General features: G+C 41.1%; 1 protein-coding gene across 1 annotated transcript; it reads right to left on the bottom strand.

Moving 5' to 3' along the window:
• Window positions 1–233: 233 nt before the first annotated feature.
• Window positions 234–45,844, bottom strand: ZC3H12C (zinc finger CCCH-type containing 12C). The gene is made up of 6 exons (XM_075140007.1): window positions 45,618–45,844; window positions 24,607–25,373; window positions 12,105–12,244; window positions 9,047–9,281; window positions 8,032–8,138; window positions 234–7,350 (listed from the first exon to the last, which is right to left on the bottom strand). The coding sequence occupies exons 2-6, from the start codon at window positions 25,299–25,301 to the stop codon at window positions 5,954–5,956; spliced, it is 2,574 nt and encodes an 857-aa protein (XP_074996108.1). The 5' UTR covers window positions 25,302–25,373; window positions 45,618–45,844; the 3' UTR covers window positions 234–5,953.
• Between the last annotated feature and the right edge of the window lie 10,127 nt (window positions 45,845–55,971).

Raw genomic sequence — 55,971 nt, forward strand, 5'->3', positions numbered from 1 at the left:
GTAAGCGAAATGAGGGCAAAGCACTTATTAAATATGATTACTGCATTAAAAATGAACTGATAATCTATAATAATTTTTTATGTTTGAAACTCTCTACCTGTTTAAATTTGCTCAGAGTGAGCAGTTTTGTTGTGCAGGTACGAACACGCAGCCGTCTGTTACTCACTGCTACCTTCTATGCTGCTCTCAAGATTTTTAATTTTTTTTTTTATGAAACAAAACCAGCCCATCAATGAGGAAAATGAATCTTTATTTTTTTTCTCTAAAAGCAGAATCCATGTACATGTTTTTTTTGTATGGTTTAGAAGATGGCTTTAAGATGTGAATAGTCACATCACAGAAATAATACAGAACCACCAGTGAAGGAACGAAGAGCCAGTTTGACAATTGCTTTATCAAGTAGCCCAAACATTATTTTTAACTAACGTTTTTGCCCGAGTGGACTTCAGGACAATATTAAAATCTCACCTACTCAGCACAAGTACAGAGATAATGAGGGGAAAAAGAACCACAAAACACAATTATTGCTGCTGTATCTGCATTTCTGTTTCCTTGCAGGATGTTCTGTAATATGCTGGTAAAACAGCTTTTAAGTACCAGTTTCATTAAGAATGTCATTCAGATAAATAAAAAGTAACCAACCAGCCAACTTAACTTGGTAAATTAGACCTCATCTGCGACCGAAAGAAAAAGTTGGCTTAGAAAAAGCGGAGAGGTTTTGCTTGACAAGGCGAAGAGTAGGTTGTTACATCTTTGAAACACCGAGGATGGATGTGGTTAAACATCTAAGTAGATTCGGTTTGCAGGTGTTCCCAAGGACCACCAAGTGCCGAACGAGCTGCCAGCACCAGTGAGATCTCACCTCTTTCTGGGAGCAGCTGGTTCCCCAGCTGTGCTCCTCAAGGCCCCCAGTCCTCCCGCACTACACACATGCCAGTTTCGCTCAGGTCCTCTAATGCCACCAAAATCGGCCCAGGCGAGTACTTGTGCTCGAGTCGGGCATATGTGTAAGCGTTCAGGAGCCTGGCTCTCGAATGGCCATTAAGTCTAAGAGGGGAGGAGAACTATTGCAATCATTTAGGTTAAAGAGTAGACAGAGTAATAAACGCTTCAAGCACAAGTTATGACAACCCTTTACGACCTGAAAATGGAAGCTGGAAAATTGTTTAAAGCACACTCGTAACTACGAACACCACACTGTATTTGATAGTGCCTTTATAAACATCTACTACGTACGTCACAGGTACCAGTGTATTTACTGTAATGCACTGCAAGGAAAAACCAGCATACAGTAGGATGATTCACATGCAAACAGACATTTCGCGTGTGATTAGATCACCAGTTTCTGATGAAACCTTAAGATATATGAAATGTATTCTAGAACATCTCAAGATGAAGGCTGAACATCTCTCATGTTACCTAGCAAAAGGTTAGCTGGAACAATCATTTAACACAGATGATTTTAAGATTAGTTACATGGTTAGTCTAAACAATGTGCACATACACATTTAATTTGAACAAAATTCTTAAACTAATACTCTCTAAACTAAAAATCTCTAAATTCTCTAAAATTTATGAAGTATATAAAACGCATGATTTGACATTTATAAAACCTCAGCCCTTTTATAAAAAACAAAACAAGGCCATAGAGTTTTGTTTTAAGTTTAAATCTATTGTTTTTTTCTTCTCAACAGTCTTAGTTCCTAGGATAAATAAAAAATATAAATGGCTCTCAACCACGGCCTTATAATGCAAGGAATAAATTAGCAAGAGTCACACTGTAAATCAAAATAAATAATTTCTGAATTATTTTTATTTAAAAAATGGTCTCTTTAATTGCACAGTATTTTAAGTTTTCAGTAGCAATGAAAAGTCAGTTGGGTATTTTTCTAAATGCTCCAGAGAGTATGAAAGCATTGTGTCTCATTTTTCAAGCTTTACACATCGAAAATACCTTGGTCAAACCATCAACTGATAAAACTGATAAATGTTTCGGTAGTCTCTTACTGCGGCAAGACGCTGCGGTCTCTCTCACCCAAGGCATTTAGACGTCTGGCGCTCACCTTGCTGGGGCAAACGCCCGCAGCGTTCCGTTCCAAGTGAGGTACTCTGGTTTACACCGACAGCTTTGATTTGGAGAAGTGTTCGCCATTAGCTACGACTTTCACAGCAGAAGATCATCAACAGCTCAACAACAGTCCATGTACTCCAAGGCTGCAAAAGTCCCCTTCAAGGGCTTCACCAGACCGGCACGCCTTCTTTTTGGGGTGTCACACAACCACATCAGGCTTTTGGCTCTACCCAGAGCTATTTTGCAGTGGAGGACCAAGCTACAATTCAGACATACCAAAGAAAATAGGACACCTGAAAAGATACGATCTTACCTCAGACTGTTAGCAGTAGTCTTAAACCCACTTGCCAAGTGGATGTGAGTGTGTATATATACATATGGACACACACACAGAGATATTTAAAAAAAAAAAAAGACAACAAAGCGATTAATACTGTCATAGCCTGGGCATATTTAGTTCAAAGTTAGGTATCCATGGGACATATTTAAAAACTCTAAATATTGGCAACACGTTGTATACAAAACAGTTGTGGGCAGATGCCTAATGTAAATGTGCATTCGAAATACTATTACTGATGTAGCTATATTGCTTGGGATTGTATCTAAAAATACGGAGTTTCTGCCAAGTATCAAAACAAGTCTCAAGTACTGAAGACAAGGGAAAGTCTTGCCCTCTTGGCGGTGGGACAGGCCTAACCTGAAGGTACTTCATCCTTCACTGCAATTCTAGCACTCAGCTGGAGCAGAGAGAGTATCACTGAAGTACCTTTACTGTTTAAGTAACACGAGATGTTACAGTGCATCAACACAATTACATTGACGAATGTAGTATTTGTAGTATCATTGCGTTCATGTTTGTTACTGGTGTCCTCTCTAAAGGCTGTTAAATATATAGACTGATCTCTTCAGCGTGGAGGAGTTCACACACAACTCCTCATTCTCTCTATTATCACAGCAAAACCAAAGGAAATATCAAGGCCAGTATTTTGTCCACAGTAAATCTGCTTTACCCAACATAAGGGAGTCTAAGGGGAACTAGCACATCATTGCACAACATTAAAGACCACCAAATTACTCCTGCTCTTACACTTTTAAAGCATTTTCAGTGCTTGGGTACAAAGCACAGAACCTATTACAAGAATTCTCTAGCAATCAACACACTTTCAGGGATTCAATACTGCATTAAACGTACGCGGAGGCAATCAGTACTGATAACCCAGGTCTGGGCGCTGCAGCACGCAGTCCCATGCGTCTCCTCGCACCGTTTGACAACGTGGCTACGCCTGCTGATCCCATACTCTACTGCTACATGTAGGTAGTAGGAAGCATTCTGATGCTCATGTGATAGGGAAAAAAATGAAACGCCTCTATTACATACACGTGTTTCTGTTCATGCTTAACGGAGTTCAACTTTTGGCAGAAGTAAATTCCTACATAAAAAATAAATGTAGAAACCCATTAAAAACACAAAGATAATAATTGCATTATTAAAACAGCTGCATCTACACTATGGTGTAGTACTTAAGTGTAATTCAATTAAAAAAAAATCTTAGTGTACAACTAAGATGAGACCCATTTCCCAGTCCAAACCTCAGCGTCAGCGCTGCATCGATCTCTACATTAAAACGGAGGGCGACCAACCAAATCCAGGGAAAAACTGTTGCCACAGGTGAAGAGGTCCTCTCCCTAAACAGACAACGCAGGACAGATGGCGTAGAGCCCCTCCGCAGGGACAGGCGACGGCAGATGCCGCAGCACATCAGCAGTGGAAGCTGCATGAGCACTACGTCCTGAATTGGTTTGCTGAACACGGTTCAGATTATTGGATATGTCTATAAGCACAATGCTCTTTAGAAGCATTTACTGTATACCCAAACCCTACTCGCTGCAACACACGGTGTCGCACAAGTAGTGAAAACGTCTTCGTATTCAAAGGTGCTTGGAGATCATTTTCAGGCAGCATTTTACCTTTATTTTAGCGAGTTCCCACTACAAAGATGCCAATAGTTTCTTTTTTCTTTTTAGTACGTGAAATTGAGGCAGACACCTAAATAAATATCTACTTTTACTTGCCTAAGTCTATTCTATGTCCGAAATCTCTAATTTTTAAATAAGGGATAAAATGTTGCCCAAAAGACTAGTTATAGTTATACATTTGTGTTTCTACTAAATCTACAAATCAAAATAGTTCTTAGTTAAAAAGATACAATTTGTATCAACAGTAAAAGGTACTTTCTGGTTCTTCAGGGCCTTACTTTAAATTCCAGCAAGTGTACCAAAATTATCAGCAGTAATAGCGTAAACTAGTGATTTTTTTTTTTAACACTGAACATCATTACAATGGATGGAAACCTACAACTGTCAGCAGCTGACTATGTCACGTAAGTACATCTGACATCAATTGCAAAATCTATTTCTATTATATATATATAAAAAAGCTTACGAGGTGCTAGTAAAACCCATGACTTAAAACCAGAAATATCCTTTACTAATACTAAAACAGACTTGGTTTGTCTGTTTCTAAAACTACACTATTTGTGGCAAGAATGAGGCCTACACGATGCAACAGGCCAAAAACTAACTTCAGGAACACATACGGTATCTTCTCTCCCTGCAACCCTCCCCTCCCCAACCGAAACAGGAAAAAAAAAAAAGTTTAAGTTATTATTTTGAGCTACAATATCATTACCATAGTGCAGTTAATAAATGTTGCATATCCTCAACACACAAAGCCTCTTCAGGCCAGCCTTGATAAATAGCAAGAAAAATCAAACAGTATCTTAAATATAAAACTTGCATTGAGATAATTAAATTCATTTAAAAACAGGTAAATATTTTATGAAAAGCGTATTTTATCCAGTACACTTGTGCAGCAATACAAAGAAAAAACAAACAAAACAACTAAACAGGACCCTACGATTTCAGGCCCCCCTCTACTGACCAGAAATACACAGAGCTGGGTAACAACACGCAGGAACTGAAACGGGGTGGCCTGGTTTGGGGAGGTTCTGAGCGTTTGCAGCTTCTGTTGGGTTCAAAGGGGGCTGCAAATTCTCAGCACCTTTGAAAATCAGGCAATAAGGATTTTACCTTAACCGTAAATTAGTAAAAAAAAAAGACTTTTTTTTCCTCCTCTGATTGCATCTGATCTTACTAATCGACTGCATCAACAAAACATGTAACTATTTAAACAAAACAAAGAAAGCAATGAAAAGTGCCATACTATAAATTACCAATATATTGTTACCCATTTCACTGTTAACTGGTAACTTAATTATTTGTTTAAAAAAATGAAGTCAGTGCTGTAGTAAATCTTTGTTTCCTATAAATAGATGATTATAGCACAAAAAAGCACACAAAAACAAACAAACATACATACTTATGGTGTTGTAAAAAGTTCAAAAACTTGGCTTGAAAATTGCCTGCCAGGAGTAGCAAAATCCTCTTTCTGCAGGTTGTTTTAATACCACGCAGCCCAAGGACAAACACCCAGCAAGTTAAAAAACGAAAACAAAAATCCCAACAACATGTAACGAGGATAGAAAGTGCTGCATATAAACCCCTGATGCACCAAAGATTATAACCAGAGACCACAGATTTTTTTTTTTTTATATATATATATATATATATTAATTTAAACTGGAACATTCTCCAGCTGTGAAAATAGCCATTTAAAAATTTTCAAACTAGAACACAAAACATATCTGGTACTTCCGATGCATGGGGCTATACATACAGACTCCATGATACAGTATTTCACATAAACGGATTACTATATAACCTCCTTGCTGAGAAGGAGATCCCAAATGCTATTGTAGCAAACCTCCCTCAGCATTAGAGCTGAGCTGAAAACTACTAGACACCACAAAGATGCATCATCTCTCAATAACCTAGCTGAGATTTTTCCACTAAGATGGCTGCAGCGAGCTGCTGAGCGTCCGTCACGTGAGGGTTCTTCTTCATAACGATCCTCACAAGATCGGGGGGGAAGATGTTGCAGAGGTTAATGTAAACCTTCTCCCGGGTGTCTTGGTGCCTTGGAGGGTCTTGAGGGATTCCACAGTAAGGTACGCGCCAGGTCTGGTCCTGCTGTTCAGGCAAGCTTTGGAAGGCAAACTGCTCGTAACACGGCTGCGTGGGGTTACTCGGCAAGGAGTAGGTCTGGCGGTAGCCATATGCATCCATCCCGTAACTCTGCCTATCCCAACTTCCAAGCCCATCTTGGCCAGAATAAGGCTTTCTGTGTCTTAATGGAGAATTATCATATAAACGCGAGTCTGAAATGCTGTCTATTCTCGTGGACACGAGGGCTCTCCCCAGATGCATGGTCTTTGAATGTGACGAACTCTGAGATGTAGAGTAGTCATTCGGACAACTAGAACGAGCACCGACTGTTGGATGCTGTAGGTGCACAGCCATGTATGGAATTGGAGGTTTGTGGTGATGCTTTGGTTCTTCGTGACTATAGCTTTGCACTCGTGTGAGAGGCTCGTGGTAGCTCTGTAGGAAGGGCGGAGTGTTAAGGCGGCCATGGGGGTGCATATGTTGGCACTTCAAGTTCTCCTCTAGCTGTGGGTCAGGCGAACTCATGTAAGAGCGATCGCTGTAACCCACGTAGGAATCACTACTGCCACAGCTAACGCTCCCTTCGCTGCTGCAGTCGGAAGCTACAGAGCTAATCCTATAATCTGTGTCCAAGGAGAAGCGCCTTTCAGGACTACGTGGACCAGATATACTTAGATTTGAATATGCACTCAGCATAGAGTAATACCCTACGTCCACAGGAGACTCACATTTTGGATACTGGTCGTAAGGCATTGGCGTTCCGTGATTTTTGGTTGCCATCATCACTGTAGGATACTGTCCCTGTGGTCTTTGATCCTGAGGTGGGAAGTGAACTCCGGATGGAAGGCCGTTAGTTAAAGGTGCAGTACTTTGGGGTTTTGCAGCAGAGGAACTTGGTATACTAACTAAAGAAGGTACAGACCTGGTTTCCAATTTGTTTTTGGTGGGAAGCTTTTCCTCCAAGTCTTGATAGACTTGAGTCCTTATACTAGGATCTGATTGCCTCTTTGGAGCAGCACGCTTCAGCTCAGAAGTGCCATCATTTTTAGTGCTACAGGGAACACTATTGCTTTTTACCAGTCCTCCTTCACTTGTAGTTTTGGCAGCTGTGCTTCTAGACATGGCACGAAGTTCATCAGCTACAGATCGCTGAGGCTGATTTCCTCTTTCTGGATGGTAGTATTTGCACTTGTGTCCATAGGTACATTTCTTCCCTATTAATACAAACATAATCAGATAAAAAAAAACTTTAACCAAAATCTCTTAATCATCAAACAACGGAAATGCCCCTCATTTGAAGTTCTACTGATGATTTGAAAGATCTTGCAAATGGTTTTGTGCGACACAGGGTAAGATCTCCTCTCTTGTATTGTGGGAAAAAAGAGGCAGTGGTAGTGTGCTGCAGCTAGTGCTCTAGGAATGCAGACCAACACTACCAGATACATTTTGAGCTGAACATGACACAGAGTCGTAAGACCAGCAGGTTTCAGCTCAGTCAAGATGGTGGTGTGCCTGTAGGTATGCTCAGTAGCTCAACTTCAGACAGCTCAATCAATTTTCTGGAAGAAAACTTAGATGTCTTATGACCAAATCACAGTAGAAAAGGGCTTTCTGGAAACTGCAGAATTTAGGTGCTGTTTTGGATCTGCTCCTACGAATGATTAATAAAGTTGCTTCTTTAGTTCAACTAGTAGATAGAAATGTTCTCTAACTAGCACATGAAAAAAATCACTTCAGTTTCAACCATCAGCTCAGCATTTCAACCATTCTCAGGCTAACACAACAATGTAAAAACCTCTGTTAAAAAGCTTTTATTTTTGGCAGTGTTAAAATAAAACAGGAGCTTGGTCCCCAGTCCCAGCAGTACAGAAAACTGACGAGTTAAATCAAATTACCATATGGACAAGGTTGCTTCTTATGTTCTGGCACAATAGGCTTCTTCCTAAGAAAATTGTCCAGACTTGGACCATGGCGGCCAAGAGGATCATCAGGAGGCATAAATCTATAAGGCAAAAAAAAAAAAAAAAAAGTATTACGGAAGCAAACAAGCCTTTTCATATTCTTCATGCAATGACCAAGAACCTCATGACTGTGTCCCACACCATAACCTGCCATACCGACATTTTTAAGCCTGGGTACTTTGAGAGCTGTTTTGAAAGGCCACCTTTCTGCTGCAGGTACTGCCCGAGAGATAAGTCATAGAAATAGGCTGTGTGGACACCCCTAGTCTGCTTCAGACATCTTCAGTCTAGCTCAGCTGACTGCTCCGCGGCAGAGCAGGGCTGCACACAACCCATTCCTAAATCAAAGTAAAGGCAGCAATAGAGGCAGCGATTTCTTGAAACGCCACAACTAACTTGGCAAAACTGGGCTCATTGTCTAGGGCTCTTCCATCAGTATTTAGGCACTCAAATACAAGTGTCTGCTTGGCAGAGTACTGAGTCCCTCCCATTCCAAGAAGCCACCAGTAGTAACTGCAGTTGATCTGTATGCCAGGGTATGAAGATACCATAGATGGATCTAAGCAGACAGTTGAACTAGAGATCTCCTGAGGTTCATTCCAACATGGGTTTTTCTATGACTCGAGGATTTAGGAGTCTAACCACAGGCACTCAAAAATGCTGGCTCAGCATATCAAAAGAATTGGAACAGTATACCACAGCATACACCAAATATAGTATATACACTGGCATACACCAAAAGGGAAAAAAATAGCATGAAAAGATGTAAAGATATTGTTATAAAAAAGCTCTAGCAAAAAACAGAGTTCAAGTACTTTTAATCAGAAGACCAAGTCTATAATCAACTATTCCTCCTATTTTCCTACATAAGATAAGAAATTCATACAAGTCTTCAAACTGTCCTCTCCTCAATTATTTTAGTGGCACATATAAAGACAGACTGACTTACTTGTCATTAACAAATGAATACATCAGCAAGCGTTCATCTATGAACTTCTTCCATTCAGGCTTTTCATTAGCTAGATCCCTGTAGTTATCATTAGAAACAATGATGCCATCTGACTCAAAGGCCAACTTCACTATAAATCGGTCATCGTAGCATACCACCCTTCTCCCTTGCACTCGGCGGGATGGTGTGAACACAAGAATTTTCTCCTTTTCTAATTTACGCAAGATTTCTTGATCTACAAGGAATAAGAATCGAAAGTTAAAAAAGAAAAAGAAAGAAAAGAAAAAGATGTTTGTTTAATCTCCAAAGACATTAGATTTGAGGAAGAAAATCTAAGCATTTAGGACTAAACATGTCTTAAATGGTTATAGCCCAGCAGAAGGTGTCTGATACATATTTGAAGTTACAGCCAGCAGTCAACTTTCAAAAAAAACCCCAAAACAAATTGAAACCTACTGCTCCACATAATTTCTCTAAGACCAACACAGTGGACCTTAGAGTTGTTCACGTTGCTGTGGTTAAAAGAAACAATACTTATCAAAATGCCTGTGAAAAACTCCTCTGGTTGAGGATGGGGGAAAAGAAAAATCTTAAATTTTACTGAATGTTTTGGTGAATAGGAGGGCTACACTCAAGTACAGCCAAGGGTTTCCCATAACTGAGCTCCTTCATAAAGACAGACCTTTTGTGGTACCCAGCAAGAAACAGATTTTAAAATAATTCCAGTAGCTCACATTAATGGGATTGCCTCATAAAAGTTTCTGCTCATGCAGAGAAGGGGTTACTACTCGTACCTACAAGGACTAGAAAACCCACATTCTGTACAAACACTCAGTCTCTTCACAAATGTTAACAGCATTCTCTAAAAAGACGTCGAATGTCATCTTGTAACCAAAAGTAAATGTGGGGTTTTTTGTTTGTTTTATTTTACTCCAGTAATAGTTCAGAACATATCTTTCCTTGAAGGGTTTACAGTTTTATATATAAAGTCTTAGCAAATCCAAACAGATTTCTCTTTAATCCTGCTAAATATGTGCGTTTAACATTTTATCTAATTCCTTCTTGTCCTATAGAGTCTGTGAATCACCTAGTCCAAAACCATTTTCTCTTTCTCTGTGTGGGACCTGGATATCCCGAGGAGCTTTGAAAGACGGCCTAAGGAGGTTGGTCTGAACTAAGATACTGGATGTAGCACCAGTGCACCTAGCACTGAAGCACATACCCCTTGTGTCAATTCTCCTAGCTATCACTCTCCTCAGAGCAGACAAGCTATGAAAAAAAAATAAACAAAAGGCTAGGCAACATTTAAAATGGCAGAAGATGCTTGCGCAGGGAATATCAGTCATGGCTCTTAATAACGGTTTAGATCTCAAATAACTCAACTGTTTTGTAGCACAAGAAACTTGCCAGGAAACATGTTCCATCTAGGAAAAAAAAAGACTCCAACAGGAAGAAATACAGCATTAATATTATATATAAGTAATATATTTGATACAAGTATTTATCTGCTTAGTAGAAAAAGCACAGGATTTTAAATGAAATCCAACCTTTTTGTATTCACCCCCCCGCCATGTGGTAAATGATGAGTAAGAGTGTGATGGAAGGTGATCTTTTTTCCTCACTAAGAATAAAAAAATTTGCCATGTGATGATTGGCAATAATAATTGGTAATAATAAGAAAGATGCAGCTGTTGTTTAATCCAAGAAGCTTCTCACAAATACTGACAGTCTAGAACCACCCTCACATTAGTTATCTAAGACTTTTTCAAAATTCCAGGTGGCTGCATATTTCAGGTGCGTATCTCTGGAAATGGAGTGTCAGCACAATGTATTGCGCAGGACTGGTAGCAAACAGGCTCCCTGCGTCCTGATAAGAAAACTGAAGAACTTCTGTTTTACAGAAGATACAATAACCTTTTCTGATCTTCCTCCCATTTTCAGGGTCCATGACGACACACAGCAAACTGATTTTTCACTGCTAGACAACTGGTCAATTCTATGTCTTGCTACTTTCTTGAAACTCCTTTTGGGGCTTCTAACCCTATCCACAGCTCTAGCAGATATCACAATTTATTTCTAAATAGCCAAATCTTTATTACTTAGCCAATGCTCTTCTCATACCTCAAACACTAGTATAGTGAAAGAGAAAGGCTTCAAGAGAAAGGTTCCACACTGCCTGTGGCAAGGGGAGAAGAGCAGCTTTCCAAACATTTTCTTGCATTAACATGATATATTCTAGTAGCAATCAAGAAAATGAAATGAAGTGTTATGAAGATCTTTCCAGATATTTGAAAATGCACATGGTAATCAAAACATGCTTCCATATTCTCTTAGAAGCCATAGCTACTACTTTGAAAAGCTTCCCCCCCCTTTAAAGATAGCTGTTTAAAAAAACCCAAGAAACCCCCCCAAAAAAACCCTCCCCCCTAAAATCTAGGGTTTTTTTTAATCCTGAATTCTCCTCTGCTTCAACTTTAGGGCAGAGGGAGGACAACTCTCCAGCCTTCAGAGAAAATCAATTAATTTGATCAAGAAATAAATGCCTCCACCAATTTTTTTTCCTAGATAAACAGGTTCAGAATTAAGATTTTCAAAAGCTATCTCACTTGTTAACAGTAATGATGAAAAGGGAACTGTTCCCTTTCTGTCAGAATAATTCCCGTAACCCCAAGTGCGGGCAGTGACTCACCGCAGGTGACCAGCAGACAGGCCAGCCTGGCAGAATCTGCTCGCCACAAGCAAGATCACCCAGTGAATCACTAACTTCAAACCTCTTCGCTGCCAATGCTACATCAGCGTAACAGATTTAAAAAATGGCAATTACATTCTTCAAGCAATAGGTAGCAATGTTAATGGAAAATTTATCAGGTGAGCAGAAAAGGAGGACTTGGAGACGGCATTACTTTGTCTTTTTCCTTCCTGAAGATCGCAATGAAGTTACTACACCAAAGATACTTTCCATTATAGTCTTTCATTTCTAAAGATTTGTTCATTTAAGCAGTAGCACTCCTGCTGTGCAAAGCATCAAACAAACCAGCGAAGGTGGAACAGAGCTTACCTGTGATAAGAGCATCAGGTCTCGACTGTTCTTTCCTCCATGCTGGCACAAACACTGTAACATCCTTGTGGCCTCTTTCCAAAAACCAGTCTACTGCCAATTTGATTCCTCGACAAGAAAATACTTCTTTGTTCCCGTGGCTGAAACACACGTTAAAATTCCTTATTATATGACTTTGCTTTTCTATGAGTGTAAACAGAGCACAGGGAAACGCGTATCTCAAAGCCACGCTCTTCACTTGCGCTGTGGTTTCTGAAGACAGCTGGGAGTCAGTCTGAGCCTTGCCCAAACATTGCCATCATTTGCAAAATGGTGTGGGAGAGGGATGCTAAATCTGGCAAACATTTTTAGCATCTGTACACAGATTCGACAAGTGAGGAAAAAAAATAAGGAGAGCGTGTTAAAAATCCTCATAGCCCAACCACAGAGACTTGACGAGGGAAGGCAGGAGGCCTGAAACACCAACATGGGAGAGTGCAATGTGTTTAGGAAATGCCAGCAGATGAGTACGGAGCACCGGTGTGCATGGTGGCAGGGGAGGAGACAGCAGATCCCCACTGCAGGAGCTCTGTGATGTCCCATCTGAACAGGGAAAGAGAGAGGAGAAGGACTCCAAGCCCAAGGGGGTGGCAGGCACTCTGCAAGACAGATTAGGCAAACTGGAGAGACTGTCCAAAATCAACATGACAAAACTAAGAATTTGCTTAGCACTGCACTTCAGAAGGAGAAATTAATTGTGTATTAAAAAAGCCATGGAGAGACAGTTCAGCAGACACCAATCAGACACAAGTAAAACAAAAGATGTCCATCTGTTGTGCAATAACTGTCTAAGGTAAGGCAAGAGACGCAATTACGTCATTTTCTAAAGGCAGATGAGTCAGCCAACTTCCACATCCAGTTTCGGGCACAACATATTACAAAAGACACAGAGGAATTGGAACGAATCCAAAAGAAAGTGAAACAAGACCTATGGGGAAAGGCTGAAGGAAGCACATTTAGTTAACCTGGAGAAAAAAGGCAGCCTATGGAGGAACAAAACAATCTTCAATATATTGGAGATAATTAAAATAGAGGACAGCAATCAACCATTGGGTGTCCATGGAAAAGTTTTGGTAGCAGGAGGCTGCAGGGTGGCCTCTGTGAGAAGAGGTCAGGGGCTGCCCCGTGCCGGGCATGCTCGGCTCCAGCCAGCTCCACAAGGGAGGAGAAGGGAACGAGGGAACACCAAGGCCAGAGGAGGAGGAGGTGCTCCATGGGGAGCAGGTACAGCCCCAGAGGCACTGCAGCCTGTGGAGAACAGGAAGAAAAGCACGAGGAAGGAGCAGCAGAGAGAAACCGCCATGTCCTGACCCCAACCCCCGGCGCCGTTCACTGCCTCTCTAAGGGACTGAGCGTCACCTGCGGCCTCGACAGGGGGAAGAGAGGTGTCTGGGGTGAAGTGAGCCTGGGAAAAGGAGAGGATGTGCGTTCTTCTCCCTAATTATTTTAATGTTTGTCTTTTTTGTTTCCCATTATCTGAATCAGTAATTAAATATTTATGTTAACCTTCCAACTGAAATAGTCTATTCTATTCTAAATTCCCCAAGTTGAGTCTGTTTGGCATGCAACAGTACTTGGTGAGTGACTTCCCCTGTCATTATTTTGACCCATGAGGTTTCTTGCTCCTGTTCCTCCTGTTTTCTCCCCTGTTCTGCTGGTGGGGGGAGTGAGCACCCAACTGGGTGGGTGCCCAGGTGCCAGCTGTGGCCAACCCACCATAGTCCCACTGAGTAAAGACAGAAAAGTCCTTCGCTAGCATAAGGAACAGTTAAGCAGTATGTTAGAAAAAGCTTTCTGACTGATCAGTGGGACAGTCTGCCCATGGATTTTAGGATCTCCTCACCGGACACTTTGCAGAACAAGTCAGACGGCTCCTCTGGGGCCAGTCTGGGTTCTCCATGCACAGGAGGAGAAGAGCAACTTTTCTGAGGTCTCTCCCAACCCCACAGCTCTGTGTAGCAGAAGAAACACAGGGGCATGGCAGCAAGCCGTTACCTTTCACTTGACTGGCTTGTCATGCATAGCATGTATGCCACAATCTGCTTTCCAGAAAGGTAAAAGATAATTCTTTCACCATGGACTGATTTGTGAAGGGGACAATATGATGATGGATAGACACAGGGATCCTAAATGTTCCTCCTACTTGCATGATTTGAGGTAAATAAAAACACCTTAAAATTTTCTTTTTAGTAGGACCATCTCAAAGTACCTACTATTTCCAGCTTTCTAAAACATAGCACTGCGGTACATTCCTCGATAATTTGAGGGAGCTTGAGTAATTGTGCAACGGATGAAGTGACACAGTAAAAGTGAGAAAAATTTTGAAACAATGTTCAGATTCCAGAAGCCTGGGAAGGAGGTGGCGTACACATTCACCTGTATCTAGGTGTCGAGAGAGAATGAGTCATGGCTAACACCTCTCACAAAGCATCATCCTCAGCAGAGGCTGTGTCGAAGGTCACAGGCCCCAAACAAGAGAAAAAAAGGAACGATTAAAAAAAAAAAGAGGGAAAAAAAGAGGCCAAGATCATTATCTGGATTTAAGTGAGGAACTGTACTACTTCCTCTTCTAATGATGCTGGAGACAGGACCTGGAAACATAATAATATACTAAGATATTGCAATTGTTGCTGGCTATAATAATCAAAGTTTGTAGATTTTAGCTGGCACAGGATACTCCAAGGATAGCTTAAGTCTATATTCTGTGCCTGTGGGGCTATACTAGGAACACTGGCAGGAGCAAGACATCTATGTATCTTAATATCCTGTGTAGCTATGGGTATAGCCTTCTGCAATAATACATGCCCTGTTTCGTATGGCAGTATCATGTAATACACTGATACATTGTAATAACACTGTAATAACAAAACACATAGCAATATTTTTTCTAGGCATTGTTTTATACTATACAATTATTCTTGTGATTGTTTGGCTGAAAGAGTAGTATCTTTGTGTATTTCATAACTTCCTAGGAACGGGAAACCAAACCACCACAGATATGTCACATTTAAAAATGCACATGCAGACATGCATAGAAAAAATGGCCAACAGTATTTCCAGCCATGGCAAGTCTAATTACATCTCCCTGCGACAACACAAAATCAGGACACTTGGGTGCATTCCGTACCCAGCGTGCAGCCACAAGGCCTCCTTGGCAAAGCCCGAGATACAAGAAGTTACTGTTCATGCTATCAGCAGGTCATGTGCAACCATAAACTTCCTGCAATCCATTTTAAACCAGTCAGGAAGGGCTTGTTCCAGCTACTAAATTCCAGTGAAATCACTGTACTGTTATTACTCTAAACAATCTCCATGGTTTCAAATGGATAAACCCACTTTTCACTCCTGACAGCGAACAAGCATTTTGTTAGACTGCATTTTGGTTACAGTATGTTTCTTCCTGTAAGTCTGAGAAATCATTTCTGGAATGAAATCCTGGCCTGTCTGAAAGAAATGGACATTCTCGCCTATTGCTTTCCGTCGGATTGGAATTCAAGCCACACTTTTAAAGGCAGACGGAGGACCAGGCACTTCAGCTCCTTAGTTTTCTCTTGCCTAACACAGACCATTAAAATTCTTTCGTCCAGAACATAAATTTTAAATATACTTAAACTCTAAGAAATGGAAACGGGAAATGCATTACAATGCATACTAGCTTTTCTGCATTGCTGAGCAAGTGGATTTACAGCTTGTATAAGTCTTCACATTTTTTTCTGCTCCTTTTCAGACACATGCCTAAGCTGGTATCTGAGCGGATACAAATTCCAAGAAATTTAAATGATTAATGAGAAAGTCTGCGAAAAAGACGTGCAATTAAAATTTGTTCTTTTCTTCTGTTTTGTTTTCATGCAGATTTGATGCTCTCCTTTTTGTGATCTCTGTGCTTCATCAGCTTTATGATAAATCATATGGTGAAAAGACTGAAATCATGCTTCCTTCCTCTGACTTTTTTCCTTCTGATCAGTTGTAAAGAAGAGGAGAAATGTTTGTACTTCTTTGTCAAGAAACTTTCTTTCAAAAATCTCTTCCCAGTTATTACAAGTATGTGAAAGCTCAGAGCAGTCAGGATGACAGCTGTAGGCCCGGGTGAGACACTGGTGTATTCTGCTTTGGTTCTGCTTGCTGACTATATTTAATCTACCACTCTGAGTTGAAGGAAGATAAACTATATTCCTCAAGATGTATTTATTTCTCTTTCATACCATGCACAAACAATTCTTTTTATCACCACTTTTATGTTTGGCCTGTTGATAGCTGTGGTTTTATTTTTAAAAGAGAAAAAAAAAGCAATACAACACTTCCTGAGCAAAAATCAATCAAGCATTTTCTAGGCTAGCAGAGTTAGTAGAAAGTGGTAAAATACGATGAGAACATTTTCATTTTCTCTGTTACCTTCCTAGCCCTCAGACAAGATTTTCAAGTGACTAAGTCTTGAAAAGAGTTGGGGTATACTCCTAAAACACTGACTACTTACAATAGTTGCAAGACTTCTGGCATGCTCTAACCCGATATTCAAACCAACACGGAGCTCTCAGGTTTTGAAAGCTACAAAAAACATACACACTGATGACAAGAGACGTTAGAGCTGAGGTCTACAGTAATGTCTGTTGTAATATATATACAGGTTTTTATACAACTGAAATTTGGACACATCAAGATACTTTCCTTGTTAAAGCAGGAACAAAAAAACTAAAACACCAATCAGCCTAGTAAATTTCGAGAGTTGCCAAACTTTTTTCTTCCATCATGTTATAGGAGGAAAACAGTGTTCAGTCCATAGCCTAGAGAGAGAATAATTTCCACCCTGTATCACGTTAGTGACTCATTAGCCTGGCAGCCTGGTTTTGTCACTAGCCTCATCCCGTTTTTAAATTTTTTTTTTTTTTTTAAAAACTCCACTGGTTTCCTAATCACAGTAATAATTTGTCCCAAAGCATTTCTCAGTAACCTGGGCCTTCTATCAGTCCTGCATTTGTTCCTTATATATACATTTTAGTGTTGACACAAAACGGATGAAACCATTCCCAAATGTTTTTTTTTCCATTAGCCCACGACAAATCACTCCAATGCTCTGAGGTCTTTGAAGCAAAAAAAAAAAAACCTTGGAAGCTGTAACATCTTTCAAAACATCTTTCGTCTGTGGCGCTTCCAATGCCAGGGCATTCTACAGAGTATGGCAAACTTGGTCGCCAGCCTGACACGCACGTGGGTGTGTGACCGAGCAAGAGTCACGCACTCAGCAGTCAGAGGCCAAAACAGGCAAAGAGAAGTTATACTCAAAGCCGCCAGTGACAAGCTCCTATCCACATGATCGTTACTTGTTGGAAAAATATTTGTATCTATTCCTTAAAGTGACTTCTCAAAACAACCTAAGAAACAAGTCAGGCAACAAGGAAAATGCTGCATTAGACAGCCAGTGCCACTGGAGGGTGAATGTCTGAATCAAGGTACCAAGGTACCGTCACGTCTACCAAGCGCAGCAACACACACTCCGAGAAGAGGCTAATGCAGCTAAATTGTTAGTTAGATTGTTATAATACATATGCAATTAAATTGCCAAATGAAAACTACATCTGGCATAGATGAGACAAATCAAACCATCCTTTGGTTGACACTGCAGGGAATAATTTGCAGTTGTGGAAAAACTTTTATGTAGACAGGGTATCATTGAACCTTTCACTACGGCCAAATGACCTGCCTCGTGGTTAACACAGGGGAACAAGAGCCAAGTTGCCTAAACGGAGATGTCTAATGCTGGTTTAGGCACCTTTGGGTATCTCACACTTCCTCCAGCTGAATGCCACTCCTGAATGGCACTGGGGTCTCTGTCGCGCCTGTCAGGCCTGGGTGTATGTTTCTGATGCCACCAAGCACCTCGAACATTTACAGCTGGCGGGACGGCTGGGCATGAAAGCCTTAAGAAAACTGTAAAATACCTGTCTTAAGTGGGAGTGCATTTAACTAAAAAATAAACCCCCCAAATCAGCATCTTCCTCTCACAAATAAAAATTAAGTATGCGATGGTTATCTCACATTGCGTTTTCCCTTGTGCAATGAAGTACCATCAAGCACCATTTAAATATACAGGCCAAGGTTTTCCAAAAGGGGAAACTGAAATGCATCACCTCCATGGACTGGGAATCTTAAGGGTGAAGTTTTCAGAAGAATCTAATTGCTCAAAACAAGATTCATTGATTTCAACCTGCAAACCCAGATGGCACGTGATCAAAATACTTCAGTTCTTTTGCCTATATCATCTGAAAGTGGTTGTCTAAAAATTATAATACAGCAAATAAAATAACCAATCTTTTGCTTATCAGTGTTGTCTTCATGTTGCTCTCTCCGTAAGCACAGCAGACTTCTTTTTTGCCTATAGGTTTTCAACAGAAAGTTTTATGTACATTTACGTAAAATCTGAAACTCATTCTTTTTGCTGTTAGCAAAGAAAGTCTGAAGGCACCCAGGGTAGCCAGGGAAAACTAACAAATATGGAACAGAAGCAAATGAATAAAATAATTAAAATTTTCCCACTGTCTTTGTAACTAACAACTCTCTTCCTTATTCTTTACTTCTTGGTGGCAAAAGCCTGACTTTGATTCCAGTAAAGAGAAGAATCACAGCAATAACTAATTTTAGGCAATTTTCAGCATCCCAGACTTACCCTTGAAAAGGAGAAGCAAAGAAAAAGGACTGCAAATATGCTGCAGTATATTTCTCTTTTCAGAAGGAACTCCCTCTCTCTCAACCTTGGCAGTAAAGGGAAGTCTTAACATTAAGGGGCAAAAGAGAACGCAAAACCTTGCCTCTGCTGCCTCATGGAGAAACGGGACCTTCTCCCCTTCATTCCAGACTGCGGGGGCTGAGCTGAGGAAGCTGGGGATGCATGAAGAGCAGTCCAAGAACACGCTGGAGAACAGCTGTAGGGGTGAAGAGCTGACAATCTGCTGTTGCTAGATGGGCACAGACCACCTTCTTTCGCCTACCTCAGTTATGTAAAGGGAAAATTTAGGGCAGCTTAAATCTCATCACACAGGGATACAGAACTACTATTGACTGAAACGTGTTATCTGTCTAGTATCTATGCTGTGCAGTTTACACTAAATAAGGTCCTGAGTGCATTGTTATGTCAATGGACAAATGCCTTTCCTACTCATGTGGACTAAGGTTCTAGATGAAGATTTGCATTACAACATCACCATCTACATGCAAAAAAGCCCTCACCTTATGAAGCAGGGTTAGAGCTACACCGTTCTCTGGAAAGCCAACACAGGTCACTGCTCAGGTATGGCACGACTGAATCCTGGGGTCCTATCCCTTAGTCCAGCCTCACTCAGCTGTGGGAAGTGTCTATCAAGAGCTCCACCGCTGCTCTAGGGGATTGTCTAATTTGCTGTTCAGCTCTGATTTTAAGTTTACACACACGCACAGAAAAATCAGTTTCATCTGTAAGAGCGTTCTAACAAAAGACTTTGTGTGTGTTAGGCTTAGTCATCTTTTCTCTTCTGGAAAAGATTAAGTTAGGTTAACACCATGAAAGCTAGAATAAGGAAAGAACAAGACCAGATTTGAAGAATCCCATAGAAACTAAATGGCAATTCTTCAAGGTATAGCCTGCAAAAGCCACCTTTCTGCTATTCAGTTGAAAGAGGAGGTTTGCTTTGTTTTTAAAACTTTAACCAATTCATATTCTTTAGTCAATATTGGAGCTTTAAACTTGAAATACACAAGATGCATCTGATCAACCGTTTTCAGTTTAAGGCACTGATGACAAGCAATGCCACCTCAAAATATTAGAAAAGCTTTCCAAGCATTACCAAAAGGCAGAAAAATTGAGAGGGTTTTTTTTTTTTAACTACAGTTTGCTAAAGCAGCTTGTCTGGAACAGGAGTAGTCACCAGATTAGACCAGCATACATGCTGGCTCTGGCTGGCCAGAGTAAGTTATTCTGGCCCAAGCCTTGTTCTGTGCTGCTCTCAAGGAACTCGCAAATCTACTCATCGTCAGCTGAAAACATTGGGTTTCATTTACAGGTCTAATGGAAAAATAATCCTTTCTGATTTTCTTTTTTTTCCTGTGAATTAGGAAGCTGAATCAACTCATTTTGCAGCCGCAGTCGCTAGACGAGATGCAGGTAGGAAAACATCCCTGGCAGTGAGATAGAGGCGAGGCTGAAAGTAAGTCACTCTGTGTCACTCATTAGCTGTTCTGTGAAACTGCATCCTTAATTAGTCATGCAATGGCAGCATACAGTGTTTGATCCTTCCAGAAGAGGACAGCTGTCTCATCCTACTTGTATTACTGGACATCACTCACCTCAACCTTCTCCACAAAACTTCTCCTCCGCCCCCCATCAAATACATCCTTCAAAGGCAAATTAGCAGTTCTTATCGAGAATAATTCTAATAGTAAATGGTATCATCAAGTACATGTATCACAACAACATAGGAGTAAAAATATAGATCACAGTCTACCCATTTTTGTGAGAACATATGAGACAGCTGCCAAGAATATATCTTGAAAGACTATCTACAGTCTTGCTCAGGGCACAAGCCCATTTCCCTTTAGCAACTCCAAAGCGAACTCATTGGCCACAGCTTGGAAAAGCAAAGAGGAAAGAAAAGAATAGACTGTGCCAATTTGTAGGTTACTCACTCGTAACAGGACCCTGGACATTTAGATACAGAAATTTGAACAAGATTGTCTGAACTGCAGGTGAATTCCTGTATCTCCCCCACTGCTTTGAACATTGTTCTTTTACATGTAAAAGCTGAAATCTTTCCTTTTAAGTATTTAAAGTGCTTATTTACTATTACCTATTTTCTTGAAGGGGAAAGGACAGATCCTGCTGGTAAACAACTGGTTACACAACTGGTGTCAGCAACAGGGACTCATCTTTGACAAACATGGGACCGGCTTTCATAATCAAGGACTGATTTCTAGGAAAAGGTGGGATCCACTTGACCAAGAAGAACAGAAGCACCTTCGCCAACCAGCTGACCAAAAGCAGAGCAAAAGTGTCTTTGCCAATAGGCTGGCCAACACAGCAAGGCATGAGCAATCCAGGAAGTTTCTGGAGTGCATTGATGATAACTTCATAACATGGGTGATTGAGGACCCAATGAGGGAACCTGCTGGACCTCATACTTACAAACACGGAAGAACTCGTCAGAGACGTGAAGGTCAGGGGCAGCCTTGGCTGCAGTGACCATGAGTGGTGGAATTCAGGATCCTGTAAAGAAAGAGCAAGGCAAAAAGCAGGATCACAACCCCAGACTTCAGGAGAGCAGACTTTGGCCTGTTCAGGAGAATCCCATGTGATATGACCCTGGAGAGAAGAGGGGCACAGGAGAGCTGGTTGATTTTCAAGGATCACCTCTGCCAAGCTCAAGATTGGTCCACCCTGATGTGCAGGAAGTTGGGCAAAGGTGACAGGACAAGACTTTCCCTCAGTAGAGGTTAGGGAACACTGAAATGGGACATCCCCAAGCTGCTGGGACCTGATGGGATGCACTCAAGGGTGTTGAGTGAGCTGACTGATGACATTGCAAGGCCACTCTTGCTAATCTTTGAAAGGTTGTGGTGACTGGGGATGTTCCTAAGGACTAGAAGAGAGCAAATATCCCTTCTATCTTCAAGAAAGGCGAGAAGGACAATTCAGGGAACTATAGGCTGGTCAGCCTCACCTTGATCCCTGCAAAGGTGATGGAGCAAATTCTCTCGGAAGCTCTTTCCTAACAGATCATGTAGATTGGGTGAAGGTGATTGGGAACAGTCAGCATGGATTTATGAAGGGGAAATACACCTGACCAATCTCATAGCCTTCTATGAGAGATGAGATGACTGGCGAGATGACTGGCTCAGAGGATTAGGAGAGCAGTGGATACTGTTTATTGTGGCTTTAACAAAGTTTTTGACACTGTCTCTTATAACATCCTCACTGACAAAGTAATGAAGTATGGGCAAGATAAGGGGACAGAGTGGACTGAAATCTGGGTGAACTGCTGCACTCAAAGGGTTATGATTAGTGGCATCAAATCCAGCTGGAGGCCAGCCAGTACTGGTATACCCCAGGGACTGATACTGGGGCAAGCACTGCTTAACATCTTCCTTAGTGACCTAGATAATGGGACAGAGTGCACCCTCAGCAAGTTTGCAGAGGACGCATAACTGGGAGGACTACACCAGATGGGTGTACTGCCATTCAGAGTGACCCTGGCAGGGTAGAGAAATGGGCCAACGGGTACCTCATCAAGTTCAACAGAGGGAAATGCCAATCCTGCACCTGGGGATTGCCATCAGTACAGGTTGGGGGCCAACCAACTGGAAAGCAACTCTGAAAAGAAGGACCTTGGGGTTCTGGTGAACACCAAAACCAACAGCCTCCTGGGCTGCATTAGGAAAAATGCTGCCTGCAGGTCAAGGGAGGTGATCCTTCCCCTCTGCTCAGCCATGGTGAGACACATCTGGAGTGCTGCGTTCAGTTCTGGGCTCCCCAGTATAAAACAGACATGGACAATACTGGAGAGAGTCCAGTGAAGGACAAGAAAGTTAATCAAGGGACTGGAGCACCTGTCATACGAGGAGAGGCCGAGAGAGCTGTGACTGGAGAAGAGAAGGCTCAGGGGGATCTTACCCATGTGTATAAATACCTGATGGGAGGGAATAAAGAGGACAGAAACTGACTTCTCACTGGTGTCCAGTGACAGGACAAGAGGCAATGGGCACAAACTGGAATACAAGAAATGTTGTTTAAACATAAAAAAAGAAAAATTTCTTACAGTGAGGGCATTCAAACACTGGCCCAGAGAATATGTTGAGCCTCCATCCTTGGAGACATTTGAAACCCAACTTGACATAGCCTTGAATTGACACTGTTCTGTGCAGGGGATTAGACTAGAAGATCTCCAGAGGTCCCTTCCAAACCGAATGATTCTGTGATTAAATTTGGTAGAAAACAAGTAAAGACCTGTTAATTTGACTCTTGGATAGAGAAAGACTGTTATATTAATAGATTTAATCTGTTATAAGGCCCTGTAGCATGCATAGCATGCATTCATATCTGGCTTATTTTATGTAGGTGATCAAGAAAGTAAATTGAGCATAAGAAGGCAGGTCCTAAATATTTATGCTAATAGCTGAATAAACATTAAGGAAAAGTGACTGATCTGGAGCTACTTCTGGAATGTGTTCAGTGCCGTTTGTGGGAGAAGTTGAACCTAAGTCCACCCACCAAGTCTAAGCTGTGCTAACTAGCTAACACTTACACAACTGTTTTGGATTTATGTGAAACACAACCCAAACCCATTTTAGAAGTCTCTGGATAACTTCTTGGTTGAGTACCAGAATAGTGTTTGTTCAAATGGACATACTTCCTCTACAGCTCAAGTTGAACAAAAAGATTAGGAATGACACATCAGGTAGAAAGAACTCACAGGAATACCCCATTTACAAAGAAGCAATATCCTTGCTTTATGGGCTTACACATCTACTTAAATAAACAAAAACCATCATATTGGCAGAAATAAGAGCTGTATTTAAATTCCATTTTAAAAAGCCTCATTTAAAGGTAGTTGACTTGATTAGGAGCTAAAAAAACCTGGGCCTTTAGCTCAGAAATGTCTTGCACAAACTTTTATTACTAAGCTAATGAAAACCACATCAAGTCGTCAGAAGACTAAAATTGATCTTCTAAACCATGGTGCTAGTAATCAGATAATCCTTATGAGTTACCCAATTAATTACTAATCAATTTGTCATTTAATCATTTATATAGCCATAAAAAAAAAAATCTCTCAGCATGTCTCTCTGCCATTTCCTTCTCTCTCTAATCACTGATGAAGCATGAACCTCTTGCCTCCCTACAGACAAGTTTCTTGCTATGCACCTAGATGACTGGGGTCAGGATGGGTGAATGCTGTAGGTACATGTGTTACCTGTGGGCATGTAAGTGAAAGTCTAAAGCATAGTAATCTCAGGAATTAATGCCAGTAAAACCTAACTCCAAATTTGATAACTAAGACCAATTTTACAGACAGACCAGTTATCATAGAATAGCCTACCAAGGAAACTATCCCTTATGCCACTTAATTCTAAATCACTATTTTATAATCTTAAGGAATCTTACATTTACTTTAACCTCCTGTATGAAACTGGATACAGCAATTGCCCATAGGAATGGTGCCTACCAAAAATTAATTAAGTACTAGACTGGCAGTGAGAAGGAAAGATTTGATAGCTGCCTACAAAGGGAGACTGGCATTAACCTATGGTTGTTCTAACAGTGAGTACAAACCACAGACCTCTAGCCTGATTACAAGACTGGCATACTGTGTGGTTGATGAAGATGCTTGCGAGAAAACCTGCATACAGTTTTAGGCAATTATACTGAACATCAGTGCTTGAATGGGACAAGGTCCTTCTGTTTCCATTTAAATATAAAAGCAAAAGTTTCATGGTCACATACCTCATTGCAACATTGCTGCCATCAATAACTATTGGCCTCAGGTTGTCACCATCCTCTGTCACATCCTCCTGCAGTGGAGACTCTGACCTCTGAGACTCTATGGAAGACGCTTCACGCATTACACTAGTGTTAGCATTAGTTACAGTCTGATCAGTCTCAGTTTTATTCCCAAGTTTGACAAGTTCTCCCAAAATATCATTTATTAAAGCATCAGTACCAAGTTTATTGAGTACAAGTTGAACCTGCTCTTCAGAGTAACCCAACTTAAGTGCAAACTCCAGTTTGGTTTGATATTCTTTCACCACATCAGGGGGCTTTTTGACTTCCTTAGGTACTATCTGAGCCTCTTCTATCCTAAAGTCTTGCAAGATTTCATTTCTTTTTAGTATATGAGGCTCTAAGCTAGGAGATCGGCACAGCTGTCGGTGAGTCTTAGGCAATAAATGTGATTCTGATGCAGAATTATTCGGTCTCTCTGAATCATTATCAGAATTTGTGCTTTCTTCAGAGTCACAGCTGGAGCTTCCAGAAGTCTCTTCAGATGCCTCCTTGTCTATGTCTTCTTTCCTAGAATTAACCTTATCCATTGTTGGCTTCTCCGCCATTGACCAAGGTACAATTGCATTTATTTGTGTGCCAGTGCTCCCCACATAAAGGTGGCCTAAGTCATGCTCTAGATGATCCTTCAAGCCCATGAAGCTGCTGCATGTACTTGACTCCACTTTGCTGTTTTTCTTGTATTCCTGAATATAAAGTGTTCCGTATTCCTAAAAAGAGAACAAAAACGTTGCAACGTTATATATTACATATATTACTTGTTTTGTATTTTCTTGCTGCTTCCTCAGAACTTCATTTATTCTCTCCCAGCAGAGAAATACAACTTTTTTTTTTAAACATGGAAAACTTTTTTTGGGAAAAACTTTTCCTGAGGAACATCCATAGCTAAGCGGATAAACAACTGATCATCTGTTTTCTAAGTATATAAAATGTTTTTACTTAAACAGTTCTAGAAATGCATTTATGATAAAGAATAGGAAACCAAACGCTGCAAGTTTACCTACTGTAACGCAGAGACAGAAGTCTTGTCATGATTTAAAGGAACCGAGATATTTCTTCTAACTTAAGACAGTATTGTAATAATGAAAAAAAAATGCAGCTATAAAACACAAGTACTAGAAAAGCTTTTAAAATTAAATACCTTAAACTCTCTGTTGAATAGAAAGAAATTAGCACAGTATTAGATTATCCGGTTTATTAGGCAAATATAAGACATCGTAACACATAAAATGAATTAGTAACAGAAAACATGATTAAATAAAAACTTATTGGCCCTAAAAGACACTATCATCAGTTCAACTGAATACACTCAAACTATTTCTGAATGCCTTTAAAAAGTGATAATTAAGTCAAGAAAGACTGATTGCTCTCAGCAGAGTGCTGCGTTACTAACACATACAGCATTTAGAGACATGGATTGATCTAATGGCCAATAAAGCCAATGGAAGTCTTTGCACTGATTGCAACAGACCATTCATCAGGCCAACAAGGCAACAAAAGTAAAAGCTGTTTTCAACTAGACTTGTGCAAGCCTTTTGCTGAATCAAAACTAAATATATAGATCGAAGTCAGAAGAGGAAAAGTGGCAGTTTTCTGGACTTCATACACCTGCCTCCATTTTTCTGGAGGAATTTTGCGTAACGGTAGTTATACAGAACTTAGCTACCCATTTCATCACAAGGATTACTTCCACAATCTACATATAAAGGCAGATTGTTACCTCTTTCCCTTATTTTGTTCTTTTAAACAGGAATCTTTGCTAACTGCTTCAATAAAGAAAGTAAAAGATAAGTTATTTCTCATAGATAAAAATGGACCATATGGACCAATTGTACTGCAAAGTTACCATGAAAAAGAAGAATTTACATTAAGGGAAGACTATGAAACAAAGAGTTCTTTCACACTTCCATCTTGCAAGGCAGAATATAAAAGCAAGATATAGAGGCAAAGGACATACTTGAACTTGACAGATACATTGCAGGCACAAATTTCATCAAGGAGGATATACTGAGAAAAAACATTATGTCAAACAGAATCTCTTGATGTATACTAATACAAATTACAGGTATGTCTCATGAACAGCCAAAATCTGTCAGCAAATACATTAAGTCTCCCACGCCCTTACAGGTTAGCATTTAAGAATGACCCAGTGTTTTTAAAATAGGGTGTACTTTCCTCTTCTTGGGATAAAGATCTGAGAGTGCACACAAGAGATATTTATCCAGGCTTAAGACTAGAGAGAATCAAGCAAAAAATCCAATCCACAGTTCAGTAAAAGCAGACTCTATAGGTGCCGAGTGCCAAGACATCACCACTGTCGTGGAGCTTTTTGGTTATGGGGCACAAAAACTTACTTTATCTAAGCATTTCTAGTTTAAATAAATAAATACATAAATCTATCATCAGTGTTTTAATCTCCAACACCTTAATCCAGGCAAGACTGATAGGAAAGAAAATACTCTAAAGTTTTATTTAGATCTGATCTTGTTAGAAGGCAATAGGGCTGCAACACTCTCAAGCAGAGTATCAAGGAATATTACTTTCTCTTCACTCGAAGCTTTAGGATTTCAAGCAACACCACAGATTAAACACAATGAGAATTTAGGAAATGAACCTTTTCACACAGTGATTTATTAACTAACATAATGCACTCGATGGCACAGCGCTAGTAAAAAATCACAACAATATCCCAATAAAAAGATACAGTTAAAAAACCCAACACAGGCCTTCACAGAACTGACCTCCCCCCCCCCCAAAAAAAAAAAAAAAAAAAATCTCGAACAAGAAACCCCTATTGGAAGCGAGGCTGCTTAGCAACCAGCCTTTAGTTGCTAGGATGCGCTCCTTTAACATACCATCATGAATACTAGCACAGCGAAAGAATAATTTGGTATGAACAAAAGCCCATGAAAAAGAGCGGGACTTAAGTGCGTCTGGTTTCCCCTTGGAGAACAATGCAGCTGCCAAGCCGATCTGGAAGCCCCGACATCATTGTTCCACCAACCCCACAATCTGCTCTGACTCGAGGAAGTCTAGTTAATGGGCAACACTTTTAAGCTGGACTGAAAAGTTGAGCTGGCTCATGTACCACTGCCGCAGAATACGGGGAGATAATGGGTCACTGCCTAAATCCGTGTACTGTGAAATGTCATTTTAGTATCGAAGTAGAAGTAGAGGGAGGGGCTTTTTTGGAAGGGAGGAGGAGGAGATTGCATATTAACAGCATGGAATAAACAAAGCTTGAAGTGCACAGATCAGAAAGAGGATTTTTTTTTTTTTTAGTGTTAGTTAAAATAATACTTAAGTCATTCTCCAATCGCTTCTTCCTTGAAGTTTAAGTGCTTTACAGTAACTACAATCATAACACTCTCCAGCAGGATTCAAAGAAGTCACTAGCATACGAATGTGTCTGAAGATCAGGCATTATATGAAACATACTTTAGATGATTTGCACATCAACTGCGTATGAAAAATGACCATAAACTGAGCTTTGTCCATTGTTGGGAATGTATAGATAATTGGCCTTGCATCTATGTGCTTTAAGTCTCCTGTCAATCTCCACCTTGCTCCAATATACAATTGCTTCTTTTGCACAGACTCTACTGTTTTTCAGAAACTATTTAAAGAATGAGAGAGTAATAAGAGCAGCAACTTTAAAATCTGCCATGGACAGTATATAGTCACCATACTATTGCTTTAAAAGGGTAGTTAAAATGATGTTTAACACTGTAAATCCAAAGCTGATGATTTCTGAAATAGTTTTGCACAAGCAGTACCCTATTCCTGGCATTTGGCCTAAACCCTGCATGCAAACTGAATTTATTTTCAGACAAATTTTTACAACGTCTGTGAACTTTGTACACCATATTTGTGGTCAGCAGCATCTCTTAGAAATGCTAGACTTTGGAGCTCCCAACGTGATGTCCTTTATGAGATTCATTGATTAGAACCATGAAAATCAGATGTCACTGTTGAACACTGCTGGAATTGATTATTTTATTTTGATTTGGTTAGTGAAGAGCAACATGCTCGCCAGTCTATCTGAATGAATTTGTATTCCAAATAAGCACTAGTGTACCTATATATAGGACAATAAAGCTCACGAAAACCAGAAAAGGTCACATTTATCCAAGGAGTATCATCAGGTAAGAAGAACTCCTTGCACTCTTTATTTACAGGGAACTCTCATTACGCACATATTGTTTTAAAGTATGCTTACTAATACAATGCAACACAGCTAAGAAAAATATCTGTGATGAATTCTGACTCAACTGAGAGCCAAACAAACAAACAAAATCAGCCAAAAAATTCTTTTCAAGAAAGTTTTCAACTTTTGGTTATGCTTACCACAGCTGAGTAACAGAATTTGTGTTTACGAAAAAGTTAATAAAATGGGTAACTCCCAATTTAGACATACTTATGACAACATAAGTTTTAAACTATAGCCTGTTTAAAACTACAGTATCTCACACTAGGTTTGCTGTTAAAGGCCTAAAATACTGTATTAATGAGTCAAAGACATTTATTAAGTACAAATGTAACACTCTGAATGAGCACTTGTGCTACTATATTGTGGAACTGTATTCTTTTCCCATTTCTTGTAAGTCACCACTATTTTCCACTAACCATTAACAATAACCAGCTCATTAATTCACCTTCACACAAAATATTTCTATTTCTCAAAGGGATGTGGGCAAGTAGATCACCTAATCTTTTAATGTGTATTCAGAATATTTTCCGCTTACAACTGAACACAGAAAAGTAGTTTAATGCAAATTTAGTTCACAGAGGAAAATAACAAGGAGTAAAATAGTGTGTCATGTGGCACAGTGTAACAGAAATTGTGCATTCTCAAAGGACCATCAAAAGTTTCTGAAGATACATTCTACAGTGAAATAGTTCAGCATGTTTGCACACAGGCAGACTTTTTCTAAGTCTTCTAAACATAAAATGGAAAATATCGAAATCACAGTTTTTGAAACACTGTCATTACTTGTCACAAACAGAAGTGCAGAGCTAATCAGAAAAGAAAAAAACCTGAATGTATCAGTTATCCAAATGATAAAGATACTGCAACAATGCAAATAAAATAATGAATATGTAATAAATACCTACTGCTGTAGTTTCTATGTATTTAATTACCATTGTATTTCAGCGAGTGCTGTTGTCTGCATCATTCTATCCAACAAAGGAAGGATGTCCCATTGAACAGATTGGTTAATGCTCTGGGGCAACAGATGTCTACTGGAACTGCAGGAGACCAGCAACTGGTGGCCTGCCCATCTTCTGAAAACTTTCAATAGACTCATGCATATGTTCACACAATAGGGCATGTGGTAGAAATGCAAACCTCTTTTTAACCCTTTTATATGCTCTCTTTCCCTCCCAACTGATATATGAAGGTCTTTGTTTTGTTTTTTTCTTTACAGGATCCTTGGAACACAGGCTTATGGAGTATACAGTGTTTGTTCTTCAGCCTAACATCTGAACTCAAAACATAAAACAAAAAAGATTAGAAAATTTATAAAAATAGCCAGGCTAGATCTCTGACACACTTTCGAAAAGCTTTCAAAGCACAAAACCTTTGACTGGTACATGTTCCCACCTAAGAGCATCCTAATGCTCTATCTCACATACTACAGTATCTTCAGATAGCCCACAATGGAGCTCTTCCTATTTTCACAACCACAGGAAATTTCACCCATTATATGGTATAACGGAAAAATTGTTTGATTTTTTTTTCTTAAAAGCTTTTTCTATCAGTCACAAATTAAAGTAAATAATAGCTTATTTGCAAAAAAGGGTAAATACATATAACTTAAAGTTGAAACCTCCCCTTCTCCCCAGGGGCGTTGGAGGCGAATTTGTTCTGTTGATGGCTAGTGCCTACCATTTTCAAATTCTTGGAAACACACCATTAACCGATGCTTTGAAAGTTCCTTAATAGAATGGACCGAGTGAGATCATCACTCTTTAATATACTTAATCTTCCGACATAACTGTTTTTCTTTCCCTCTTTTTCCAAGAGACACCCAAAGTGTGCAAACCTCAGCCGACACACACGCTAGCTACTTGTCCAAATGCAAACTGATACGCTGAAACACTGGAAAGGTGAAATGTCCTATTTCTGCAGGGAGAAGCCCATATACTTACGTTCGCTGGAAAACACACAGACATTGGTTTCTTGTAGCTGTTCCAGAAGCAACTCCTTAACACGATTTCAGCTGCAGACTTCAGGCAAGCAAGGAGAACAATGAATGGACGAACAGATGGACCCGCGATGTCTTTGCTTAACCTATTACTGAGCGGCCGCGGAGCCAATCACGACCCGCAGAGCTCACAATTAGTTGGCCGGGCAGATGCAAGGCAACCTCCCCACCCTGCATCAGGTTCGGAGGTTTCTAAGATAAGCAAGTTGATGTCATTCTCAGGGTCTGCCCCGGGCAGCATGTGTATTAACGAGGGGTGTGCAGCAACAATAGGCCATACAAAAGAGACTAGCAGGCAGCTGCTGTATGAGAGCCAGAGTCATTAGGGAGCAGGCTGCCAACAAGAAACACCTGGCTTGGGCAGACTTCAGCTTCTCCTCATTGTTTCTAATTCATGAAACAAAGAAAGGAATTATTTTTAAGTAGTAAAAGTTGTGAGTTCCTATTAAAATATATCAGTCTTAAGGAACATAATCCCTTCTATTATGGAAACAAAAAGTTCCTTGTAAGGAAGAATATTAAAGAGAAATAAATCTATCAGTATCTATTGTAGTCCCCTTTTCTTGTTAGCAAAATTAATCATATTGGTATAAAGTGCAAGGAGGTATGAAAGGAGCCCACACTAAACACTGAAACATATTCAGAAACCGCTTTCTGAATTTCCTGACACTTTTGTACATCAGTCAATAAATGTAATAAACTTGCATTTACACACAACTAACTCTAACAGAGTACTTGTGGTAATTTCAATGTAAGGTGAAACTGATTAAAACCACGTAATATTAATATGTGGAATAATGGATATTTTTAAGCAGTGGCATTGAAACATTAGGGCACTTGATAGAAAGGAACTATGAACCATTCTTTTGTTCTCGAGTCACTCATATTTGTTTGCACAGAATTTCTTTCCCTTTTATTTCACAGATCTGTTCTAGATGCCAAGATATTCCTGTCTCTTTGCAATGACGAAGTATTTGAACAAAAGTCAGGAGCTAGGCCATAGCCAGCTTTTTATTGTTTTTATTTTTATTGAAGTAAGCCACATGGAAACACAAACTCCAGTCCACATCTCCCCTCACTGCATTTCCAATACCACCAAGCCCTGCAACACACACATTTAGCGATACAACAGTAGCAAGGTTTGATGCTTGATTAAAAAAAGTGAAGCAATACGGACTTTCAAATAAAAAGTTGCCATGCTGGTAACTTCAGTGAAGACGGCTCAGCACAGAGAAGGAGGGGATTCACATTTGCAAATGTTCATCTGAATGACTACTAGAAAAGTGTATTTACTGAACTTCAGCATCGTTACATGACTAAAAGCAATACTGAGAACCACAGAGGCAGCTGTCCTCCTCTGCTTGGGAGGACAGGCTATCTGCTGGGAAACACCTACCGTGATTTAAAAGAAGAAAAGAATGGGAATAGGTTTGTTAGAATTGTTTTGACTAATTTCCCAAGCTTTATGTGGATAGTAAATGAAATCACATACCATCATGCTATTTCACTGATGCATTCATCATGCCCAGATATTAACCTGCAAAGCAGAAACCCTAACTATAGCTTCTCTGCAGTGTCCATTAAACACTCCTAAGAACAACTACTAACATTTTGGAGCTTTTAAGTTGGAGGCAGGAGGAGACTCCTCACTAATTTCTGCCACTGTGAACACAAAGAGTGAGAGAAAGCTACCCATAAGCACAGTGGGATGCCTGATCTCCAGCACTGGATTAAGCCTCTTTGCAAACACCAAATAAAAGCAGTGATCTGAAAAAGCTAATCAGTCCCTGCTGTGGTATTTAGACTACCTCAGTTGCCGGTATTGGATAATGTTAAGCAGATAAAAACTTCTGTAGGCAAAATAGGAAGCCCGTCCAGTTCACCTATGTCCAAGAACTGCCCTTAAACGCAAGCAGGATCACTCGGCTAGTCAGTTGAATAGCTCCCTGATGAGAGCCAGGCACTTCTTTTGCAATACCAGAAATGCTTGTTTTGCAGAGGACACGTATGATACCCTTTACGTACATCTGTAACAACTTGAGAACTCTGTAGCACAGAAGTGGTGTATTTGGGGCTCTAGAAGCACTAGGGCAAGTGTATGATCTGGCTTAAAAGTCTGCCTTAAAAATAAGATTGTAAGAAGTTTACTTGTGAAGACCTGCCCCCTCAATGTCTCCTACAGTAACAGTAAGAATATCCCCCCCACAAACAACTCTCCATACTCCAAGTGCATGTCTTCAGGGAACCAGGTCTAAACTTTAGTTGCAGATTAATGTTCATGCTAATGTCATGCTGCAGCACTGACTATGACCAAAGTCAGAACAGATACAATCTGAAGACTTATATTATATTGTTTAATTTAGAGAAAATATTCTAGCAAACTCTAGTTGCGTGAATTAAGAAGACATTTTCTAATGCTACCTTGTGCACAATGTCAGTTACTTAAACCACCTGCCTGTTCTGGAAGCATCTTCTCAGCTCTACCCTAAAAGAAGTTGGGCTCTCTGAGGTTTACAAGGTGTCAGATCATCCTATTAAATCATGCTTGTGATGACAGAAAAGCATTTGTATTAAGGTTTAACCAATACCCGAGGTTTCCTTCTGGGAATGATGAGCTCAACAAAGAAACCTTAGTATGAAACACTGTGGCTCTCCCATCACATCTGTGAGAGGCAGTAACAGCATCACTAGAAAGTACACAGCACAAATGGACAAAGCAAGTTCTACTTCTAGTGCTAAAACCTCCAAATCCAATAACCTGACTAGTTCAGCCATCTCCTACTACCATATCTAAAATACAAAGAGTCAGTAAGTTAAATCCAGTCACTAAAATACAGCAAACGTAACGGCTCTTCAAATTTCTGGTCTTGCAAGATCAGTAAGCAATAAACACCTATTTTTGTGGCTCCTAGAGATCGGACATTGTGTACAGTGCTCATCAGGTCCCTAATGCCACTTGATTAAATGGCAGGCCAGCACAAAATCCTGAACTGGCTGGAGGTGATGGGCTCAGGGACGCCATGGTGGAAGATTTCCGAATGGCACACAGCAAGGTCATGGGATGCAGAGAGACATGGACCAGGGTGAACCTCTCAGCTGGGCGAAGGGTGGGACGGACAGCATCCCCTCCCCTCCGCTGCCCAGTTTGGTATGAAAAGCATGCATGAGAGGATCAGAAAGACCAAAGGAGGGAGAGCTGGAGCAGCTGGGAAATTCAGACAGCATAGGCTGAAAATATTAGGGAAGAGCTATACGGGGAAAAAAAACACCCTAAAAAAAGCTGCTAGTTCCAGCCAACTCTTGTTGTTTCAAACATGTTGAAAACAAAACGTTATTTAAAAAGAAATTATTTCATGCAAGCACACAAATGGTCATTCTGTAACTTAAGTAGTATATTGCAGCAATTAGAAAGACAGCTTGTCCCATTAAAGTATTTCATTTTCTTTTATTGTAGAACTTTATGCTAAGCCTCCAGTAATAAATGATTTGCAAGAATACACTGCACAAGTTAAATCAATCACATACCATTGCATATATGAAATAGAAATGAAGGTTGTATGCTACCAACAAAACTCACTGCTGTGCCATTGCAAAATACCCTACATTTACGTTGGACTTGGGAGTTGCAAGGGAGATGCTTATCTCTATTAGATTATCTATATTATATAGAGATGCTAATCTCAATTGATTAATATTATAAGGTGGTAATACAACAGAAATTCTTCTTTTCCAGTTAGTATGTTAAGAGATGCAAACTATCTTAAGTAGAACACTTTGAAAGAAGTTTTCTTAATTTTGAGGAACAGTAAGTGGTGCTCTAGACTGTATCTACACACAGTCATAAAAACAAAGAAAAAACACCACCATTCCACAGCCATACAAGGATTGAATTAAATGACCAGTAAAAAGTGTCTAGAATTCAGAAAAACAACTGATATTATGATAAAGATGAGTAATGTTTTGCCTACAGAATAACTAGCCTTAAAAAAAAAAAAATTAAAAAGGATCAACTGCATTTTCAAATGCAGTGTAATTTCTCTGTAGAAAAATATGCACTTTCAAATGCATTAAAACAAAGCAGCAAAGAGTTCTTTCACTCTTTGAAAGAAGACTCAGCTGTCTGTAGTTATCCTTAAAATTTAAAAAAGCAGAGATACATTTTCCAGCAGGCCATCATCTTAAAAGAAGGTTAGAAGATCTACAGTTTCTAGTATAATCACATTAGATCATCAGTATTGACTGCACGCAAGACTTGAGCAAACTGTTGCAACGTTTATCATGACATATGTTTTGAAGAGAAGAAGAAAACCCTAAGTTTTATCATAAGTAGCAATTACTTTTTTACTAACCATGGGTATAAACAGATCCAGTCTTTCCTTGTCTGTGGGTAGACAAAGGCTGTGACCATGAGCTGTTCATCACGAGATGACAAGGTGCCTGCCTGCAGCTGCACCTAACTGCACAGTCTGCTTGCATGAGGAGCCCAACAGGCTTGAACCATACCAGCTGACCATGCAGAAAGCATAAAGCAGCATTCTGCAACAGCAAAAACACTGGCATCACCCGTCAGTACCGTGCTGAGAAGTGAATAGTTTTGATCATGTGACAAAATAAAAACCCACTATGTTTAACTAAGAGGATAATGAAAAAGTATTTGCCTCAGCACCGTAACTTCTAATATGCATTGTAGGCATGGATTCCTAAGCAATGCTCCTTCCGGAGTATCACAGAATCATTGAGGTTGGAAGAGACCTCTGGAAGTCATCTGGTCCAAACTCCTGCTTAAGCAGGGCCACCTAGAGCCAGTTGTCCAGGACCCTGTCCGGACAGCATCTGAACACCTCCAAGGATGGAGACTCCACAACCTCCCGGGGCAACCTGTGAGAGTGCTCGCTCATCCTCACAGTAAAAAAAGTGTTTCCTGATATTCAGAGGGAGCCTCCTGTTTCAGTCTGTGCCCATTGCCTCTGCTCCTGTCCCTGGGGACCACTGAAAAGAGCCTGGCTCTGCCCTCTTTGCACCCTCCCTTCAGGTATTTGTACGCATTGATAATCCCCCTGAGCCTTCTCTTCTCCAGGATGAACAGTCCCAGCTCTCTCAGCCTTTCCTCATAGGAGAGATGCTCCAGTCTCTTCATCATCTTTGTGGCTCTTTGTTAGACTCACTCCAGTATGTCCACGTCTCTCTTGTACTGGGGAGCCCAGCACTGGACACAGCACTCCAGGTGTGTCTCACCAGTGCTGAGCAGTGGGGAAGACCTCCCTTGACCTGCTGTACCACCCCTCCCAACGCAGCCCAGGACACCGCTGGCCTTCTTTGCCACAAGGACACATCACAGGCTCAAGGATTTTCCCATCTTTAAGTGGATGCTCCAACTCAAGTGTGGTTAAAACCCAGGACAAACATACCAGTCACTATAACCATACCTGCACAAGTACACCAGGGCGTGCGCACAGAGACGGCATGATCACAGAAGTCTTGTTTCCAAGGGCAGCAAGTCACGTGGCCAGAAATTCTTGGGGTTTTTTGGGAATAGACACCCAGGAGCACTCCACCAAATGTGTCAGGGAAATGTTTTCCTTCACTAGGCACATAAGCCATGTGACCATTTCTACAGTTTGGCCGGTTAAGGTTCAATTTTGCAACTATGCCTGTGTTCGTCGCGGTAGATCCCTTCACTCCCTGCTCCGATACAGCCACGTCTAAGACCCACCCCATTCTGTGAGTCTTGCTTTAGGACCGGGGCCTCAGTTACCATTTGCTGTCTGGAAAAAATGTATCTTTTTATTTTATTTGAAAATGCAAATATAAGGGAAAAATATAACAGCTGCCACTAGCACCGAGAGGTAGGTCTAATAGTCTTTTTAGCTTTCTTTAAAACTGCACTTAATACAATATCTTGTATTTGTTTCTATCCCTTTCTGGGGATACAAGAGCCTAAAACATCTTAAGTTATTAAGAAAATTACCCACTAAAAATCCTTACAAAGGAAAAAAAAAAAAAATCACCTGCCACAGATTTTCAAATTCCAGTCTACAGACACCAAAGGGTCTATCCTATTTTTACACACTTTGCCAAAGAAACCCAAGAAAATCCAACCTGCAGTTCAGCTACTTTGATGCTGGGCCTTCCAGCTCTACTGGAAAGTTTTCAGGGGTCTGCAAGCCAGAAAACGTTGAAAACTCCTGCCATGCACTAAGATTGGCTGTCGAGCAATGGCTTTCATCAACACCAGGGCAGCGTAGAACAAACTGCCGATTTCTGCAACAAATGGGGGTACAGTATTTATTTTAATATTATCACTGAAGGGCACTCTGTTTAATTTCTTTCTTAATTTTATTATTTATGAATTGAAGCAGAGATACATTGACACACAAAGCACTCTAGGAAAAAAAAAGTTTCCAGCGATACACATTAGATTTGATCTCTTCCCACTTCCAGAATGAGTCATGCTGTCTGGATGCTTTCTGAGCACGAAAATTTGAACTGTCTAATTAACTTTCCCTGTGACAATATTGGGCAGCCAGACAATGCCTACAACTGTACAAAGTGTACGCCGTCATGCTTAGCAAAGTACTTTTATTCAAATTTGTTCTGTCAGAAGAAAATCCTCTAACAAAACTAAGACGGTTATGTGAAAAAAAAGTATTCTCTTCATTTAAATACAAATTTAAGAGACTTAGCTAGTCAACCTAACATCTTTTATCTGTGCCACAGACTATTATTAAGAGTTTGAAAAGCTCGTCAGAGGAAAATAGGCCTCTCAAACTGTCTAGCGACATGGCCAGGTTGTGTTTCAGGTCATGCTGCTGGCAACGGAGCTCCATAATCTCTGGGGTTCCTGGATGGAGTTCAAGGTGTTGGTTGGACTCTGTGTCGCCCTAAATGGCTTCACAGGGTTATGCTTATTTGAGAGACAATTCCTATGCCTGTACTACACGGCTGCAGTTGTCATTTTGGACTGGAGCCTTCTGTGAGAGAGCTGCCAGCAGCAGATTTTCTGCAAGACTTTCAGCCTTGCCATTTACTCTCCACTGGGATGAAAGAGCCAGAGAATACGTCAAGGTCCAATTTTTTACCTGGATTTAGTAAGTTAAAAATCAGGGAAGACAGAAATGGTGACATGGTTTGTCGAGACACACTTAGTATATAATTATTTCTTACTTTCTGCGGAAGCTTTTAATAGACCTGACAAGTAGCAACAAGTAGCAAGTAAGCCAAACCTTACAGAAAGTGGGTTTCTGTAGCTGCAAATCCAAGTTTAAAAATAAATAGAAGGAAAATAGCTACGCAGAAGTCTATCTTACTACCTGTCACTTAGGTATGGCTTTTCTTCAGATTTACTGTATCCCTGAACTCAGGAGAGACCACCAGGAAGTGCCCACACTGAACTACGTACACCAGGCTTTGAAATCCTAGTATTTTATATGTTAATAAAACAGCTTGCTCACTTCTATTTAATAACCTAATATATCAAAAAGAGACAAACCATCTGTTAGTCATTTCACATAATTTTTGTAAGTCTTTAGAGTCTCAGAGTCATTTCATTCTGAGCTCAGAAGTTTGCAACTTTTAAAGTAGAATATTGCAGACCAAATTTCCTTATGTTTAGTCTTCACTTTATGAATCATTTTTCTTCCTTTTTTTTTTTTTTTAAGTTGGAAAGCCGGCTAGATTTTAGTCTTGTGAATATCTGCACAGATTCCTTCATTAAGGTTAATATTTTGAGCCCTTTTTGGCCCCCAGAGCTTACATTTTGCTTTTCAGAGTCCTACCTCGTCATGATGTTAGATCTGACAATGGGAAGACTTCACTCAGAACTGGTGATACTATTAATGTTTAGAATTAAATAATTTAGTTTGGAAGGGATCTCTAGAGGTCAGCTAGTCCAACAAACCCCCACTCAACACAGGGTCAACTACAGTAGGTTGTTCAGTTGACTTTTCCAAGTCAACTTCTGAGCATCTCGAAGGCTGGAGATTCCACAACCTTCCCAGGCACCCATCCCAGTGTTTAATTATGCTCATGGTGACATTTTTCTTCATCTCCAGCCAGAATTTCTTCACTGTAACTTGCGACTGCTGTCTCTTGCCCTTTTGCTGCATGCTCCAAATAGAATACTTTATCTTCCCTATACCTTCACATTACGCATCTCAAGACAGCGATAAGATCCCCCTTAGTCTTCTCTTAGTAAGGCTGAACAAATTCAGCTTTTCCAGTCTCTCCTTGTACATGATGTACTTCAGCCCCCTAATCACCCTGGTAGCCATCCACTGGACTTGTTCCAGTAAGTCAGTGCCTTCCCCTGTCCTTCAGAGACCAAAAGCGGACACAGTGCTCCAAATGCAATCTCATCAGTGCCAAAAAGAGGCAAATGATCACTCTGCTTGATCTGCTGGCTACACTCTTGCTAATACAGCCTATTTGGCCTTATTACCTATTTTTGCAACATAATCTTGCACTTACCAAGGGATGAGGCTTTACTTTCCACAAAAGCATTCCATGTCAGCAGATGAACTAAACTTTATTTACAATGCCCACTGGAGGCATCCGTTTTCAGTCTGCCTGCTACAAACGTTTTCTCTCCAGAGCTCCCACAGGCATACCAAGACTGTTTGGAGCACATCCAAACTGCAGATGAACACGGAAGTATGTAGAGCACAGCAAGAAAGATCAGCCTTAAGATGATGATGTTTGTTTTCACACTAATGAGTTTGCTTATCTGAGGTCTCTCTTGCAACAGCTGTATACATCAAAAGGTAACTGATTTGTAACATACTAATGCCTGGAATTTAGCAAGGTGTCCCACGTGAACTATAGACTGCTACCACAGCCTCACGAAACTTTGGAGCTTCCAGTTTTACGAAACAAATCAGATGGAAGACCATCACCAAATACTGAACAAAACCTTATGGAGAGACCATGCATGGTACCAACACAGTTAAACTTATCAAAGCCAAAGAGCAATTATTTTGAGTCTTGAAAAAGACTGGCTGCGTAATTCCACAATGCAAACACATGCTAAATCTCTGTGAAGATCTGTAGTTTAATTTCTCCTAATTTATCAGGCAAGGGTGGTTTACCAAGTTTCACTTATAACATAAGCGATGGTCAATTCAGAAAAGAAGGCAGAGAACTCACAAGAAAGTAAGTCAAAATTTTGAATGAGTCTTGGTAATAAGGTCAAACCCCAGCCAGTTCAGGTGGGCACCACCTAAACGCATTTATGAGCCATGCAGTCTTTTGCTGGAACCAGATGAAAGTCGCATCAATGTATGCATGATACCAGATGTTATTTTCTTCCACACAACGGCTACAATAAAAAGCTATTAACAGACAAGCGAACAAGCGGCTGGGGAAACAGCAGCTGAAGCAGAAAACTCCGATTTTAATCTTTCAGCAGTAAGCATGGGCTGTAGCTCAGCAACAACTTCAAGAAACCCAGACTGTAATCCCAACAGCGACAGTTCCAGAAACACTAATGAGTCCAACTCACAGCTTGGCAAGAGTGTCAAAAGCCCAGTTGGCAGCCCAGCAAGAATGGCAGCAGCAATCCCAGAAGCAGCTGCTACAGAGACTCGTGAACCCAGGTGCACAGCCCTGGGCACTTGTACATCATAGCCCTCCCCTAGCCAGAACAAACCATTTCCAGAGGTGTATCTGGCATTACGAATAGTATGTATTGGAATTATTGCTGAAGAAGAAATCATCTGAGGTTTTAAAATCAGTTGAATGTTTTAAGGTGGAAAGGCCTTAGGGGATGTTGCTGCAAACTACGAGGCTCTCAGACCCTCCACTTAGATAAAGCGGAGATCTCCACGAAAGTGTTGATGGTACTTTACAAGAGAAATGTCTCTCATCAAGGATGAGGCATGCATTGATGCTGCAAAGATTAGATAACTCGGTGATTCAAACACTAGCTTTACAGATGACGAAGGATTCAAGAGACCTGTCAAGAGTCAGGGCACCACCTATAAAGGTGACTAGGAAAGCACAGAGATGAGGATTTATAGATACCAGCTACTTACGTTAACAGTTTGCAGAACAAAAGGAGACTAGGAAAGTAGTTTCTGTTAAAGGAATTGCAATCTGTCCCTTTTCCAGTTAATCTCTGCCAAACCACCAAATTTCATTAGTCGTAAGATAAAAGGTCTAAGTCACAGCACAACAGAAATTTTCAACTCATCGCAAAACTTCAAAGTTTTATGGGACTTCACGTCAAGAACTGATTCATTGATTTCACGACTTAACATGCTACTTTTTACAGTTCATAGGGGAGGATAGCTCACACAAATGGTCACTTAGGAATTATCATGACAGTTTCTGTCAATTAAAGGATTCAAGGATTGAAGACTCTTCCAGCCTCTGAGTTTTACCTACTCGCAGCAAGCAGACCGCTTTTCAGGTATGTGCAATAACCTGTGTCACATTTACTGCTGAACACCTCCAGCTTCACTGACTTCCCCAATCTCTGGCACTCCTCTGCAACTTGCAACCACCTCCCAAGACATTCCTTTCATACCAAAAGAAATTACTGTATTTCTTCCATTGGGAGGATTATTAACGTCCATTAAACTCTCCTGCCCTCCCAACTGCTGAAAGTCCTGCTTTGTCTCTCCCTCCTCTCTCCCCACTCTTTTCTCAAAATACCAACTTCCTATTAAGTAAAATCCCTCCTCCTGAACATAGCTTTAATTTCCTCACTATCCACCCTCAAGAAAACTAAAATTTTGACACAGAATACATTTTAAACACTTTGTATAATCTCGCAAAAGTTTTATGCAAAGGACATATTTATCCTGAAAGAACTCAGAACCAAATCACTTTGGTCTAAAAAAAGAGGTACTGGGAGCTGTATTTGTCAGCACATACAAGCTTTCTACATTTAGAGGACGGTGGACCCTAGGATGGTCTAGCATTCATTCTGTATCTATCTACCCATATACACACATATACATGTACATATATACATAAACAGACATCTCCCCTCCCAGGGAGGAGGATGACATATGTCAGTGTTACACTGGTATCATAAATCAAGCAAATACAACCTTAAAATGGCCAGGCAGTCAGGAGAGGTAGTCTGGCGTGTGCTGTGAGGTGAGCCTGGAAGAATGACGAATCTCGCAGTTGCAGAGGGTGAGCTTCGTTACTCCCCAGGGCAAACTTTGAAATGGTCTTGTCTGGACCTTTCCAGTCGGGACAGCAGAAATACAAGTCTGAAAATTAAAGTACTCTTCCAAACATTCTCATTCTGCAGCTGTGATTCAAGAATGAATGGAGCTTGAGTTTAACAAAAAGCTAAGATAATTCCTTAACTGGGGAATACAATATCCTTGCAGAATGGGAAACTCAGTGTCAAGTGTCAAGCCCAGCACTTCATACTAAGCAAAATACAATTTGATTTTTTTGTCGTGCAAGCTCAGCCTTTTACACAAGAAATGTGATCTACCGCGAAGTAATCAATCCTAATAGGTAAAAGAGAAATGCTAGTTCATCTAAGCAGAAAGCCCCAAGGTTATGAAAACCTTCCTCAATTTCTGCTCATCACTAGACAACGTGGTAAGGAACATAATTTTTGACAGAGCCTCAAGCTGTTACACAAAAACATTTAAAGATGCAGAGCTTTACAGTGAAAAATATCCATACAGTATTTTCTCCTCTAACTCTGTGCCTATTCCACAAGACATGCAGAGGAAAAAATACGGAGACAGAGAGAAAAAATAATAATTTAAAAAAAAAAAAAAAAAAAGAAGAAAAGGGCGGGGGGGCAGGGAAGAGAGACGGGGGAGAGAAATGCCTCATAACTCTACCAGGAAGGCAATTATGAGCAGATTACAATTGATTTTCTATCTATGTGCTAACTGGAAATGACTACAGTTTGAGACCAGGAGGCAAGAAAAATGACTCTGCTTCTTGTTACACCATCTCACCTCTGCTTTTGTTATATTCTACACTTAACATACAATTTAGCAACTAAAATGAAGTAAGCGTCAATTCTTTCAAGAATAAAAATACAGGCTTGTTCAATTAATGGGTTTCTTGCTTCAAACATATGGTAGAAGTAGTATATTTATTGTAAATATTTAGCAAGCTTGTAGACTGAAGGCATTTTAAACATAACTATACATAATAAGAGATATAAAGCATCACTGTACAATAACTTCAGTCTGAGGACAGAAACATTTCGGTCTCTTCACAGAAACAACTCACTGCAGTCTTTGTACAACATCTGTTTCTTACGGTACCTCAGATATAGTTTCCAGTACCACAAGACACAGAACCGAAGTGTAACCACCTTCATCACTAGTAAGGCCGCTGGCTAGCTGCCATGGCAACAAACACTATGGAAATGAGTGAACGATGAAATCTCTCTCGAATAACTTAAAAAAAACCTTATCCACAACTTCCTAGCTACATGTGGGACACTGCTTCACAGAGCACCAAAAGCAGCAGAATAATATTTACAGAATGGGAAAAAGAGGAGTTTTATGCCATCACACATTTTCTATCCTTCCTCTTAGTTACTATAATCTCCTCCCCCCTTTTCTTACTACTGTCACTCTCTTTCAAGCACTTCAGTTTTTAAGAATTATTTAAAATACAGACTATGAAGAGATCCATGATTGGAAGCTGAGGGAAGCTGAGGCTTGCAAAATTCAGATTAGGATCTGTTTTACTTAAAAAATAAAGTGCAACCAGTGGAAAAACTACACAGACTTTAAGCGTTTAAGGGCAATTTTTTTTTTTTAAAGTATTGGTTCAAACCAGAAGTTATGAATCTGATGCAGAAAATACCAAACAAGATTTTATGACTGCTGTAATGAAAGAAGTCAAACTAAATCACACATCTCCTTTCTACTGAACACGGAGTTGCTCAGCCATAGCCATTTCTGAGTACAACAAAAACTGACCTGAGCCAAGCAAGTTCCTCGTTTCACTTCACGCTGACTTTGAATTGTCTTTTTCCAGCTTGCTTAAAGAGCATTTTCAACTGCACGTAGGATGTGTAAGATCTCACAGAAGAAAATCTCACAAGGTTTTCGACTTACCTATGTAAAACTGAACAGTAAATAGGTTTCACCAAATATCGAACTGAATCTCCAATCTTTTCAAGTCTCATTGACTGCAAGCCTAGTTTTCTTCAAAAAAATAAACAGCTCTGGAATACTAGTAATGTTTTTAAAGGCTGGTACAACCCAGAGAAGCAGGCAGTGAAATCACTCCAGCGGACTGTTGCTCAGCTCAGCAGTCAGCCTGAAATGCACAATCTACACAGATGAGTCAAGTCTGGATAATCCCTTCATGCTCTGTCAGGTTGAGCGTATGGGGTTTGTTTTAAATTGCATACCTTCAATGAACTCCACTTCTCTTTGCATTTACATTATAAGATGACATTATTTTAAAATGTGTTTTGATTTGCAGATGCCTAAAAATGTTATTAGTGGAGCTCTATCTATCAGGACCTCATAAATAATAACTGCCTTTTTAAAAGGATCACAAATGGTAATGGTAATTGTAAGACCACTGGGTGACCGCTGCCTTATGGAAGTCTAGTGTAGTAATGAAGTGTAATAAGCATGTTGGACTAAAACCATAAATACAGCAAAGTTTGTGGAGAAATGAAATACCTTGAATTGGTTCAACTACCTCCATTGGGGGAAAAAAAAAGTTAGTTTTTGAATTCTCAAGACTAATTGGTCTAATTAATAAAAAAGAAGGGCGGGGGGAGAGAGAAAACACAAAAACCTTTCCCTATTTCTCTAAAATAGTTGCAAATGTGTTTTATAGTGACATAACAAATTCTCTTTAAAATGACAACATGCTCTAATTTTGATTCATTCACTACAGTACACTTTGTTGAAAGTGTAACCTCACCCTGGAGCATCACTAGGTAGAAAAAGTAGTTAATTAAGATTTATCTAGTACAGTACTAGAAGAAGTGTTATCGTGAACTCACTGGCTTGCTATATGGACACATGCTAAGTGGTAAGGAGACAGTGGAAGAGGAAGTACCCTGCCGCTTTGAAAACCCAGATGTACTTGAATGGTTTATTTTCTTTCCAGATCAAAAGACTATGCTACTGCTCTCTTAAGTATGTTGTTAATTGCATAACCCTAAGAGCCGCAATTACGAATTATGTCTCCGCTTTGCAAACACAGACCAAGAGGACAAGACACAATAAACAAGACATTTCAATACATCTGCTGTTAAAGAAGTGTGATCTACTGTTCAGCAGGATGGGTTTGCTTAAGCCAACTTTCAGTGACACCATCACAAAAGGGCTATTTGGCCCTGTCAAAGCTACTGAACCAGAGTCAGGCACAGGAGTGCCAGACAGGATCAGGACCAGCTGCAGAAGGTGCTGTACAAACACAGCACAGCAGTTTCCTCCCCCGGGGACGTTATAAAATAACGTCACTGCTCCATAAATACAACCGTACATGCCCAGCGTTACTCAGACATGCTTGCAGAATTAGGTCCAAAACACACAGGTGAATGAAAATTAATTTTTAAGAGAAATTGCAACTTAAAAGCGACAGCTGGATCTGAGAATGGTTCAGCCAACGCTTTTAGAGGTTTCTGCCTATTACAGTTCGGTTAAATAGAGCAAGCCAACTTACGTAGCCAACTCTCTCACGCAAAGCGCAGAGAAAAAAGCGCCACTGTTCTCACAGAATTATCAAAAAAACCCCAAAAAAACAAAAGCTAGAAGCAGGGGAACGACGGGGTAAGTAGAGTACCTGAAATAACTTTTAAATTCCTTCTCAGACTCCCGGTACTCGCGGGTACGAGTGTCCCCCGGGACAGCTGCAGCTCCGAAAGCCGCCGCGGGACCGGCCCCCGGGCGCAGCCCAGCGGGCGGCCAGCCCGGCGCTGCGGGGAGGCACGGCCGCTCCGGCCGGCTCGGCCCGCGGCTCCCGCCGGGGTCGGCAGCGACGCGGTCGAGGAAAACTTTCCGCAGGGACGAGGCCCGCCAAGGGGCCGGCCGCGGGGCCTGCCGAGGCGCGGGGCGGCCGGCGCCGGCCCGCCGGCCCCCCGCGTAGCGGGGCAGAGGGACGGGGCTGTCTCCTACCTCCCCGGGAAGTACCGAGCGGCGGCGGCGGCTCCTCCCCGCCGCGCCGCGGCCTCCGCCGCCCGGGCGACCTCCGCCGGGCGACCTCGGGGAGGCGCCGGGGGCAGGGCCGGCGCCGCGGCCCCGTGTTGACACACGCGCCGGCTCGGCCCCGGCAATGGGCGGCGCCGGGGCGGGAGCGTGGAGAGGGGCAGCCGCCGCCGGCCGCGGCGCGGCACGGCACTCCCCTCGCCGCGGGCAGCCGCGCATCCCGCCCCGCCTGGGGCCGGGCCCCCCGCGGCCCCGCGCCGCCCCAGACACCCACCTGCAGCCTGCCGGCAGCCGCATGCCGTGAGGAGGGCGGCCCGTCCCGCCGCTGCGGGCGGGAGGAGCGGCGGCAAGGTCGCCTTCACCTCGCCCGCCGCCGCGCCGCCTCCTGCCGCCCGCCTCATGCCCGCGGCGCTGCGAGAGGCGCTTCGCGGGGCCCTGCAACCAGCCCGCCGGACCCCCTTGCCGCCGGGCCGCCGCCGCCCCCTCCCCGCCTCCCGCCGCGCCTCTGGGAGGCCGGGCCGGGGCGGGCAGAGCCGGGCCGGGCGGGCGGCACCTGCTGCCGGGGCGCGACGAAACCTGACAGGGGAACCGCCCGCCCCAGCGCTCAGCGCCGCCTGGTGAGGGCCCGGCCCGGCCCGGCCTTCGCAGCGGCCTTCGGCGGTGGGCGGCTGAGGGACACGGGTCACCCGCCGCCTCGTGGATTCCCGCCCCGGGGGCGAAGGCCGCCGTAGTAACACCCTCCCGAAATACCAAGACATTACCGTCTCCGGCTGGGGCTAGAGCGGAGACACCGCGCTGAAGCGGGCCGGCCGGCGGTGGCGGGGCGGCCTGGGCGACGGGTCCTGCCGGCCTGGCAAAGGTCCTGCTGCCATCTGAGAAAATCTCGGGGTGCTTATGGACGCTTACTGTTCTAGTCTCCCCGTGCCTTACTGTCCCTGTCTTTGTAGAGGAGAAAGGAAGGTCGTCGATAAGCTTTTTGCCAAGGATCACAAACTCAGTCTGTGGCAGAGTTGGTAGAAACCGTCATTTCCATCCCGTGTTCTAATTATGAGATGTTTCCTCCCACCCCGCAGTTACTTTTATGTGGATGAAGTAATCTACCTCTCACCATCCCACCCAGCCTTCTGTGCTCCTGCCGAGGCGGCTGAGCGCCAGGAGGCAGGTTAGAAGATATGAATGAAACTCCGGTGTTGTGATTGCGGCTTGCGAGCTGACTGAGCATATCGTATACAAGATATGGCATACAGCTATTGCTACTCACAGAGTGGAAGTGTGTATATATAATTGTTAGTCGCTCCTATTCTACTACCGAAGTTTATAAAAAACTCCTCTGGTACCCAGCAGAAAATGGGCTAAAGTTTTTAAATTTTGCATCTAATCTATGCAAATCCTACCTAGAATATGAGCCTGAAGGGCCACTCTGCAGGGTTTATTTTTCCAATAAAATGTGATAGATTTGGTTGGACAAAAGATCGTAGCGAAACAGGGCTATGTTGCTTTCCTATATATGTTTCAGTAAACCTTCCCTCTTAGAGCTGACATAGTCTGTAAGTGCAATGGCATGATTTTGTCTGTTCAACTCATTCATTACGAGGTCTGTTGAATTCCTCAGTGTATCTCCTCTCCATCTGGGGCATGAGTTTGGAGGGCTCAGCTCATGGTGCAAGAGGCTGGGTTTCTCCTCTGGTTAGTTACTTAGCTGTGCAGAAGGAGCTTGAGACCTTTACTAAAAAATGTAAAATGCTTGTTCCCTGAGTCCCGGACATGCTGATGCTGTTTCAGAAATGTCAGAGTGGTGTCCAAATGCGACTATGAATATTAATTTAATAGAGGCAATAGGTGAAAGCAAGACTAAAGAATTAAACACTTGCAGTGCTACTTTGCTGCTTATTATGGAAGCCTTTGCCGGTGATTGAGGAGCTTATGACTCAGTTAAAAGCACTGCAGTGCTGGAGAAAATGATTCTCAATTATCAGAATAAGAGAGAATAGAATAATACGGAGTGGAATTGATTTTGAAACTACTTGAAGTCTCAAGAGAGTTTCACATTAACTTTTTTCCCTTGGTATACTATAGTTCCTGGTGAGTTTGTCTAAAGGATCTTTTTGACCTCATCTCCTGTTTAGAAGAGATTGTGATTCTGTAAACCTACAGTACCTTTGTAATTGATTAAAACGTGCTAGTTATAAGCACGAGTTAAGTCTGCTCAGGTGTGAGGTTTACTCAAAATGAAGTGAGCTGCTTGATGTCGCTGCATTGCTCATTGGCAAAACCTCATTTCCTCTCTTTTGCCTTAGGAAACAAGTTGCTTCCCAATTAAAACAGACATGTGGGAGTCAGAATCCAGGATTTTTCTGTCCCATGACCCCAAATCCCAAATCCAGCAGTAGTACCTTGGAAGGGGGGGTTGCAAGTGTTAAAAGACTTTCTCTGGGTAGGACAGTCAGGGGCTGGGGATTCAGGGGCCTCCAGAACTTCCCACATCTCTCTCTCCCTCTGGGTTTGGTTCCCCATTGTGTGTCCACAGTCTTTCCCACATCACTGTTCTTCAGGTTTTACTGAAACTCAGGATTTCCGTAGCTTCTCTGGGACTTTCACACATTGCACAACACTTTCCTGGCCAGCAAATGGAGGAAAAAGTCGTTGTTAATAAATGAGAATGCACTCGTGGGATTAATCAGTACTTAAAAGCAAGAAGAGGGAAAACAGGACCTGCTGCCCCATTCTGAATCCAGAACCTCCTTTGTTTCCAGAATCTGTATTTGCATAACTACAACGTAACAATACAGAATAGCAAAAGTTTATAAACAATAGTTTTTCTATAAAACTGGCCTCCTGTATATGTTAACTCTGATTTCCCTTCTGTCTTCTTTATGAAACTCTGTCAAGTCAGACTTGCTTTAGCAGCTTTGCATCACAGTTACCTCTTTTTTTAGTAAAAAAACGCACATTCATATTTTCAAAATTTCTTTACCTTCTCAATTATGTTGTGCATTTAATCTGCCGTTTCTGCTCTCCCCTTTCGAGCTACAGCTGTTTTCCACAACTTGAATATTTTCTGCCTGTGACATAGAGAATGCCTCTTTTATTCCTGCAGTTGTCCAACAAGCTGGCCAGCCTGTGTTATTGAACCTACTCCTCGCCCTCCTGGCCCGGGAAACCTGTGTTTTGTGCCTCCATCCACAACAGCCTACTTCTCGGGTAATCAACCCCTGCCCAAAACTCTCTTGATCCAGCTTGTTCTTGAGATTATCAGATGTGTCAGAGCAGATAACTGATTTCAGCAGAATGTCATCACTATTAGTGTCTGTTGCTTTTGTCTTCTTAAATAACTGCTACTTTACTTGAAGATCCTAAACATTAAGTCTACTTCTTGCTGGCTTTCTGCCTCAGTCTTTTGAGTACCTTTTGGAGATAGACCCTCATCCTTTCCTTTTTTCACTTAACCACAATTATGATCCCTGATCCCAAACTGGCATCCTTGAAATGTCTAGATGATTTGTCAGCTCTTTCTTTAGCCTCCACCTGGCATTATTTTCCCTTTTCAGCCACCACATTTTTTCCAGTTACTTTTTCATCTCAGAATCTAGTGCTGCTTCTGACATTATTTGCGTAGAAAAGCCTACATACTTTATATGACAAAGCTGCTACGACAATGTACATTTTGTTAAGTTATGTTACCACAGCAACTGAGTCATGCGAAAATGTAATGTTACATTGTTTGGTACTGTACCTTGGTATTCTGATAAAAAGCTAGGGAAACATCATCTGTGTAGAGCTACTATGGAGCTGGGGCTTAACTAGGTGGATAACCATGCCTACAGAGTAGGTATCAATGGCTGCTGTCAAAATGGGTCTACCAAGTACGATCCTCTAGGAATCTAAATCCAGTTCTGTTTGTTTCTAGGAGGAATTGCAGGCATGTTGGAGGAGGGGATTAGGATCTTAGCAAATACAAAACTCGTCTAGAAAACATAAGGCAAAGCTTGGTGGGGACAAAAACAAGCTGCTAAACCTAGGCAGGTATAAAAAAATTGCACAAATTCAGGAGGAGGAACAACTGGTGAAAAAGTAGTCTTCCAGAAAGGAATCTGGAGTCTACCGTAAGTCACAAGCTGAACATGAGTCAGCAATGTGTTTTCATGGCAAAAACAGTAAACCTCCCAGGAAGATGTACGCGTGGGAAGCAGTCCGTGGGCTCTATGCAGTAGTGGTAGGACATCAGTGGAAGGGCTAGTTTTGTGCACCATAGCTCAAGAAGTATGTGAACCAACAGGAGACAGGGCAGGTGGCAACAAGAATGAGCAGAAGACGGGAAGAGGAAAGGAGCTGGAGTTGTTCAGGCTAAAGAAAAGAAGGCAGAAGAAAGACATGCTAAGAGTCTTCGTATACTTAAAAGGCCGTTGCAAAGAGAAAGGGAATAATCTATTCTTGGTAGGTAGGGTAACATGTAATGGGCTTAAATTGCACCAAGGAGGAAAAGCTTTTTTAATGGTAACATTAGTGAGGCACAGCTTTATGTTACAGAGGGTGTAATAGTGTCTCCATTACTGGATGTCTTTAAGTACGTACTGGACAAATAGTAAGTACTATTGATCTGGAATTGGAATTGGAGGATGGACTAGGTGACTAATCAAGGTCCATTCCAGACTTATTTTTCCATGATTACATATAATCTGAGGCTTCTCATTAATCATCATTCCTTCATCCAGTCCCATTGTACATTCTGTTTTCTTTTCAAGTAGGATCCCCAGTTATTCCTCTGTTCTTTGGAGGACAAAAAATGTTTTGTCCCGTTTTTCTCTGAGTGTAGTTGAAGACCAAAGCCTTTCTCGTTTTCCTGGCAGCCCGCAACAGACACAGACTGGTGAGTTGTATTGCAGTGAGCTGCTGAGATAACTATGATAATTTCATGTGAGTCAAACATGCAATAAAAATTATTTAGATGACTGTTGTCAGTATATTCAAACACATTCTACATAAATCATACATAATGTTAACATAAATCTGAGATTCTTTAGACATATACTAGATAAAATTACTCAATTCATAAAATGTTATTGTATCCCAGACCTGCCTCATGCACACAATCCCAAATTCTCCAATCTGTCTTCACTGCCAGGAACCCGTATAAGTTTTTAATGTGAACTGTACTACATTACTTATTTTTAGGCATGATTTGCTTTTGCAAAGTCTTGTATATTTTAAAAAACGTAGTTTAATATTCACTTGTACCTAAATAGCTTATACCAAGAACAATTGGCATTTATTCACTTGGCAGATCCAATCAACAGACGGCATGCCTGATAGGTTTTCTATTTTTCCAACCTTGTTATCTAGTCTAATTAGACATTACTTCTTTCTACAAACTTTTGCTTCATAGCCTTAAATCAGCATGTCTGTGGGAGAAGACCCATGCACATTTTGGGCACCCTAGAATAAAAAAGCTATTGCAATAATTGCCAATGCTGAATATATTACTTGCAGAGCTTTTAAAGACAATGCCCATCAGGAGTTTAAACCTACCTTTTTGCCTTTAAGGACAACTTTGGCGAAGTGTATAGTCATCCTTTCAGAGAAGGAGGATTTTCTTCCTGTACTGATTTCTTGTTAAAGATTGATAGTGTGCTTTTCTACACAAAACATGTATTGCCCATGCACTTGTGCTGATCAACATATTCATAGGTGATGTGGAAGAAGAGGGAATAAAGTGGCAAATTTTTATAAGATTGGGTTTATCAGGGTCATAAAAACTAAAATCCAACAATGAAGAACTGTTGACCTCATGTGAGGCAAAGGACGTTGGAATTGTAATGAAAATGTCCGTGTTCAGCCGTGGCTGGAAGAAATAGGTATTAAGGAAAGTATAGAAAACAGAAAGCATCATTATGCCTCTGTACAAGGTTATGGTGCTGTAGTTTTTTGAATGCTGCAAGCAGCTCTTGCCTTCATATCTCAAAAGAGATGCAGTAGAACTAGAAAAGAGTGGTATGGATGACCAGGGATATGGGACAGCTTCTCCATGAGATGTGGCTGAATAGACAGGCTCTTCAGCCTGAAAAGGACACATCCAAGAGAGGGTAAGAGAGGGATCTGTAAACCATGGATGGCCCAAACCCCATGAATAGACTAACTGTCTCTCTTAATATAGGAGTTAGGGAACATCAGATAAAATTGTTAGATGTCAGGTTTCAGAGAGAGACAAAAGGAGAAATTCCCCGAAACTACCAGTGTTTTCAGAAAGCAAGTGGATATGTTCATGGAATAAAAATCCATCTAGAGCCATTAAAAACTGAGGTGCAGAGATCTCTTTTTCAGCAAGTCCCTAAGACAGCCCCAAGTTCCAGCCCTACTGGAGCCTTTATACATTTGTTTAGTTCTTGTGTTTGGCAGAGGGTGTCTTTAGCTGGCCGCTGTCACAGAGAGGTCCTGGGCTGGACCGAGACGCATGTCCCTGTGTGAGCATTCTTACTTTGTTGTTTATTAGCCTGCTCACTGAGAAAGCCCTGAAACCCTTTGACTTGTCCGGGGCTGAGCTTCTGCAACCTTGCAACACTGCGGGAGACGCTTGGCCTGGGAAGTGATCAAAAGAATAAGCAGGAGGCAGAAATCTGCCTTTGCTAAGTCAGAGCTTTTTTTTTTTAGTTAAAAAAAAGATTGCCTCCTACATCCGTGGACACAGACAAGCGTGGACAGATGCCTGACTCCATTATCACCTTTTCCTTCATCATGAAAAAGCCAAGCAAAACCCTAAGGCACTCTGAGGCCACAAAATGTGTCAAAAATGCTGGGGTTGGGGGGAAGCAGTGAAGAAATTCCCTTGCTGTGCTTGCTAGAGAGTGAATCAAGCGGATGCAAACCTACTTTCTGCAACTGGGAGACATCACTTGGGGGATCCCTGAAGTGGGTCAGGGCGGGGGTCATGCTTGCTGTTCTCAAAATTTCCAGAGCATCAGCAGGAAGGAGAATTATCCACTGCCAACACATGCAGAGGTATGACTGAAAACTAGCATGGGAATCTTCTTCCCAGCAGAGCACAGGAAAGCAAGAGTTTGATGTTTGAAAAAGTCTGACTGACAGGAATGTTGAACAGGCTGTCACTTAGCAGGGTGCATACTTAGCAGGGGCTGTCACTTAGCAGGTCTGGAGACGAAAAGGGCAGAAGTCTCCTCGAGCAGCAGCTTGTTCAAGAACTGTGAGACACTGTATAGCCAGAGGAAGAAGATTAGTGCTGAGGGATTCTTCATGCCTATGATCCCCTTTAGGCTGGTGAAAGCGCTGGGAGAAGGGGGTGGAGAAACCTAATGTTAGCATAAGAAAAAGAATTTTTAGGAAGGTCTTTATTACCCCATATATTCATCTATTGCTACTGTCATGCTGCTGTTTTGTGAATAAGAGAGAGAAGGATATGGGAGTGTAAAATGCCTTCATCCCATTTATTTATTATTGGGTGTTTGTATTTTGAAGCAATGAAAATTCAAACAAAAGTAGTTGCTACAGCATTTCAGATTTTGAGTCAAAAACCTTAAAACATTGAGCACTTTTGGATGCATAAATTTTACAGAATTTTCAGTAAGTAAAATAATTTGTGTTTCCATCCTTAGTTGTGTTTTTTGATTCCTTGATTAGGAAGAAATTTTCCCTCTGAAATTTCCTTTAGTTTGTCTTAAAATATTTTAAATGCCAAAAATTAAAATGAAAGAGTACTTGGGTGATAGTTTTCAGATAATCAAATGTTGACGTTAGATCTTTTATTTTCTTCACAGCTGGCAAAAATTGGCAGAGCACTACAGAGGAACAAGCTCTTTTCTGTCCTTCTGCAGCCAGTATGGCTCTTATATTCTGCTGTTTCACCTGACAGTATTTTTTATTATAAGTTTTATAGCTCGGTGTCATGGGTAGTTGGTGCTTTTGTAAGGTACCATTTTGTTTCCTTCATTTTGGTAAAGTCTGATCTTACTGTTGCAAAAAAAGAATCAATGCTTGTGCTTTCTTTCCTGGGGTGGGGCATATTTCGTATACAGTTCTGCTTCATGATGGCTCAGAAGTCAACACAACAGTTACCACAAATGAACAAAATGGCTGTCAGTTGCAGTCTGAAAGAGACTTCTTTTTTTTTCAGGAACTGTACGATTTGGCCAAAAGCTGCTAACTACACGCTACCATTTTCTTAGTGGTTTTGCATATCATTAATGAGATAGCAGTAATATCTTCTCTCCTAATGGTTGCTGTTCTTTATAGCTCATCTCTTGGGAGATGAGAATCTCTGTTTTCTTTATTCCTTCCATTTACATAATTTTTCTGCCACCTTTTTTTGAACAAAGCCCTGAAAGCAAACAAGCATTAAATTGTCTCCGTATTTATTTATTCCTTGTATTTGAGATAGCAATACTATGATAGTTGCGACTGAGCATCCATGTTTTCAGATTTTGGTTCACTTTAATTTCTTTTCCAATTCTTCAACCAACAGAACAGTTTCCAGTATCTGTATTTTAGTCGGGAGGCAATAATGACTTTACACAATGACTTTTTTATCTGCTTCTCTCTTTGAGCCTCTTGGGACCTATTTCCCCCATTCCTGGCCACCCTTGTACGTCCTTATAAGCAGAATCGTAGAAATCATAGAAAATAGTATGAGAAGAGACATCATTTGGCCCATATTTATACTCCGCAGAAGGATCATCTCCACCTAAATTAGTCCTTGAAGGTGTTTGTCCTACTTCTCCCTGAGGATGCCTGGTGATGGAGACACCGTATACTCTGCAGGCAAAATGCTCCAGCACTGACTGGTCTTACTGTTTGAGTAATTTCCCTGGGAAATGTCTTTCAAATAGTCACTGTGGGATTAATTCTCTAAGTGTAGATGTCTACAGGTATATATCTACAAATACTGTAAGTTTCTAAGTTTCTGTTACAAGAAGTGGAGATCTGGATCTTGATTCAGTTGTCTACAGATAGGTGTTTAGAGCCATCTGAGATGGAAGGAGTACCCCTAATGTCTAATCTATATCGAAAGCCATTTCGCTCTGTCTCATCCATAGGACAGGTATGGAGTTCAATTTATTCCTTTCCTCTTTGTTGTACCCTTTACCCTTATTTATCATGTTGTCTCTCATCTTCTATAGGCTACACCAGTCCACTATTTCTTTAAACACTGTTTATTCTCAAATCATCCTTTTTGTTCCTCTTTGGACTCCTTCCAGCTGGTTCACATAGTTCTCATAATAAGGAACTCGAAACTAAACACGTGGTAGAAGAGAGACTGCATGGTGTTAAACGTACATTGCGTGAACCCCAGCTTATCTTTTAGGACAGCGGGTGGTGAACTTAATCAGAAGAAAATCTCTCTTCCATTACATCATTACTGCAGTATATGCAGCTGCGTAGTGCTCGCTTCAGGCTCTACTTACTGTAAAGCTGAGGGCTGGGTACCAGTGAGCCACAAGACCTGGTAGGAGAGTATCAAAATCAGCAAGCATCATGTCAGCAAAAGTGTGCTGCCTGTTTCTTGGTGATTTATGTCTACAATGCTTTAAAAAAAAAAAGGTGCCAGAAGTGCTCTTAAGAAACTTTTTTATCTCTATCACTGGTTTAAGAAGGTGTTGCCTTCATTCTTGAAGTTGTGGAGTAAATTTTCAAGTTCACATGTGTGGGAGGAATACTGAGAGGATTTTTTGCATATATCTAAAAAGCAAGTTGATCTAAAAATATGCTCCATTGTAGCTCAGTGTTCAGAAATATTACTCTTTTCAGTTCTATTTTTATAAACAGCTTAAATGATTTATAATAGTTCCTTAAAAAATTCCTTATTACTATAGTACACCCTATGATGGAGGATAATTGTTTCTGAATCTTCTAATTTTTCGTGTGTCAGTCAATCTATAAGAAACTCAGAACAGTTTTGTGAGAATAACGGAACAAACTTCAAGTGGAGAGAGTTGTCTGAGGTCAAAGGTAATGCAATGAAAATGCAAATGACCAGACTGATATTA

The sequence above is a fragment of the Calonectris borealis genome, chromosome 1, assembly GCF_964195595.1.
Source record: "Calonectris borealis chromosome 1, bCalBor7.hap1.2, whole genome shotgun sequence".
Taxonomy (NCBI): Eukaryota; Metazoa; Chordata; class Aves; order Procellariiformes; family Procellariidae; genus Calonectris; species Calonectris borealis.

What these genes read in the sequence shown, in the direction of transcription:
- ZC3H12C (XM_075140007.1), bottom strand. Translation starts at nt 25,301, where the DNA reads ATGGGCTTGAAGGATCATCTAGAGCATGACTTAGGCCACCTTTATGTG. An exon ending in GGCAGCAATGTTGCAATGAG is followed by an intron (nt 12,245 to 24,606) that starts GTATGTGACCAT and finishes CGTGTGTTTCAG; the next exon opens with CCACGGGAACAAAGAAGTAT. An exon ending in ACCTGATGCTCTTATCACAG is followed by an intron (nt 9,282 to 12,104) that starts GTAAGCTCTGTT and finishes TATTCCTTGTAG; the next exon opens with ATCAAGAAATCTTGCGTAAA.